Genomic DNA, 72,089 nt, shown 5'->3' with positions numbered 1-72,089 from the left:
ACTGACCACTAAACTTCACTTAGTAAAGGGACAAACTAAATTAAGACTGTTCTTTTTATATATAACATGTTAAGAGAGATAAATAGACAACAGGCCCAAAATGGAATCACTTGGGCTAAATCCACATCACCAAACCTAGATTTAATACCTAATCGAACAGGACTATAATCATAAACCATTAAATGTGGAACTTCCTGGTTAGCACTAGTGAGGTAATCCACTTGATAGACCCCTTCTGCCCCCAAAGAAAGATGAGGTCACACTTTTTCCTTGCCCCTGTCCCCTTCTGCTTATAAAATCCCCCATTTTGTCCAGCTTTTTGGAGCTCCTTTCTACCTGCTAGACAGGATGCTGTGGATTCATGCATCACTGAATAATGCCCATAAGAATAGACAATGCAAATTCTGACCATCACAGAGGGTAGGGAGAGGCTCCAGAGCAGAGGAGGGGGTCCCACTGGGGGAAGCTTGTCCCTCCACTGCTGTTGTAGGGCGCTCCATGTGGGCCCAGGCTAGGCAGGCATTCCACAATGTCCACTCTGCTGCAGGGACAGACAAGATGCTAGGTCTTTGCTGCTCTGATTGGAAAGTCTGGGGACCCCATTAGCAAGAACAAAAACAAAGCAAGCAAGCCAGTCCCGAATTTTGGATTGTACTTTCCACTAGAGGGCAGCTTAAACTTTCAAAAGAAAATAACTCTTTAGCACTTGGTAAAAGGTTGAGTTCTTTCAGTAAGTTTCCTCTTGAGCCTCCAGGCCGGGTGTGAGGCTCTGGGATGAGAAGGGAACAAATAAACATAGCTCTTCCTTCGTGGAGCTCTTGTCCAGTGGGAGAGAGACATAGTAAACAAGAAAACACAAGGTGAATGAGAAGTCAGAACCTGGTGTAATTACCGTTAAGGAAAGAGAATCCCAGAGCAGGAATCTCTTTGCATGGGGAGCCGTGGGAATGATGAGGAAACAGAAGTCTGGCTGAGGACAAAGCAAAAGCTGACACCCTCCAACCTCCCCCACCCCCACTCCTGGGTGGGATATATTATGACATTCTTTAGGAATCTCCCAACTATCTTAATGTTAATAGCTTGCTAAAGGGCAAGATGACCTTGGCAATGGCAAGGCCTCTGGTATCCCCTATCTTTTGGGTCCTCTTTAGCATATGAAAGTTCTATTGAAACCTCCCTTTTCCTTACTTCCCCCACCTCCATGGTACATAACCTGCCACCCCTGACAACCCCAGGCAGCAGCTCTTTCTGCCCATAGGTCTTGTCCCTGTGCTTTAATAAACACCATTTTGCACCAAAGATGTCTCAAGAATTCTTTCTTGGTCATCGTTTCCAGACCTCACCCCACCAAACCTCACTTATATTCTAAAACTTCATCAGGAAGACCTCACTGAGGGGAGGATATTGGGCTGAAACCTTCAGGATTAGGCAGAAACAGCCATGGTAGGAGATGGCAGGGGATTCAGAAAGATGAGGGGAATCCAGGAGGGAGAGTCAGGTGATGCAAGAAGAGGGCAGTCCCAGCTCTAGAGGCAGGAGAGAGTCCCGTGTGTTGCAGAAATAGAACATAATCCTTCAGCACACAGTGTGAGGGAGGAAGTGGCTGGCAAGAAGACTGCTGGGGTAACAAAGCCTTAAAGGCCGTCTTTCATAAAAAGTTTAAGATTTACGTAATACGATGCCATTGATGAACTTTAAGGAAAAAGAGGTGATCTGACTGATACTCTGGTAAGAGTTCTGGCTGCTGTATGGAGAATGCATTGCAGAGGGATTTGTGCATCTGGGTACATCCGCTCCCTGCCCACATAGATTGTGTAAAATTAACAGGAACACCCCACATTTGCATAGTGCTCTCCAGTTTACAAAAGTGATTTCACTTGATCCTCATTCCCCTGCCCAATTTCTTTCCCCCTCTCCAATTTTGCTATGATGTTTACCTAGAGGGTATTTGTTTGGTGAATTCTCATGAGTCATCCAAAGTCAGAGGGATCCATAAATGAGGGAGTCTGAACTCTAACCAAGGTCTTTGAACTTCCAATTCAGGGCTCTTCTAATCTTGACTTTAACCATATGGTCCAAATACACATTATTTTATATACTTGTGTAAATAGATATACATCTGTATTTTTATTTTATTTATTATTTCTTTATATTTGTCTAACATATCAAGGAAAAATGATGCCTATATCTTGAGCTTCAAAAGCCTGCAGAGAACAGGTCAGGCATTTAGCTCTCCATATGTCTGGACATACGCAGTCTAGGGAAGTAGTACAAGACAGCGTTGGAAAATACCTAAGAAAATTCAGAAGCAGGGCGCCTGGGTGGCTCAGTGGGTTAAGCCGCTGCCTTCAGCTCAGGTCATGATCTCAGGGTCCTGGGATCAAGTCCCGCATCGGGCTCTCTGCTCAGCAGGGAGCCTGCTTCTCCCCCGCCGCCTTCTCTCTGCCTGCCTCTCTGCCTACTTGTGATCTCTCTCTGTCAAATAAATAAATAAATAAATAAATAATTCAGAAGCAGTAAAAGAGCTAGTGCCACTCATCTAACCCACCCACTCCAACCAACTCCTGGACATCACCCTCCTGCACAGCCCAGCATCTATGCTTACAAATATAAGGACGCAGATTAATACTTCTGCTTCCAGCTGTGATGAGTAACTGGGACTAAACTTATGTCCTCACCATAAACAACCAGAAAAGTGGACAAAATATATGAAACAACATTTTTCAAACAACAGATGTTGCAGGATCATGGTCCCTGAGAGAAGAGAAGTGAATGACATGAATCCTGTAGCTGTCCTACCTTGTGGCAAAGGCAGTTTCCAGGCTGTGGTATATGAAAGGGGGATTTAAGCAGAGCCTGGCATCTCACTAAGCTGAGGACACAGAGATAGGAGTTTGGACAGACAGGCTGAGATTTTAAGGAATGAGGACCAGGAAGAAGAGCTAATCACCAAAAAAGCTCCAGAAGTCAGCAGAAGGTTCCCCTCTGGTCTATTCCTGAATAATGAGTCACAGATGCACAAGGGGGGACTTTAGGAGGCAGGGCCAAGAAGCTCTAAGTTAAATAAGTACCACAACTCACACAGACCTCAGAGATATTTGACTTCAGACCACAGAAAGGAGACTCCTCAAAGGACTAGTATTCACAATATATAAAAAACTCTCAAACGGGGCGCCTGGGTGGCTCAGTGGGTTAAAGCCTCTGCCTTCGGCTCAGGTCATGATTCCAGGGTCCTGGGATCGAGTCCCGCATCAGGCTCTCTGCTCAGCAGGGAGCCTGCTTCCTCCTCTCTCTCTGCCTGCCTCTCTGCCTGCTTGTGATCTCTGTCTGTCAAATAAATAAATAAAATCTTTAAAAAAAAAAAAAAAACTCTCAAACGCCACAGTTAAAAAAAAAAAAAAAAACTAACTAGAAAATTGGCAAGACATGACCAAACATTTCACCAAAGGGGATTTAAGGATGGCAAATAAGTACATGAGAAAAACGTTCAATATCATTAACCACTAAGGAAATGACAATTAAAACCACATGCCACTACTAAGTGACCTACAACTCCACTCCTGGGCTTTATCTCTGAGAAATGAAAACTGTATTTCTACAATAACCTGTACATGAATTTTTGTAACAGCTTTATTCATAATAACCAAAAACTAGAAACAACCCAGATGTCCTTCAAGAGATGAATGGTTAAACAAACTGGTACCACCATACCATGTGTATCAACCAGAGTTCTTCAGAGAAACAGAATCAACAGATGAACAAAGAGGTAGAGGGAGAGACAGAAATGTAGTGGGGGGAGGGGGGAAGAGAGATTTATACTAAAGAGTTAGCTTATGCAAATGTGCGGGGTGTAAGTCCGAAAATGTGTAGGGGAGGAGGCAGGCTAGAAACTCAGGTAAGTGTTGATGCTGCAGTCTTGATGCAGAATTTCCTCTTCTCTGGGAAACCTCAGTGTTTGCTCTAAAGGATTTCAATGGATTGGATGAGGCCTACCCACACTACCAAAGGTAACCTCTTTTACATAAACTCAATTGATTGTAGATGCTAACCACATCTTCAAAATGTCTCCATAGCAACACCTAGATTAGTGTTTGATTGAATGACTGGGCACCATAGCTGAGCCATACTGTTGCATAAAACTAATCATCACAAAGGGAACCCTCTTACACTGTTGGTGGGAATGCAAGTTGGTGCAGCCACTTTGGAAAACAGTGTGCAGATTCCTTAAGAAATCCAAAACAGAGCTTCCCTATGACCCTGCAATTGCACTGCTGGGTATTTACCCCAAAGATACAGATGTAGTGAAAAGAAGGGCCATCTGTACCCCAATGTTCATAGCAGCAGGCACAAGATTCTCACTCCTTGGAATTAGGTGAGGCCATGTGACTTGCTTTGGCCAAGACATGACTTGCTTCTGGGTGGAAGCTTTAATAGTGCAAAATTCCTCACTTTTTCCTTCGTCGTCTCTTGGGTTCCATCAGCCTGAGTCCCTCAGTGAGATGCCAGTAAATAGATCCCCATTAGAGATACTTACCAAGCATGTGTCAGAGTAAGAAATAAATGTGTGTTCAGCCACCGAAATGTTTTAATTATCTGTTATCGGAGCAGAGCCTAGCTCATGGACATGTGTTCCCACACACAAACACATACACACCAGTTGATACAGCTTTTTAGTAAACAAATGAATGAATTTTTTAAGTGTTATTCAGTAGGTCAAAGTTATAAAACTGGTGACAGGAGTGAGTCATGGGATTAGGGGTGGTAGTCAAAAGAGATTTTAGCTAGTATAGAAAACGATCTACTTTTAAATGTAAAATAGATATTATTTGATTTTATAATTTTTTGAAGATTTTATTTATTTATTTGACAGTGAGAGAAAATACAAGCAGGGGGAGCTGCTGCAGAAAGAGAAGCGGAAGCAGGCAGGGAGCCCGATGTGGGGCTTGAACCCAGGATCCTGAAATCATAACCTGAGCCAAAGGCAGATGCTTAACTGAATGAGCCACCCAGGTCACCCCTGATTTTATAATTTAGAAAATTACAGAATGACATGGTTATGCCCTATCGTGTCTTCAACATGTCCTTTCTTTGACTGGTAGCCACATAACTGCTATCATAGGGTCAAGACCCTATCCTTGTCTGTTCAACTTGCTCAGCCCAAGGTCTCCGCGTTCACTTGGGGCTACTAGTATTTCCAGCCCACTGCAACAGACAGACCCTGCTAATCACAGTAACAAGTAGAGGTGTCTAGCCAGCACTGGAGACAAGAATACTCCCTTGGGTCCCCGGGCGAGGAGCCTCTTTCAGGTTCAGGATCGACTGGGGGGCAGGGAGGGGCAGCGGACAGGAGTTCTTTCTGGGCATGATATCAGCCCAGTGGCTGTACGTTCTCTCTCTGCACAGCATCTTTTTGGGGCACCACCTCTCACCTTGTTCAGTCCATCCACTTTAGGGATAGGCATATGAACCAGGCCAAGCCAATCAGGGAACCCCATTCCCCTGGGTCTAGTGATTGGCTCAGGCACATGACCAAGTCTGACCTGTCAGAATTCTCTCTGGGACTTTGGCTAGAACCAGAAAGAGGAGTTTTGCCTTTCACTGGGACTACCAGCTGTGAGGATAACATAGCTTAACACTGCCAGAGACGTATTTGCCTGCCCGTGGAAGAGTCTGCCTGAATAAGATGACACAGAAGAAGTCAGTCAAGAACTACAGAAACAGGGAAGATTCCTGGGAACAAGAATTCATTCCCTGGGTCCACCTGCGCCTAAGCTAGATTCACACAAATACATGCACAAACACACACGCGATGATCTTTTTGACTTCATGAATAAGTAAGTTCTGTTTTTCTATATTGTTTAAATTAACTGAATTGGTTTTCTGCAAACAGAGAGGTCTGTCCTGATTCATACCATGCTTCATCTTTTTTGAAGCTCCTTTGCAGTTCATGTGGTCCTCAGCATAGATTCTTCCACTATTTTACCAAAAGGGAAGCTGAGGCTCAGAAAGAAGCGACTTGCCCCAACCCTACAACACTTAATGTCGTTGCCAGGGCTGATGTCAGCATCTTGACTCCCTTGTGCAACCACACTGCCCTTGAGTCCCTATTTATATTCTCTGCCAAGAGTCTCTTGGCTGCAGGTTGGTGAGGGCAGGCAGGAGAACCACACTCTTCCTAGCTGGAAGTGGGACAGGCACAGCTTCCTCACATTAATCTCTCCAGTCCGGGATTTTGGATTCACAGCTACAATTACTACAATCCTTCTCCCGCAAGTAAGCCTCTGCTGTTAATCATTAGGTCATTAACCTTCACTCTGATAACAAGTTCATGTTTAATTCAAACAGGTCTGTTACTAAGGCAATCAGAATGTCCATCACCTTCTGGGAAGGCATTGAGGGTGGGAGTGGTGCGGTAGAGGGTGGGAGGGAAGGTTCTGGACCTTTCTCTGGCTTTCAGTGAGTTTTGTCTGATCCCAAGAAAACAACACTGCAAGCCTCAGACAAATCATTCTGGTGAACTCCTGGGCCTCAGTTTCTCCAAATGAAAAATGAAGAGTTTAGACCAAACTCAGCTCCAAGATATCGGAGAAGTTTCCAGAGTGGGCCATGGGCACACAGCCCTGCACCCTCCCTGTTCCTCCTCAACCAAGGCAGTTATATCTTTATATGCCTTTTAAATTTTATTTTTACTGTAATATCATCAGAAACATAACCAATACGTTCCTATTGTAAATTTTCAACCAACTAGGGTAAATCTCCTTGGCTATCTCTCTTAATTTCATTTCCTGTCTCCCTACTCCCAGAGGTAATCTATTAGTTTAGAAGAGTTTTACCCTTCCAGAGAGGTCTGTCCTGATTCATATCATGCTTCATCTTTTTCGAAGCTCCTTTGCAGTTCATGTGGTCCTCATATCATCACTATAGAGTGAATGCAGCATAGATTCTTCCACTATTTTACCAAAAGGGAAGCTGAGGCTCAGAAAGAAGCAACTTGCCCCAACCCTACAATACTTAGTGTCATTGCCAGGGCTGATGTCAGCATTTTGACTCCCTATTAGTTGAAACCTATTAGTTTAGAAGAGTTTTACCCTTCCAGGCCTATTACTACATATATGCATACTCTGAGAAAATGGACAGTACTCCTTGATGTGGGAGTTCTTTTAGTTTTTTTAAATAAATATAATTTTTTAAGAGTTTATTATTTATTTGACAGAGAGAGAGGTCACAAGTAGGCAGAGAGACAGGTAGAGAGAGAGGGGGGAAAAGGCTCCCTGCTGAGCAGAGAGCCAGATACGGACCTCGATCCCAGGACCCTCGATCCCAGGACCCTGAGATCATGACCTGAGCCAAAGGCAGAGAATTTACCCACTGAGCCACCCAGGCGCCCCACTGAGCCACCCAGGTGCCCAAATAAATATAATTTTGAAAATTTATTTTTTAACTTGTTATTTGAACAATATATGTTGAATATAGCCCATTTTAATATCTAGAATTCTACATTATTCTTTTCACAAGTCACTTCATTGTCAAGGCTCTGAAATAAATCCATAAAACATTTCCGACTTTCCTGTAGTTGGTCTGTTTTCTTTCATGGTTTTCCAAACCAGAAAACCACAGAGAATCACATTAATGGGTTTAACAGATAATGAAAGCAGTCATTTGTTCAAGGTGAAGGTCATTATTGCATATATTAGTTAGAATCAAAATTGTATCTGACTTTTATGTGCGTGTCTCAAAAATACCAGAAAGAAAAAGTAGAGAGTGTTTTAACGATCCCCAGAGGGCAATGTCATCCTCAGTGGAGCAGACTCATTAGCTTCCCACCAGCTCCGTAAGGTCGCTCTTAGGGAGACCTAAACTCATCGGCCTTCATCTCCCTGGTGATGATATAACTTCCCTCCAGACTGGCAGCTGCCATGCAGGCTTACCTCTCAATCTGGCCCCGGCTCAGTCTTTCAGATAAAAAGACAAGAAGATGGACTACAGAGCAAGGCCACTCACTGATTGGGCAATGCTATGAGCCAAACTGCTACTTTTCCTAAATCTGGAACAAGGTCCATACCTCCAGGCTATAGGACCTGGAATGACCCAATGAGGGAAGCAGGAGATGAACACCTCTTTTTGTCGGTCTGAACCAGGTTACAGAGCCACTGAGGCAACCTCTGTTGCTATTTGGCGATAAAACAACAAAAGCAGACTGGTCAACTGAAGCAAAACTCAGCAACAACAGAAATAAATCATGGGAGCATAAAGAATAGCTCAAAGAACAGAAGAAAAGCAAAAGGACGGGCATTTGGAAAGACAGGTTCCACGGAAGCTCTGGGTTTGGAGTCAGCAGTCTCTTTGAAGGTAAAGTCTCATCCTCCCTCAGGGTGATCCTCTTCCCCAATTTTCTATCCTTACGCCATCTGCTCAAGATTCAGATCCCTAGTAGGTTTCAACTAGCTAAATTCAGTCCCAAGCCTATCCTCTGTCTGGGTGAAGACAGGCACCCAGAGCAGCCCCATTAGCTCCCATGGGTAGAAATAGTTTGCAAAGAGAACTCAAGATTACACTGTTACTAGAAAGGGGGAAGATGTATGCTGGGGAAGGGGGGGGGGAAAAGCCCTATGCCCACCCTGTTAAACAATCATTTTGCAAATACTGAATTGACCCCAGTGCCCAACAGAGGTTGGAAAGAAGAGGAGAAAGAAGAGGTTAGGGGAAGAGAAGAAGGAGAGGACAAGGTGGGAAGGAGGAGTAGGGTAAAGAGGAGGAGGAGGGAGAATGAGAAAGTTGCTCTGAGAGCCCCAGGGGCCACCTCAGGCTGTAAAGCCTCCCCATGCTGTTCCTGGGCTCAGTGACCATCCTTACAGCTGGAAATGGTGCCAACACTGATCTGCCATCCCTCTGACCCACCCTCTTTGGAAGATCTCTTTGCTACTGGACATTTTTCTGACTTTCCATGGGTTTTGTCTGGTCTTAAGAAAATAGCACTGCAGTAGAATATTCTGATTACCCATAACCACAGACTCAGATCTGCACAAAGTTGACAATCTTTTATTTTAACTTGTAAGTACAGAGAAACAGACAGTAGAATATTTTAAAAGCCATAATTTTCTCCCAGTCTTTTTTGTTTGCTAAGATATAAAAAATCACATCATGTAATTGGAATTATGTAATATACACATTTTGTGACCTGCATTTCTTACATTTTCCTGTCACTAAAATTCTTCATAAACATAATTTCAATGTCTGTAGAATAGTCCACTTTATAATGGCATTATAATTCATATAATGTGAATTGTTAAGAGCTTAGAGTATCTATTCAGAAGGACCTGAGTTGAAATCCCAGGTCTGCCATTTACTTATTGACCCTAGGCATATTGCTTATCTTGCATGGGTCTCAGTTTCATCTGTAACTTGGAGATAATAAAGAGTGCCTCCCTCCTAGTTTGTCAAGAGGATTAGATAAGAAAACACATGTAAAGCTCTTGGCACAGGGATATCCAAGGTAAGCATTTTCACTGACTATCATTAGTTTTTTTCTAAATTTTCACTGGTATTATTAGGGGATTTTTTTTCCTTCAAATTTTTGCAAATGTAAATGGTTCTGTAATGAAAATCCCAGCACAGATTCCTGGAATTAGAATTCCTGAGTATGCACTTTTTCAAGATTCTCAGTACAGTTTGCCAGATTGCCCTCCTGAAGGTCAGCCAACACCCGGCTGACTTTCGATTATTGGCAATGATGAGGGAGCAAAAGGCAAGCTGAGGACAAAAGCACGAGCTGACACTCTACAAACCCCGCCCCCCACCACCCCCAGGTGAGATATGTGTGACATTCATCAAGCACTCCCGGTTGCCCTAAAACTAAGGGAAGGATAAACAAATGGTTAACTAACAGAGATCACAGTCCTGCAAGACCCGAGTCAGTTTACAAATGTCTTAGTGATTTCCAAGGAAAAAGCATTCTTATCAAGAGCCTAACTTTCAGAAACCCATGGACTAAGTTTCTTGGAGCCCTAACATCAACCCCCTCCACAGTGATGTGGGAAACAAAGGAAGAAGGGAATGTAAATAAAATTAAATTTCCTTATAACCTGCAGCCCAATGGACAAATGCTTGTGCTAGGTAGAGTATAACATTCCTCCAGGAAACTTTCAACTACCCTAATGTTAATGCTTTGCTGTAGGGGGGGAAAAACAACCTTAACTTCACAATAGCCACGCCTCCAGTATCCTGAGGGTCTTCTTTACTTTATGAAATTCCTTTGGGACACCTTCCTTCTTCCTTACCTCCCCCAACTCCCCCACCCCAGAGTAGCAGTTCTTTCTGCCCACAGGTCTTGTCTCCGTGCTTTAGTAAAATTACCTTTTTTGCACCAAAGACGTTTCAAGAATTCTCTCTTGGCTGTCAGCTCTGGACCGCAATAACCAGCTCCGAAAACTATATCAGCAACAAGGTCTGATTTTGTCTCTCTGTGTCTCTTTGTGTACCTCTCTCTCTCTTTGTCTCTTTCTCTCTGTGTCCCTGTCTCCCTCTTTCTCTCTCTCTCCCACCATGTTATCCAGAATCCTGTTTTGATGGTGCCCTGACGCCAGCCCACTAGATGGTGGCTTGCTTATCCGAAATGCCAGAGGAAACCAGCACCTGGTGCCTGGTCACAGAGGAAGAGCCAAGATTCACATACAATTTTTCCTCTGCGATTTGAAGGCTGTTTCAATCAGCCGCACGAAATGTCTGCATTGTACCCCGCTTGTTACCTTCATGCTTTCCTCATTTATCCATCCAGATGGAGCAATTTCAGGAGCATTCCTTACCTTCTGTGCATCATTTTAATTTAGTCTTCCCTTTTTTTTTTTTTTTTTAAAGATATACACCTGCCTGGCCCCATCGGTACCTTTATCAAAGAGGTGGTTTTGTTTCTATGGCAACCGAGGGGTCTATTGTAATCAAATATTGAGCCCCATTCAATGGCAATCTTCTCATGCCCCTACCATTTGCTCTGGTCGTCATGCTGTATTTTCTGTCGCATCCTCAATCAGGCTGTGGCATTAATTTCCCTGTATTGGGCAGGGGCCGCTCAGAGCGCTACTTTAGATGGCTTGAGAGTAGGCACTAAAAACTTTATGTCCACCTCAAATGCCAAAGGTTTTTGCATGAGCCTAATTGCCTTTTTAAAAGAGCAAAACCCTCCAAGAACTTTTTCCTAAACAAAATTCTCCTGCCCTAATTGCCTTTGATTTACATATCTGACTCCAAATTTTACTAGGTCTTTCCGAGCCAACAACAACAACAATAATAATATGCTACCATTTATTGAATTCATACTATGTGCCAAACACTGTGCTAAGTCTGTTTTATTACTAGTTATAATTTAATTTTTGAATAAACAATAAACTCAAAGGTTCCAAAAAATGTTTTTAAGATTTTATTTATTTATTTGGCACAGAGAGAGAGAGAGTCCACACAAGCGGAGGGAGCAGCAGGCAGAAGGAGAAGCAGGGTCCCTGCTGAGCAGGGAGCCCGATGTGGCTCCTGATTCCAGGCCCCTGGGATCATGACCTGAGCTGAAGGCAGACGCTGAACAGACTGAGCCACTCAGGCACCCCGAAGTTTTAAAAGTGTGGTGCATTTTCAAAAAAAAATCCCTGCCCCCACTGTGTCTCCGCATGAACAACTGATTTTACATGCTCCCAGGGATACGCTATACGTGTACTAGCAAATATATATGTGTGTAACCTGCACCTGACATCTCTCAGAAATCATTCCATATCAGTTCATAGAGAGCTTCCTAATTCTTTGCATGGCTAGATATTATTTCATTACATATATAATACTATAATTTATTTAAACATGTATATATTGATGAGGGAGCAGAAGGCAAGTTGAGGACAAGCTGACACCTGGCAACAGCCCCCCTTGTTGGGATCTGCCTGACATTCCTCAGGCACTCCTGGCTCCTGGCTGCCCTAAAACTAAGGGAAGGAAAAACAAATGGTTAACTAATAGAGATCACAGTCCAACAAGACATGAGTCTCCATCAGTTGACCAATATCTTAGTGATTTACAAGGAAAAAGCATTCTTATCAATAGCCTAACTTCCAAAGACCCATAACTCAATTTCCTGGAGCCCTAACACCACCCTCCCTTCCATGAGTGATGTGGGAAACAAAGGTAGAAGGGAAAATAAATAAAATTAAATTTCTTTTATGACCTCCAGCCCACTGACAAGGACCTAAGATAGGCACAGTATACCATTTCTCCAGGAAGCTCCCAACCTCCTTAAAGTTAATGCCTTATAGAAAGGAAAACAACCTTGGCTTGACAGTAGCCAGGCCTCAGTATCCTAAGGGTCTTCTTTAGCAAAGGAAAGTCCTTTTGGACACCTCCCTTTTTCCTTACCTCCCCCAACTTCCAAGTATATAATCAGCCATTCTTCACAACCTCAATGTAGCAGCTCTTTCTGCCCACAGGTCCTGCCCCTTGCTCTAATAAAATCACCTTTTTTGCACCAAAGACATCTCAAGAATTCTTTCTTGGCTTTTGGCTCCAGATCTCACCAACATTCCAAAACTATATCATATGCTACTGAACATTTGGGTTGTTTTTTAATCTTTTGACTATTTCACGTGTGTACAAGTATGTGTGGAAGAAAATTCTTAACAGTGGAATTGCTGGGCCAAAGAGTAAGTGCATTTTATCTTATTTATTTTTTATTTTCTTTTTTAATTTTTTTGAAGTTCAACCTAATTGATATATAGTATATTATTAGTTTCATAGGTAGAATTTAGTGATTCATCAGTTGTATATAACACCCAGGGGTAAGTGCATTTTTTTTAAAAGATTTTGTTTATTTATTTGACAGAGAGATCACAGGTAGGCAGAGAGGAAGGCAGAGAGAGAGATGGGGAAACAGGCTCCCTGCTGAGCAGAGAGCCTGATGTGGGGCTCGATCCCAGGACCCTGGGATCATGACCTGGGCCGAAGGCAGAGGCTTTAACCCACTGAGCCACCCAGGTTCCCCGGGGTAAGTGCATTTTAAATTTAAATAGATACTGCAGAGGTCCCTGGGTGGCTCAGTCAGTTAAGCATCTGCCTTGTGCTCAGGTCATGATGCCAGGGTCCTGGGATTGAGCCCTGAGTTGGGCTCCCTGCTTATGGGGGATCTGGCTTCTCCTTCTCCCGCCTGTTCATGTTCTCTCTCACTATCTTTGTCTCTCTCTCTCTCTAATAAATAAAAATAAGTAAATAGATACTGCAAACTAGCACCAAGAATACGGAAAAATGTGTATTTCCCCATTTTTTTAAATAGAGTAAGAGAGGAATTTGTTTTTCTGAGGTGCAGATTGTGTGGCAGAGGAAAGGGCCGAGGAAGGTGGCAGATGTCAAAGGAAAAAAGTTCATTCTATCTGGTAAAGAATAAATTATTCGGGACGCCTGGGTGGCTCAGTTGGTTAAGCGGCTGCCTTCGGCTCAGTTCATGATCCCAGCGTCCTGGGATCGAGTCCCACATCGGGCTCCTTGCTCAGCAGGGAGCCTGCTTCTCCCTCTGCCTCTGCCTGCCTCTCTGTCTGCCTGTGGTCACTCTCTCTGACAAATAAATAAATAAAATCTTAAAAAAAAAAAAGAATAAATTATTCAATGACACCTGTTCAAACACAATAAAGACTTCATTCAAGGCAAGGGCGGACTATCATGATGAGTGTAGGGACCACTGAGGTGGGAGTTTGCAGCGGGAGGAGAGGTTGGGCTCAACTCTGATTTCAGCACATGCAGTGGAAATTTATAGCCAAGGAGCAGGCGGAGATCCGTGAACAGAAAAAGGAAACATCAGGTGTCGGAGGGGATTCTGGCTAAACCTGTTACCTGACTCAAACTTGTCCATGCACCTGATGTACAGTAAGCCAGTGTCTGGAACATCAGTTTTGAAGCAAAAAAAATTTATTATCAGAAGGGCAACCCAGGGAGAAGGCAGAGGATCGTTCCCAAAACTGCCTTGCTTTGTTCAATCTAGGGCCAGTTTATACGTAATTAGGCAGGAATGTGAACATATGAAGGGAGGTTTATGGGCTTCTTGGAACTTTAGGGGGAAGTCTTGAAACCATCTGAAGGTATGCATTCTTCTGGACAGTGAGGCATCATCTGGGACCCGAGGACCTCAGATAGTTTTAAGACAAATGTTACTGCGTTGCTGGGTGGCTGTTGGTTAAGCATCTGACTTGAGCTCAGAAGTCATGAGCCTTGCATCCTAGGATAGAGCCCTGTATCGGGCTCCCTGCTCAGCTGGGAGTCTACCTGTTCCTCTCCCACTGCCCCTCCCTCCTTCTTGCGTGCTCTCTTTCTCTTTCTCAAATAAACAAATAAAATTTAAAAAAAAAAAAAAAGACAAATGTTACCATCTGTTTTCATCAGATTCTTATAATCAGTGTGCAAACAAGGGAGAGAGTGAAAAGGGCAAAGTTAATAATTAACCATGCACAGAACTTAAGGAAACATAATTAAGCAAAGAACAGAACATGAGGCTAGGTTAATAATACAACTATAGTACACCTTATACTTTCTGAACGGGTCCAAGAACCAAGTGTCTGGCTTCAAACCCACCTATCATGGTTCTTGCTGAGGGCAGGGCGGGGGAATCATACCTGATCAGTGATGGGTGGGGGAGAGGAACCAGATTTGCAAGGTAATTAGATATCCAGGATTGGGGGAGGCAGGGTTCTGGTTAAACTGACTTAGCAAAATTCTTGCTAAAGTTGGAGATGCAGAGATGAATATGAAGTCCAAAATTCAGGCCTAGTTAAGAGTTGAGGGGAGTCTGAGTGGGTTCGGTCAATGAAAGAATCTGTCGTAGGCTCCATGACATGCCCCTACCTTGTGATCCTCAAATCTTCAGTAGAATGTATTAAGCTCATAAAGTGTCTGGTGGGAATGAGTTTATCTTGGAAGTCAGTGGAAAAGTTCATTTTGCATCCAGCTGATGTGAAGCAGAAGCAGCCCTAGAGATCCAGGCATGAAGGCAGAGGACATGAGGACCCCACACAGAACATGGAGAGAGAGTTCTGGGCTTCTAGGGACTGTTATTTATGGAGTCCTAGCAGAGCTGAGTTGCTCTCCAGGGGCAGGGGGGATATTTAGGACATAACACACACAGCTGGTAGTTCATTTGGAAATAAATCTGATGCTGTCTGGAAAACATATTTGTGAATGACAAGACAGAAGTTTGTCCACCCTCCCCAAGTCCTCTCTAAAAAGATGGCTCCACCTTCTTCCTTGGAAATGCTCAGGCCAGTGGCCTGATTGAGGATGCAGAAGAAAAGCAGTATGGAAGGGGGCAAAAGTCAGGGTGTGGGACAGGGTTGGTCACTCCCTTTGGGAGTCTTGAGGTCAAACATGACTTCATCTCTTTATTCCTAACAGCTGCCTTTGCTGGTGCTGCCGTGCCACATGGGCAGCTTTGCTTGCATTGCTGAATATAATCCCCACAGCCAAACTCTGTTACACTAGTTCCCAAATTTGCTTCATGCCAGAACTTCCTGGGGAACTTTACAAACTCCCAGTGTCCAGCCATAACTCATGCCAATTAAATCAGAATGTCTGGGGATGAAAATCAGGGTCAGTGTTTTTTTTAAGACACCTAGATGATGCACTGAGCAGACACATATGGGAAGCATTGCTCTAGTACTATCCTTCCTTAGAGATGAACAGACTAAGACTCAACGTGACTAAGAGCCCACAGCTGATAGCAGTTCTAGAGCTATACCTTCTAAACCCACACATTAGCCAACAAGTGGAACTGTCTCAGAGCTTCCACAGGGTAGCATCGGAAATTCTGGAGATAGAGGAGGCCTCCGAGTTCATTTCGGCATTTTGACTGTGACATTGTATTAGGGTTCTCCAGAGAAACGGAATCAATAGAACATTTATTTATGTTTGTTTATTTTCAGGAACTGGCTTGCATTGTTATGGAGGCTGAGAAGTCCCAAAATCTTTACTCAACAAGCAGGAGGCCTGAGAACCAGGAGAGCAGATGGTATGAGATATAGGGCAAGTTCAAGTCTCAAGGTTGGAAAAGACCCACATGCCAGATCAAAGAGTCACCCAGGGAGAGAGAAATCTCCCTTCTTTGGCATTTTGTTCTGTTTGGGCCTCCCACAGATTGGATGAGGCCCACCCACACAGGGGACCGCAATCTGCCTTAAGCAGACTACCAATTCAACTGTTAATCTCCTCCAGATACACCTGTACAGACACACCCAGGAAAATGTTTGTTTTAATTTTTATTTAAATTTTAATTAGTTAACAAACGTGCAATATTGCTTTCAAGAGTAGAATTCAGTGACTCATCACTTACATACAACACCCAGTGCTCATCATAACAAGTGTCCTCCTTAATACCCATCACACATCTAAGCCATCCTCCACCCACCTCCCTCCAGTAACCCTCTGTTTGTTCTTTATCCTTAAGAGTCTCTTACGGTTTGGGTGCCTGGGTGGCTCAGTCGGTTAAGTGTCTGCCTTTGGCTCAGGTCATGATCCCAGGGCCCTGCATCAGGCTCCCTGCTCAGCGGGGAACCTATTTCCCCTCTGCCTGACACTCCCCCTGTTTATATTCTCTCTCTCTCTCTCTCTCTCTCTCTGACAAATAAATAAATAAATAAAATCTTCAAAAAAAAAAAAAAAAGAGCCTCTTATGGTTTGTTTCCCTCAATCTTTTTTTTTCCCTTCCCATATTTGTTTTGTTTTGTTTTGTTTCTTAAATTCATATATGAGTGAAATCATATGATATTTTTCTTTCTCTGATTGACTTATTTTGCTTAGCATAATACACTCTAGCTCCATCTAGGATATTGCAAATGGTAAGAGTTCATTCTTTTTGATGGCCAAGCAATACTCAAATATGTGTGTATGTATATATGTATATATATATGTATATATATATATGTGTGTGTGTGTGTGTGTGTGTGTGTGTGTGTGTGTGTGTGCATACCACACCTTCTTTATCTGTTCAACAGTCAATGGACATTTGGGCTCTCTCTATAGTTTGCCTATTGTTGATAATGTGCTATCAACATCAGGGTGTATGTACCTCTTTGATTTGTATTTTTGTATCCTTTGGGTAAATATCAAGTAGTGCAAATGCTGGTTTGTAGGGTAGTTCTATTTTTAACATTTTGAGGAACCTCCAAACTGTTTGCATTCTCACCAATAGTGTAAGAGGGTTTCCCTTTCTCCACATCCTCACCAGCACCTGTTGTTTCTTGTATTGGTGATTTTAGCCATTCTGGCATCTGGCATCTCATTGTGGTTTTGATTTGTATTTCCCTGAAGATGAGTGATCTTGAGCATCTTTTCAGGTGTCTGTTGCCATCTGGATGTCTTCTTTGGAAAAATGTCTATCTGTGTCTTCTGCCCATTTCTTAACTGAATTTATTTGTTTTTTGGGGGCTGAGTTTGATAAGTTCTCTATAGATTTGGGTACTAACTCTTTATCCAATATGTCGTTTGCAAATATCTTCTCCCATTCCACAGTCTGGCTTTCAGTTTTGTTGATTGTTTCCTTTGCTGTGCAGAAGCTTTTTATCCTGATGAAGTGCCAGTAGTTCATTTTTACTTTTGTTTCCCTTGCCTCTAGTGATGTGTCTAGTAAGAAGCTGCTATGGCCGAGATCAAAGAGGTTGCTGCCTCTGTTCTCCTCCAGGATTTTGATAGATTCCTATCTCATATTTAGGTCTTTCACCCATTTTGAAGTTACTTTTTGTACGGTGTAAGAGAGTGGTCCAGTTTCATTCTTCTGCATGTTGCAGAAGATGCAGCACCATTTGTTGAAGAGACTGTCTTTTTTCCATTGGATATTTTTTCCTGCTTTGTCAAAGATTACTCAACCATAGAGTTGTGGGTCCATTTCTAGGTTTTCTATTCTGTTCCATTGATCTAGGTGTCAGTACCTTACTGTCCTGATGACGACAACTTTGTAAGTGACTGTGTTAGCCTACCACCCAGAACCACACATCCACCTGGCTCTGCTCTACCCTTTCTCTTTGCTGCAGCCAAACTACAGGTCCAGTCATGTCCTCTCTCCTTCAGGCCTTTCAGAACTTCCCCACTGGTCTCACAGGTAGGTTCTGCATCCTGACCATGGCCAGCTAGACTGTATGCCTGCTACTTTTTGCCTCCTCCAACCCATCTCCACATCTCCCTCACTCACTTCTTTCAAGTGCTCAAACATCACACTCTCCACCACCTTAGGGCCATCGTACATGCTATTTGCCGCTTCCGGTCGGCGAACGGGAGAAGAATTAGGCACAGACAAGTCAGCTGCAAGAGACTGGAGACAAGAGACAGTCGAAAAGACTGCTGCCCCGAGCAACTCCAGAGTCCCACTTTTATTAGATAGAAACAATAGCCAACAGAAGAACCAATGAAGTTCAAACATTAGTCACATGTCTCGTGGACACCTGTCTCGTGGACACGCAAGGAGGAGGATAAAGTTTATAGTTAATCAAGCACATTCAAAGGACTCATCTAACTAACAACAGGCGCTTCTGGGAAGAGAAAGGAGCCATAACGGAAAAGGGAAGCAGGCGGTATTTCGTTCCACCCTGAGCTGACCGGGCGTTCCCGAGTGCTCGGCTTCCCTGAAGCAGGCGGCGTTCCGCCCTGAGCGAGCCAGGTATCCCCAGCTGCCCAGCTTCACGGTCGTAGTATAACGTCCTTCTCCCCAAAGACCTGTTGCCAGTATATGTTTTTCTTAAGGCCATATCCAAATGTGCTTGGTAACTAGTAAAATCCTCCAGGGGCTATAGTTTAAGTAACACATTGTTCCGAGGGGCAGTAGCAGCTATTCCCCTGCCTGGTGTGCTCCCTTCTCTGTCCTCTCCCTTCAGCCCCAGTAAATTTCGACTCCATGTATAGGTCTGGATTAGAATGAAACTTTGACAAGGCAAATTCTTACCACAAGCATCCCTAGCACAGACAGTGGTCGTGTCCTTGATTTCACTGTAGAGAAGGAGCCACCTGCCCACACACTTCCCTCCCCACCACCTCTCAGCCCCCCACCCCCATGCAGAAGCAAATCTCCTCAGTGCAAACACCCACTTCCAGAGGGCTCCTGGCAGGCCCTGGCTCTGCCCACTGGCATGGCAGATGAAGGCAGAGCCTAAGCCCATGCATCAGCCTAGGGAGGTGACATATGGACCATGTTCCCAGCTGGCACACACTGCAGGCCAGAGCTCTGAAGATAGGAGTTTGGTATCCCAGCACCTCACTGCTAAGACACTGCCTGAGAGATGATATCATCTACCTATCTCATTATGGTTCAGATAGTACTTGGAACCTAGCAGGGGGAAGAGGTTCATCTAAGGACATTTTGTCAACAATGGAGTCCAAATGGGAAACAAGTCTCTTTAATCCCATTTCAGTGCTCTTCCTCATCAACAAGGAGAGAATGACAATGAGAAGATATACCATCAAGAGGCTTCACAAGAAGCAGATACAACAAAGGAGGTGAAGCAGAAAAACATGGGACTATTCTTGAACTCACCTGAGACAGCCCCACTCTATAAGAAATAGCTGGATGAGACTTTGTGGTGGATGAAAGGCAGACTGTGACTACAGGAGGTGCTGCTCCATGCTGGTGAGGACCAGGACTGGTGAAAAAGTATTGGTTATTACCATTCATAGGACTTCTTCCAGTCTACAGTTGGGTGAGGTCTAGGAAAACCCAGTTTCCATGTTAGTAACAGCAACTTGTATGCAGGACTCTCTGAGATGAAATTGGAAATGTCTTTTAAGATATTTTATTTGTTTCAAGTTTGGCAGGGAACATCCAACCAAAAATACCTGAAACAAAAAAGACCTTTATTCTCCCATTTTCCAAGAAATCTGGAGGAAGTTTATAAGGGTTGGTTCAGTGGCTCAATAAGGTCATTAAGGTCCAGGCTCTCTCCATCTTTTCATCCTGCTGTCCTCACCAAGATAATGATGTTCCCCTCATGGTTGCAAGACAGCCAAAGTATCTCCAAGGAATCACATCACCACACAGAGAATTTCTCCTCCCTCACACCTCTATTATCTTGGATTGGATTACAGTATCTTCTAGGAGCTCCCATTCTCCCCAAGAAACTTCCCTTAGGATGTGGTCGGCTAGGTCAAGTTACATACCCATGTTGCAAAGGACCCCTACAAAGCAGTCCCTGGATGTTTCCACCTGTATAAGTGGAAGTGAGCTTTGATGAGTAAAAAGGAAATGAGAGTGGGCTGTTTGGATAATCAATGGACAGGTTCTGCACTACTGGACAAGTCAAGAACAAACCCATGGCCACATCATGCCAAGATCCAGAAATTTGCTAGAAAGAACTGATTATCTCCTGACAAGAACTTTCACAAAGATCAGTGAATCTAAGACAGGCTTGACCTTGTGGGTTGACTCACCCCATGAGCAACCAGGTATCTGTTCAAGATTTTCCTCCTCCTCCACCTCTCATGGGGCTGTTTACATCAAGTTCATTAAAGGCCCTCTGTCCAAGACTGTGCAGAAAGATGACTAAGCCTCCATGTGAAAAGGACTAACCATCTCATCATCAGTTTCTCCCTTTGTATGGGGAAGATAGGCCAAGAGAGCAAAAGAAGCAGATAGAAAAACCTTCATCTTCTCCTTAAAGCATAGTATCAGAAGGCACAATGACCATGGAGGATTGGATGTGATGACACCTGAGTTTCAGGCTCTGTAACCTCAAGCAGATTCCTCCGTCTCTCTGAGCCTCCATTCCTCCGCCTCTCTGAGCCTCCATTCCTTCACTTAGAAAATGACTTCCATAATCCATTCCCTTATTGAACTGAGATTAGACAACTTCAGGTATATGGAAAAGCTTTGTGAAGCAAGAAGTATTGATCAGTCATTCAACAAATATTAAGTAAGTATCAATTATGCAAGAGATACAACACAGTGATGGATGTCCTTGTTCTCATGGAACTTCCATTTCAGTTGGGGAAAATCACAGTTAAACAAGTGAACCAATAAAGAATGTACATCTGGGAAGATATTCATAAAGGAAATGTCCAAGAAATGGTTAATATCCAAAACCATTAATATCCAAAAACCATAAATACAACTCAACACCCAAAAAACAAATAATCCACTTAAAAAATGGGCAGAAGACATGAACAGACATTTCTCTAAAAAGATATCCAGATGGCCAACAGACACATGAAAAGATGCTCAACATCACTCATCATCAGGGAAATGCAGATCAAAACTATGAGATGTCAATGAGATGTCACCTCACCCATGTCAGAATGGCTAAAATAAAAAATACAAGAAACAACAAATAGTGGTGAGGATGTAGTGAAAAAGAAGCCCTCTTGCACTATTGGTGGGAATGCGAACTGGTGCAGCCACTCTGGAAAACAGTATGGAGGTTCCTCAAAAAATGTAAAATAGAACTAGCCTATGATCCAGTAATTGCACTACTGGGTATTTACCTAAAGACTACAAAACACCAATTCAAAGGCATACATGCATCCTGATGCATTATCTACAACAGCCAAATTATGGAAGCACCCTAAGTGTTCACTAATAGATGAATAAATACAGAAGATGGGAGATTATATGTATTATGTGTATATATATAGTGGAAAATTATTTATTATTTATTATATATGTACTCTATATAGAGAGATATAGTGGAAATTTTTATAAGTGGAAAATTATTCAGCCCTAAAAAAGAATGAAATCTTGCTATTTGCAAGGATGTGAATGGAACTAGAGTATATTATGCTAAGTGAAATAAATCAGAGAAAGACAAATACCATATGATTTCACCCATTAAAGGAATCTAAGAGATCTAAGGAACAAAACAAACAAGCCGAGGGGAAAAAAGAGAGACAAATCAAGAAAGAGATTCTTCTTTTTTTTTTTAAAGATTTTATTTATTTGTTTGACAGACAGAGATCACAAGCAGGCAGAGAGGCAGGCAGAGAGAGAGAGAGGAGGAAACAGGCTCCCCACTGAGCAGAGAGCCTGATGCAGGGCTTAATCCCAGGACCCTGGGATCATGACCTGAGCCAAAGGCAGAGGCTTTAACCCACTGAGCCACCCAGGCACCCCAAGAAAGAGACTCTTAACTATAGAGAACAAACTGATGGTTACCAGACAGGTGGCAGGTGGGGAATGGATGAAATGGGGGATGGACATTAAGGGAGCACTTGTGATGAGCACCAGGTGATGTACAGAACTGCTAAATCACTATATTGTACGACTGAAACTACTATAACCCTGTATGTTAACTATACTGCAATTAAAATTTAAGAAATCCATTACTAAAAATTCAAAAATAGGGTAAAGAATGTACATCTGGGTAGTTATAAAGACTATAAAAAATAAGTTCTGTGATGTTAGAAAGTGACTTGGTGGCCAGGAAAGAATTGGGCTTCGACATTTGACTGAAGACTAAAAGATTTGAAAGAACCAGCCAGGAACTGATGGGGTGCAGCAGACAATACTTGGGCAGCAGGACAAGGGCTGTGCAGAAAGGCAGGCCTGGGCAGGACAAAGGCCAATGTGACTGGAGTGCAGTCAGCCCAGAGAGTAGAAAGAGGAGGTCAGAGGTAGGCAGGTCCAGGGTCACGCTGGGTCTCTAGGCCTGGGCTTCAAACTTTGGGTCGCAGTCAGTGGTATCACGGTGTGCTTTTCAGCTTCTTTATAGTTTCTATGCTTTCTCTCATCTACAATGAGCGTATTTAATTTTTATAGTCATAAAAATAAGTTTAAAAACTGGAAACTGGGGCCCACAGAAACCTGGAGGAGCAGAGAAGGCATGAAGAAAAGGAAATTGTTCAGGGAAATCCTCTGTCTTTCCTCCAGCCTGCCCTGCCTAGGGCTCTGCAGGTACCCTTAGCCCCTCAAGACTCCCCTGCCCTTGCCTCTTGCCCCCCTCCCTCCCTCCTTCCCTTTCTCCCTTCCACCCTTCCTTTCTCCATCTGTAGAATTGTCTTTTCCCTCAAGTGGAAAGCCAAAAGTCCTTCCTTTACAGGCTTCATGAACCCTAACAACCCGAGCCAGTGGTTAGATGAGGATATCCAATTCAGTTCCATCCATATTTACTAAGTATGGCCCTAATATGTGTTTCCTATCCACTTCCCCAAATAAAAGGTTGTCTTTCATATGCCCAGCGCCCTCACTTCCTGATAGAAGAAAAGGAATTGGCTAGAAACCAACATTCAGGGAACGAGGCAGAGGTTGGACTGACAGCTCCTTTCTTCCTGAGGCTGAATGTAATTATGGGTCTCAAACTCACAGGCCTAAGTCCCTGGAAAGTATCATCAGTTAGCATAGGCCTGACATAAGTGGTGGGGACCATGGAACCTCTCACTCATTTTCATGGGCATATTTATTCATTCATATCCCCTCTTCTGGTAAGAGTCAAAACAGTAAATATACAGAAAACGGAGAGAAGTAGACTTGTTGGAACTCCTTGGATCCAACCCTCCCTAAAGCTAAAATCCTCATGGATATTTCATTTATGCAAATACGCAGATTCCTATTTCGTTTTAGCTAGGTCAGTGTGGGTTTCTGCCTCTTAGAATAAGAGGGCCTAGGCAGATACCTACAGATACCGTGCTTTGTCCTTCACAAGGTACTTTCATCCCCATTAACTTATCTGAGCATCAGAATGTCCCTGTGATAGGGACACTATTACCACCCTCATTTTATGGACAAACTAAACAGCGTGAAGCTCAGCCTAGTCCAGTTGCTGGTATACCTCCCAGCCCCGTGCTCCGAGTCCTTGTATCTCTCTGCTAATAACTTCTCTGTCAGTGCCATGCAAGCCAAGAAGTGACTTACTTCCAAATATGAATTTTTCACCAAGTTCTGTGTAGGGTAGTATGTGAATTGGTTCTATTTTCTGAAACAGATCGCCTTTGCCCTGATATGTGGCACATTTGATAAAGGGATGATTATGCACCTACATGAGGAATAATATTAATGTGGAAAATTAGGGGAGTGGATTTTTTTTAAAGCAAAGACCATTTCCTATTTACTTTAATTATAATGGGTTCCTGGCAATAAATTTGTAGAAAGTGGGACAGCTGACTCAGCACAACACACAAAGGAGAAAGGCTTCCAGAAAAATGGCAGGTAGAAATGGCAGAATCCTTACAGCCATACTCATTTGTCACAAGTACAAATGGGACAGAGTTTCCCAGAGTGTGTTTATACAGACCATTAATCTCTCTGGACATTAGGGCAAGGTGGGAAAGTTGCTAATGTCAAATAACAATGGACAGCTGCCCATACTACCCCTTTTGAAAGGATTCACTGATAAATCCTGCAGTAAAGAGAACTATTTTATTTTTTTAAATAATGACTGATCATGTAGATTTTTTTTTCTTTTTTTAAAGATTTTATTCATTTAGTTGAAAGAAAGAGAGTGAGTGAGAGAGAGCATGAACCGGGGGAGAGGGAGAAGCAGACGCCCCGCTGAGCAGGGAGCCCAACGCAGGGCCCAATCCCAGGACCTCAGATCATGACCCAAGCCAAAGTGAGACACTTGACAGACCGAGCCACCAACGCACCCTGAAGAGAACTATTTTACATGGGGTTTTCCAAACTTATTTTACCAGGGACATCTAGGAATAAAATTATTTGGCTACAAACAACAGAAACCACAATAGCTAGCTTAAGAGGAAGAAAAGAGAACTTATTGGAGGACTATAAGATAGCTTGTAGAATTACAAGATCTTCGGTTTTTTTCTTATTAATTAGTTTCAAGGAGTTTTCCATGTCAGTTTACTACTATACGTGTATTCATCTCAGTCTTTCAAATTGCTTCCTGGTATTTCATCGTATGGCTGGGTATCAGTATTTATGGCTACAAAACTTTGTGGTTTCCAAGACCAGCTGGCACAGTTCTTCTGGTTTGATCCAGTTTGATATCTGACGAGCTTTCTCATGCACCTGTGGTCAGCAGGCAGGTCCTTTAGAGGCTGGATGGTCTAGGGTGGCCTCATCCATATTCCAAAGGCAGCCAGTGTGCCCCGGTTCTCTACCTGGCCTCTCATCCTCCAGCAGGCTGGCTTGGGTTCACTAGCACAGAAGTGTCAGGGTGCCAAGAAAACAGGCCCCAGGGCACAAGCGCTTTCCCAGCATCTGAGTGTGTTGTGTGCCATTGGCCAAGGGAAGTCACGATGCCAAACTAGATTCAAAGGGTGGAGACGCAGACTCCAACTTTGGTCAGGGCCACTGGCAACACCACATCCTGAGAACACAGATGCAGGGAAGGGAAGGATTTGGGACCAAATTTACAATTTGCCACAGGATGGATCATGTTTTATTTATTCACTTCTTTTTTTTTTTTTAAGATTTTATTTATTTATTTGACAGACAGAGATCACAAGTAGGCAGAGAGGCAGGCAGAGAGAGAGAGAGAGATGGGGAGAAGCTGGCTCCCCACTGAGCAGAGAGCCCGATGTGGGACTTGATCCCAGGATGCTAGGATCATGACCCAAGCCGAAGGCAGTGGCTTAACCGACTGAGCCACCCAGGTGCCCTATTTATTCACCCCTATATAGATGGACATTTAGGTTGCTTCCAGCACTTCATCATTATAAGAAAGGTTGTAACAAACATCTTCTTAAATATATCTTTATACACATGTAATTATTTTGATAGATTCCAGCACTGAAATCGCGGGGTTTAAAACTATGGGAATTTTTGCCTTTTGACACTGATGTATACTGCCATCCATTAGTGAGAGCCCATTTTCCTGCATCTTTTTCAATCACAGCTCTTATCAATCATTTTAAATGATTCCAATCATTATGGGCTATAAAAGCTATCTCATTGTTGTTTACATTTGCATTTAATTTGACTGCTAGTGATGGTGACATTATTTTGTATGTTTACAAGTCATGTGTGGGTCTCATAAACTACATTCCATATACACATGCCCCGGAATTCTCCATTTTGCTTCATTATTATATTTTTTGATTCCTGAACCACCTTAACACTCTATATTATGATATTTTGATACACAATAGGACAAGTTTCTCCCACTTTTCTCAAAAATGTTTTGCCTATTTTTGTGCATTTTTCTTTCCCATGTGAATTTTGCTCAACAAACTTGGGATTTAGCTGGGATTTAATTGAATTTACAGATTAACTGAAGAATTTTTTTTTTTTTTTTAAGTAGGCTCCATTCCAAGTGTGGAGCCCAGTGCAGTGCTTGAACTCACGAGCCTGAGATCAAGACCTGAGCTGAGATCTAGTTAGGCACGTAAGGGACTGATTCACCCAGGCTCTCCTAATTAAAGGATATTTATATATTATACTATTGGGTCTTAAATATGAGGAAACATTTGTCTCTAAATGTATTTAGTGATTCTTCTAAGTCAATAAAGTTAACATTTTTTCTTCACACTTTTCTTGCACATTTCTTCTTGGATTTTTTCATAAATATTGTGGCTGGTGTTGCCATTGTTAATGGGATTTTTTGGCAACAAACTTCTAATTGGTTATTGTTAGCATATAACAGAGCTATTGATTCCCATACATCTTTGAGAGGAACAGTCATCTCTCCACTGGCCATGTCTGTCAGCATCAGTCTGGAACCAGGTCTGTTCAACCATAACTCCCTGGATGTCCTTGATTGAGTCTCTTCCCATTCTGGCCTGTTTCCCCACATGCAAAATGAGTGGGTCCAACTAGATTAACTAGATTACTGTGTATCAAATGCAGGTTGATAGCCAGTTGAGGATCATGAAATAGAAGTAGTGGGTCAAGACCAGCATTTAAAAACTAAAAATAAAACATACAGTAGAACCAAAAGTACCAGAATTCATCATACTAAGGGCAGTTACTATTTTTGTTAAACTGTTTCCTCACCAATGTGTGTACATGCACAAGTGTTCAGTGTGTGTGTGTGTGTGTGTGTACACTGGGTTATAATGTAAACAGTATTTTCTAGGTGAGTTGTGATTCAAAAAACTTGAGGGGCGGCTGGGTACTTCGGTCAGTTAAGTAACTGACTCTTGGTTTCAGCTCAGATCATGATTTCAGTGCTGTGAGATCAAGCCCCACCTCGGGGCTCTGTGCTCAGCATGGAGTCTGCTTCAGACTCTCCCTCTGCCTTTACCCCCCATGCACTCTTTCTCTAAGAAAAATTAAAAATCTTTAAAAAAAAAAAAAAAAAGCTTGAGAGTCACCTCAGAGTGACCCCTAAGGGCCCATCCCTGCTCTGTGGTCCAAGAATTTATATCCATGACACTGGGCTGCTTTTCCTACCACCAGAACAAACTGGTCTGCAAGAGGCAAATAACAGGACAGACAAAGCAGGTATTATCTGCATAATTTATACACATCCCTTTTCACACACAGCCTTCCAGAAACACACACACACACACACACACACACACACCAAACCTCAAGGAGGAGCTACCTAATTCAGCCCAACCCAGGAGATAAAAGCGTTAACTGGTAGTCTCCCAACCACCTCCCCCTCCCTAAGGGATTATCACTCCTTCTAGGGAAAGACTGCGTCTCCCCCATGACAATCCTGTAGTCCCAACGGGTAGTCTGCTCTGAGCCAGTTCCCCCACAAGGTAGGATTTTGTATGCTGGAGAAACAAAGGGGCCCCGGTGAGAAGTAGGGAGCTTTAGGAAACCAAACTAAGACCCCACACAATTACTACCTACTGTCAACCTTGAAAATGAAGCAGCCAGTTACTTTACCAGCAAAATGGATTTATTCAGAAATGGCAGAGGAATTGCAATTTGGACATGAAAGCTATGGCAAAACCACTGGCTGGTCCAGAGAACAAAGGAGAGGAACATTATGGGGGGGGGGGGAAGTTGGGGGCCAGGGCTTTGAACAAAAGTCCATTGGAGGAAAGTGAGAAGAGTGATGACAGTTTCTCATGGGCTGGGCTGTCGTTGGGCAAGGAAAAAAAATCTTCCTCCTGCTTGCTGGGGTAGTAAAGTAACTGGCTTCTTCCTGTTGGAAAATGCAAGGTATGAGTTGGGATCTGCAATTGCCCTAGAGTTGGTAGGGGGTGAAATCTCCCCTTCTGGTATCCTGCCTCTATTTTAAATGAGGTTTCCTCAGTTTCATACCACTGTTAAAATGTGTAAGTGGCTGGTTCAACGATAAATTAGAACAACTTTTTAGAGGCAACCTGGCAACCTGCTATGAAACAGTAACTGCATTCTTTTTGTCCCAACAATTCTGCTTGCATTAGTTTCTCCTGAGGAAACTGTGGGACAGGTGAGAAAAGATACACAAGCAAAACCAAACAAAACTTAGAAACACAGTTTCTTAGAAACAGATTGGGCAAATATATGCTCAACCATATGATGGGAAAACGATATCATTAAAGATAATAATGGTGATCTGTATTCCATATGGATGTGGAAAATGTCCAGATTTATTGTTTTGTGGGAAGGAAAAGCAGCTTATACGTTGGGACAGCCAAACCCCATTTTTGTTTTTGCAGATCTGTGCGGTGTGTTCTGTCTCTGTGTGTGTTTTTTCTGTTTTGTCTGTCTAGTTCAGTGGGGGAGGAAAGAGTGGTCGGCGGTGGGGGTTGGGGGCAGGGGGCTAATTTTAAAAAAGGGTCTGAAGCCTGGAAGAACTTAAGCCAAAATGTTAAAAGTGGAAGGAGGAGATTTGGTAGAAATTTTACTTCCACTTGATGCCCTCTATATTGTTTGTTTTACACGTGTACATGCTACTCTTACGATAAAACATAAAACATAATGAAACAAAAGTATTCCTTTTCCGGCGGGGGGTGGGGAACAGTAGTAACAAGTTATTGGGAAGACTCAGTTCTCCCTGCCTTCGCAGATGGGAGCTGGGAGCCCGCGCAGCGAGAGCCGCCCGCCGGGGCCCCTCCCCGCCACCCCCGACCTCCAGCCGTCCCCCACCCCCAACTCCTCCCAGCCCACTCCCAGAGCAAGGCCCCACTCCCAGCACGCCTCTCACCGCCCGCCCGCAGGCCCCAGCCAGGGCGCCCCGCCCCCAGCGTTCCTGCCCCGCCCCACCGACCGTCCCTATCCTAGGCAGCCGGGATCCCAGCCCGAGTGCCTGGGCCTACTCTCGGCCCCGCTCCGGCTGCAGGAGGTCGCCTCTCCAATGCGTTTCTTCCCTCTGTGTCCCCGCGCACCTCTTGGGCCCGCGCCCGCTCCTGCCGCGCGCCCTTCTGCCGCGAGCTCCCCTAGCCAGCCCCGCGTCATCTCTGCCACCGACCGCAGGGAGGCCAATGCAGTGGTCAACGCGTGTGCCCGTGGGCCGAGGCCCCGGCCAGGGTGGCACCCCAGGCCGCACTCCTGCCACTTCTCCGCGCGGGTGGCCGCCCTGCTGGCGGCGCTCTTGGCGCTGCGGGTGCTGGGCCACGCGGTGATCGTGGTGGCCCTCACCGTGGACCACAGCCTTGTGCTCCAGCTGCAACTTCCTCAAGTTGGCCGTCGCCGACCTGTCGTGGGTCAGTGCGGCCCCAGGGCCTGGGGGCCGGCGGCACCCCAGCAGTCCTGGAGTGGGGAACCCGGGGCTTGTAAGTCTCCCTGGAGAGTTGGGGCACCTCAGGCCAGGACGGAACGAGCAACCCCGCGGCAGCTTAGGCGGCTTCTGCATCCTGCTGTACGTCCCCTATGTCCTGACCAGGGAGTGGAAGTTCAGGAGGAAACTGCAAATTGTGGCTGGTGTGTGCACCGCCTCGGTCTTCAATATCCTCCTCATCAGCTATGACAGGTTCCCCTCTGTTACCACGGCAGTGAGAAGAGTAGAGGCTCGACACAAATCCGCTGGTGTGGGGGATAGCCAGGGACACAGGTGGGTTCGGAGTTGCTGGGCTAGTGGCAGAGGGAAAACACCACACGGCTTCCAGATATTTTAGGACCCCACATATTCAAAGGGAAAAGAAAAGGAGATGCCAAAATTACAAACGCTGATTACAAATACTGATGCCTGTTTTAAATACTTACATTTAATAAATTTAAAAGTTAAAATGCAATATAAATTGTGCCTTTCACATGATTTATTTTTATCATTATAAAGTGTACCCTAGGTGTTACAGTCACGAGTATGGTCAAGAAGGATCCAAACCTAGGGGCCCCTGGTTGGCTCAGTTGATGGAGCATGCAACTCTCCATCTCAGGGCTGCAGGTTTGAGTCCCAGATAGGGTGTGGAGATTAATTTAAAAAACAAAATCTTAACCAAAAAAAAAAAAGGGGGGGGGGAGGGGGCGCCTGGGTGGCTCAGTAAGTTAAGCATCTGCCTTGGGCTCAGGTCATGATCCTGGGATCCTGGGATGGAGCCTATGTCAGGCTCCCTTCTCAGTGGAGAGCCTGCTTCTTCTCCCTCTTCCTCTGCGTCCCTCTCTCTCTCCCCCTATCTCAAATAAATAAAATCTTAAAAAGAAAGGAAGCAAGTCCTATTAAGGCACTTTGTCTTTCCACCCATTGTTCTCACCCTGAGTTCAGCCGTCACCCCCCGGAGAGCCTTCCTCAGTCACCCATGTCAAATAGCAGCCCTCACACTCTCCAGTTCTCCCGTGCTATACTCTTGCTTGTCACAGCCTGACACTGTATTTGAGGTCCGTCTGTCTTCTTCACTAGACCCTACCAAGCTCTCAGGGGGCAGGAGTGTTGTCTTGTTTCCTGATGTTTTCCCAGTGCCGGGACCTGTACTAGGTATATGTGCTGATTTAATGTAAGCATAATCTCATCTGGAGATGTGATCATATGTTCACATTCAAGGCCCAGTGGAAAGTGATACGGATGCCAAGTGGATTTTTGTCCTCCCTGGTAAGTGTTCATGGCTGCCTCCCCAAGAACAGTGCTGGGGGGAAGGGAAAATGCCCCAGCATTTCCAGGGCAGACAGCAAAGGGAAGGGTTTGCATGAGCAACCACAAGTATGGTGTGTTCACAATGGTGCTCTTTAGGCTGGTCCAGGAGTCCGGAGACTGAGGGTCCACTCTTGATTTAAGACACTTAACACATTATGTGATCTTGGCACATCACAGCACCTCTGTGCACGTTTTCCTGTAGGAAAGTGAGGGGTTAAAAGCCCTTTGGCTATAACCTCTATGATGGCTAATTCTTTTGTTCCTTACCTCCTATAAGCAGAAACTAAAGTTTTTTTAATCCCTGTTTTGCACATCTAGATAAGACCCAAAGAAACTAATCAGCTGCAGCAGAAATGAATCTTCTGTGAGACAGAGGGGAAAAAAACAGCAGTAAAAAGAACTTTCCTTTGAGCTTTAAAAACAAAAACAGAAAAACTCCTTATATCTTTTGTCCAAGTACTCTATGTTCACTATAGAAAAATCAGAAGCTTTGGCAGGGTAGGCTAAGCCCACTCTGTGGCACTCATGCAATTTGCCTCACTTTCAGCTGGAGTTCTCAAACCATTTGGGGAGCACTTTTCAAAAAAACACCTTTTTAGATTTAATGGGCTTGGAGGGGGGCCCAAGCTTGGCATCTTTAAAAATGTCTTTGGATGATTATAAGGTATTATAAGAAATAGCTGAGGACAAGACCCATTGCTTTCCCCATTGTTCTAGCCAGCTCATCCTGTCTCCCATCTGTGTTACTATTTCTTACATTTTCACTGTATTTGACCAAAATCATTTCCCAAGTACTATTTTAAAGTGCCGTTTTCTAAATTTCCGGGAGCTCAGAGTAACATTACTCTGGGGCCAGCTCTCCTGAGGTGTTCCATTGGTGATTAGGTTTCCTTTGCTATGAATTAAAAGCTTTGGGTAGCTTTGTGTACATTGCAGGCATAAACAGTAAAATCACTTAATTAGCAGCACAGAACCATGTGGAGAGTTGGGTCTTCGAATTTAGTGACATACATTCCCAAAGGGTCTTCAGTATGGCAGCCCAGTTGGTGTAAATGTCCATCTTTCGGATCTTCAAACAGCCTTAAATTTCCTGTTATCTCTCACTCAGAACTTTTTCTGCACACCAAAAAATATGGGGGAGGGGAGTCAAGAACATTTATTTTGTGCTTCTGCCTTTACAGATTTTTTTTTTTTTTAAAGATTTTATTTATTTGACAGACAGAGATCACCAGTAGGCAGAGAGGCAGACAGAGAGAGGAGGAAGCAGGCTCCCCACCGAGCAGAGAGCCAGACGTGGGGCTCGATCCCAGGACCCCGGGATCATGACCCGAGCCGAAGGCAGAGGCTTTAACCCACTGAGCCACCCAGGCGCCCCTTTACAGATATTTTTAATATTCAGTAAGAATTGATAGTTAACCTTTGAGGGCTTATTTTAAGTCAGATACTGTTCAAAGTTTATATGGATTATATCCAAGAACCGATATAGATAGGGTCATGACAACCCTGTGGTCCAGGTAAAAGTGTCCCATTTTACACATGAAGAAACTGAGGCCCACAGAGGTTAAGTAAGTTACCTAGAACAAAGAGCTAGCCAAGTGGGCTTTTGAATCCAAGCTACCTCACTCCAGACAGAGCCTCTGGTCTTTGTCACAGCAACATAGTGCCACCTACAGGAACAGTAGGGGGGACTGGCTTAGTCAAAATAAAAATACTGGGGCACCTGGGCGGTTCAGTTGGTTAGGGGTCTGACTCTTGATTTCAGTTCAGGTCATGATCTCAGTGTTGTGAGATCAAGCCCTATATTGGGCTCTGCGTTATGCATGGAGCCTGCTGAAGATTCTTTCTCCTTCTCCTCTGCCCCTCCCCCCTTCTCTATAAATAAATTAAAAAAATACTGCTTGAGCACTTAAGTACAAGATGAACTTAAAGCTGGAAGACGCAGTGCAACCCAGTGCTATTCTACTTGTGGATGCTGAATTTTGTATAACATATACATGTTTTGGGAGGTGTTCCACTTACATCACCTTCCTAGATGTGTAATGACCATTCCCTAGTCTTGGAATTCCCCACTCGACATCAGGCCTAACCTAGGCTCAGTGCTTCTCTCCACCTATGAAGGGTTGCTCTCCCCAGTCTATTAAGAACCAGTATTTTGGGGGCACCTGGCGGCTCAAGTCGGTTGAGCATCTGACTCTTGATTTCAGCTCAGATCATGATCTCAAGGTGGTAACTGAGTCCCAGTGTTGGGCTCCATGGTCAGTGGAGCCTGCTTAAGATTCTCTCTCTCTCTGCCCCTCCCACCTCCTGCTCGTGTGCACTCTCTTTCTCTCTCTCAAAACCCAAAAACGAAGAAAACGGACCAGGGAAGCAGACCTACAAAACACAAACCCTAATTCATTAGATTCTAGACATAAAATTGCCAAATTGGTGTGTGTTAATTCTTAGTCCACATTTTCTTTGCATTTCTCTCATTACAGACAGGTTAAGGGTTTAACTTGCTTTAGTCCATGGAACACTGCTGGACAGCCTGGCTCTAGCTATAAAATATGGGACTGCAAGTCAAGCATTAGCGTCACAAGGCTTAAAAAAAAAAAAAAAAAAAAAGGCTAACGCCCTGTGACTTGAAGTCACATGAAGACTCATAAAACCCTCTCTAGGCTGTACTCCAACACCCCTAACACCCGAAAGTCCTTCTGTGCTCTCCTAGAAATATATTTTATTATTGCTGGTCTGTCTTCATACCAGAAGAAAATTCTCAAAGCTAGGGACCATATCTTGTTCACCTTTATACCCAGCACCTATGTATGGCACATAGCAGGTGCTCAACTTCTGTTCAATAAAAAGAAATCTGCAAATTAAGATTAGCCGAACTCCGGTTTAAAAAAAATTAGAAGACCTTTGGTTTCTTAAATCTGGTCTCTTCACCTCACCAAAAAAATGTGAAACACTTTATACCCTATACAAACATTATTTTACCGCTGAACATTTCTGAATTCAAATTCAAGTATTCTCAAGTCAAATCTTTACCCTTCAGCTGTATTTCATGGAACGTGTGAATAAAATGAACATGTCAACTTCATTCCACAATCGGGTTTAGAGTAAACTGACACCTGCAACGTACAGAAAGGGTTTGCTAGAATAACAGGTTCTACAGAAAAGCTAAGCATACTTGATAGATTTTAATGGCACCAATACTACAACTTTATAGACACTTATTCCTATAAAACCTGATGTCTGTTCAGACTGCTGTAACAAAGTATCATAGACTGAGTAGCTTATAAACAGAAGTTTATTTCTCACAGTTCTGGAAGCTATTAAGTCCAAGATCAAGACACTCAGCATGGCTGAGTGAGGGCCGTTCCCCAAGTTCCTTACTGCCAACCTCTATGTCCTCACAAAGTGGAAAGGGGAAAGCAAGCTCTCTGGGGCCTCTTTTAATAAAGGCACTAATGCCATTCATGAGATTCTACCCTCATGACCAAAAAGCACCTTCCAAAGGCCCCACCACTCAACATCTTTGGGGGTCAGGTTTTCAACATTAATTTGGGGGGGTAGAGGGAGGACACAAACATTCAGACCACAGTATCTAACAAGTGCTAGACATCTATCAATGGCAGGGGGAGAGATAGATGGTGAGGTGTTAAGTAAGGTGGTCATTTGAAAATGCCCATAAATTTGCAACTTCTCACTTCAAGAGGTACAGCTTAATTCCTCTTACCACTGAACTAGACTTAGTAACTCCCTTCTAACAAACAGAATAAGGCAAAAACAGTATGTTCCAAGGTCAGGTCATAAAAAGGCATGTGGCTGCCTCTTTGCCCTCTTTCGTGGGTCACTCTGGGGAAGGCAGCTGCTATGTCATGAGGACACTCAAGCTGCCCTTGTAAAGGCCCACAAGGAGAGAAACAGAGGCCTCCAGATAATGGTCATGTGAATGAGCTTGGAGCCAGCCCCAACCAAACCTTCAGCCAAAATCCTGAGACACCCTAAGCCAGAACCACCGCTAAGCTGCTCCTAAATTCCTAAGCCAGAAAACTGTGAAATAAATGTTTGTTGTTTCCAGACACTAAATTAGTCTTCTGAGAGTTTAAGTGGAGACATCATGCCTAGGAGAACAGGGTAAGGCCAAGGAAAGCAAATGGGTATAAAACAAAGAGTAGGTGGTGCCTTGCTCAAGAAGTTCTTAAGTTGAGAACTGAACAAGCAAATGCTGTAATGTAAGATTGTCTATTAAACTCCACAGGCATTCTACTAGCTCCTTCTACAGATCTAGCATGAAAGGGTAAAAGTCCAAAATTGTTAATAGCAACTTTATTGTTCCACTGGTGCAAAAAAAAAAAATCATAATTGTATGATGCATTTTCCCTTAAATTTACAATAATAAAGGTTATACATAAATTATATCGATCACAAATTTCCTATTTTATACTATTTAGAACAAAATTATTTTGATAAATATGCCCAGAGGACAACATAGGTTCTTAATGGATGACTGAATCCAAATATGCAAAATAGAGCTTTTGGTGTTGACCATGGTGTTTTAAAATTCTCAAACATGCACTAATATATTCTAGTTTTAGGGAAAATATTCCACATGGCCTTATCTTGCAATTAGGGAAAAGCCCAAGCTGAATTTCACATACAGTATCCCTTTCCTCTAAATTAATCTCAAATTGGACTAGAGAACAGAGAGATAGACACTTTCAAGTTAGTACTCCCAAATAATGAAGGAAATTACACAACCAACAAAATGGAATAAAGGAAGAAAAGCTTCATTAGTAGCTGAGATAAGTGGTGGTTTGTTTCTGCCTTTTTTTTTTAATAGACCATGTGAGTTTTAAATAGCAGATCAATCATGCTACCTGGGGTGATCAGACAGATTGAACACTTATGAAGTGAATAACTTTATTAAGGTCCTGAAGGTGAGTGTCTGGAGGTGCTGGGTAAAACACATCACAGGTAAGAACAGGAAACCTACCTCAGCATTTCTGAAAGGCACAATCTATGGAAGGGAAACCTAGTATAATAAAACCCTTACTGGATGTACATGGAAAAGAGTATGGTGAGCCTGTTTTCTTTTTAAAGGATGAGACCTTCATAAATTGGCCCCTCGGATTCTGGTGATTCCCGCCTCAAACGCAAATGTTCCAGTGTGTTATGAAAATGTTTGTTAATCTGCTCTGTTTCTTCACTGGACTCAAGATTTGGAAGATCTTCTCGAATCTTTTGGATAAGCTGGTTCAAAACCTGAATTGTGACCTACAAGAGAATATGTACAGTTACATAATCAAGCATGTATCATATAAAAAATATAATTCAATAAAAATGTTTTGAGACTCTTATGTTATTCTCAATAGTCACCAAAGTAATTATAAAAAGAAAGATGAAAATATCATTCCTGGTTTAAGCAACTACTGGCCATTCACCAAAAAAACGAAAACAAAAACAACAAAAAAAAAAACAAAAACAATAAAAAACAGAGCATCATGAACCAATAAAAGAAAAGCAGTATTTTATTTAACCAACAAATCTTGACCAACACTGTATCATTGCTAAAAGGATATTCCATTTAGGAATTATTCTAAATTTGTACCTGATAACCAATCAGCCTACTGTGTGTTTTTCAAACAGACAGTGACTATTTTTCATAAAATATTCATGAACAAAAGAGATGAGAATTTTCTTACACACAATAAGTTCTTCTCTTAGAGAGATACATCTATAGACAGAAAAGGATACTAGAGAATGAAATTACCAAGATGATAAACTTTTCTACGTATCAAACCTCTGAAGAGCAGGATGGGAAAATATTATCTAACAATATTTTGTTATAGTTTACTTACCGCATCATTTTCCTTTTCATAAAAATAGATATATCTGTTCAGAATTTCTATAAAAAGTTGCACTTGTAAAGAGGGGTCCATGCACTGATTTGCTATTTTCAGAGCTTTTTTAAGGCATTCCATTACCCTCTTGCCTCCATGAAGCTAGAATAAAAGAGTGAGGGGTTGAGGGTGGGGTGAGAGGGTCTGTTAAAGAGATTAATGAATTACAAATGTTCCATTTCACACGAAGACATAAACATAACCCTACAGTAGCTCTTAAGGCATACAACAAATTTAAAACCTCTTCATTTTTTTTAAAGCACACAGCTATACTTTACAATTATAATTTGTTTTTACATATTTATATGTTAAATGTTTTATGTTTATTATGTATACTTTTTAAAGGCAGTGGTATAAACTTGCTATATTACAATATACTCAAAGTGGGGCTTCACCACAGGACGTAACTCTCTATACATTATACATTACTGTCCATTTCATTTCTTTTAATTAACAAAGCTATTTCCTTTGTCCAAATGTTTCACCTCTAGCACACAAGGGCCATGGCAGCTATTCCCTCTTAACAATCCCCCTTCCTATAACATGGTCAGGAATGACCTCCCTCCTTACCTCCTCTCCATTTTTGTCTGTGTTTCTGCCAGACCAGAAGAGATGTGCACAGGTGCTCACAGCCCGGCCCTGGTCAGGTTTCTTCAGAAGTTTGGATGCAGCAAGTGCACACTGAGTCCTCAAAGGTTCATGATTCTCTTCACTGAAGCACTTCATCCTCTCAAAAGTACCAATGATCAAGGTGATGGCAGCCAGCTGTGCTTTGGAATCACTGATTTCATCTTCATACAGAGAAAATGCCTGGTGAATAAGAAGGAGAAGAGAGCTTTACTACCATCTACTGGAGCACTTCCTAAAGTACTTCCCACCAAAACCCCCATCTTGTGAGATCCTCTGCAGTCCCTTCATATCACAACATGCTGACGCCTCCCATGGAGAGGAAAAAGACAGCTGATACAGGAAAGAAACTGACAACTTGCAACAAGGAAACTTGTTTTATCTTCTGTTTAACCCAGAGTTCTCAAACTGAAATTAATAAAGGAATTCTTCACTCCATGAAACACTTATACCAAGACCCACCTGGAAATCTTAAATCTCATTATAGCACCTAGTAACTGATCTATTTTTCTGCTCCAAACCAATCAATATAGTATTAAGTATTAGAGTATTAAGGAGTTCCAAGACAGTGGGAAAGGAGTAGTTACAAATTCAGTGAAGAGAAAATCCATGTGCACAACCACTGTAAGTACAACAGGTGACTGAACATAGCAAAACTGATTAAACAACACAGAAAGGAGAAAAAGACCATCACCTGGGACATAAATTCGTATGCCACTGTTTCATGATTTTCAAAACCAATTTCTCCAGCAGCTAGAGCCCCTTGAAGAAAAAGTCTTAAGGGTAATTCTGCCAGCTCTGCTTTGATCAAAGCACTAATAGTCTGGTGAGCAAATGAAAAAATCTTCTGGCATTTCTTTTCCCATTTGTCATCCTAAAAGAGAAAAAATAGTTTCAGTTACCTTAATTTCAAGATTAACTTGCTCAAGAATATTCATTTTATATGAAACTTCTATAGGACAAACAAGAAAAGCAGGAAAGCTGAGCTCAAGGTTCTATCATCCTCCTCCTTCTCCATTTCATTTATGAAGCACACAAGTGAATCAAGCACATATCCACTTGTGCTTACTGGCTTTGTAATTTTTGTGTATTTGGCATTTTGTTTTTTTCTCATCAGAAAATCAGCACATATCCCAACTGCACAGAATTAGGAAAATAAACGAATAAATTTTAAAAATTGTAATCATCCCTAAATCTACTACCCAGCAATAATCACTAATAACATTCTGATGTTAACACCTTTTTCCTATGCAAATGTAATGTAACTGAGATGTCTATTCTGGTTTTGTTTTCTACTTTATAGTAACTCACCAGAAGTGTTAAATTGGGTTCATGCTGCATATATTTGCATCAAATTTCTTTTTCTTCACTTATTTTGTCTTAACAATTTTCCTCATGATACTAAGTTATTGGAAATCACTTCAATGACTAGAAAATACTTCACACACTGAATATAGCATAATTTACTTAACTATTTCCTTTTGGACATAATCTGTAATACCAATGAATACTAATGCTCTATACACACGCAGTTTACTGAATCCCTAATTATGTCTTAGTATAAATTCTTAGAAGTGGAATTATTAGTTCTTTTAAGGCTCTACTTACATACTGCCAGTTCTGTAAAAAACTGTAGTATTTCACATGCCCACCATTACTAGTTGAGAATGAATTCCCATTACACCACTGCCACTGCAAACCTTCTTTTTCTTTTCTCTTTACCACTATGATTTCTAAAACAGAGGTTCATTGTTGTAATTACTAGTGAGGTTAAAGTTTATCCATGTTTGACCATCCAAATTTCTTATTAAAGCAATCAGTTCTTTTCATTTTTAAAAGAGGGTAATCATTATAGACTTGCTACAAGGATTAAATGCAATAATCCAAGTATATAGATAGTCTTTGGCACAGTATATGGCACACAGTGAATGCTAGTTGCTCTTTCCATTGTTACCAAAATCTATACATAGAATGCTGGAAAAGGAACTAAATGAGCAGGTGGCATAATATAAATTGGCCAAAAGCTGCTGTGTCAAGCTGGCAGGTATACAGTTCTCTATTGTTGGAAAAGTAAGTTTACTGAGGTTTATTTGTTAACACTATCCTGACTGTCCAACTTTCAGGTACATCAGATTAAAGTATTTTCTATAAAACTACTGAAGACTTAAGCCATGATTCTGCTTAAGAAGTAGTGCATAAAAATATACACAATTCATAAAATTATTCAATTTCAGGGTTTTGGAGAGAGGTTATAATGCAATGCTAGGCACTTTCATGAGTCAAAACTACCTTGAATTAGATCTCACCTGTTATGTACTTGCAACCTCTGCATGAAATTACTGTATCACTTTAGAACTAGTAAAGACTCTAAGAAAGTAAAATCATTCTTAAACTGAGGCAGTCTGAGCCAATTCTGTCATAAACTTAACAATGTTTATAATAAACTTATAAACTATAAATAAACAACTCACAAATAATCTTTATTTTTTAAGATTTTTAAGAATTTATTCATTCGAGACAGAAAGAAAGAGTGCATGCAGGCACATGAGCAGGGGAGAGAGGCAGAGGGAGAGGGAGGCAGACTTCCCGCTGAGCCAGGACGACCCCTCTCACCACCCCCACCCCCATGTAGGGCTCAATCCCAGGATCCAAGATCATGGCCTGCACCTGAGCCACCCAGGTACCCCTCAAGTAATCTTTAAATTACAGGAAAACTTTTGGCAGAAATCTGAACTGTTTTCATCTTTCATTTCTAAGTGTTTTTATGTGATCCCTCAGCTAGTATATGCAATCTACCAACACCATTAGGAAAACTTAATACAAGATGTATAATGAATGATTTATTGAAACTGGAATTTTATTATACCACTATTTTTGAGTATGTTTGAAATTTTCTATAATAAATAACATACACACAGAAGAAAAAAAGAGAAAAAAGTAGTGACATACTTAAAAGTAAACCCACCACTTTAGAATTCTCTTTGTAGCGAAACGCCAATTGATAAGCTGCAAATACCAAGGGTGGCAGTGTGAAGCGAATCCGTTGATTTCCACCAGCTCCAAAATGTTTTCGTGCTGTGTTTAAAATCTGACAAAAAAAAAAAACCCACAAAAAACTCTAAACATTAATCTTTCCTGCACTATGATTAATCATTTATAAAATCAAATGAGGGCTCTAAACACTGTTATTCCTAACATTTTTGACTACCCCTGATGTAGCAGGCTTTACAGTAGATGCTTTGTATTTTTTATCTCATGGAGTCAATGCAATTGACATCACAACCGAGACAGATAGTAACTCCATTTCACAAATAAAGAAGGCTGAAGTTCAAAGAGGCTGCATAATGTGTCCAGGGTTACACAACTAGTCAGGGGCAGAGACAGATAGTAACATATTGTCATACACACATGTACAAAGTCTGCTATGTTGACAGAGACTGCAGACTCTGAAGACAGATTTCTATTTAAGAGTAGATTCTAACACCTACTGCCTGAGTGACCCCGAGCAAATCATTTACCTTCTCTTAGCAGTAAAAGTTTCATTTGAAAAGTGCAGTGGTGGTTGTTATTGTTGTTGGGAAGATCAAGTAAGGCAAGTGAGGAGTTATAGTACCTGACACAAGGAAAGGGCGCAAGGGCTCAGAAAATGTTGGTTATTACTAGGATGCAAAATAGCTATGTGTGTATTACTGGTATGTCTTACCTCCTGATTCAGAAAAAAAAATGACCATTAAAGTAAAAGGAAATGGCAATATACTTTAAAAGAGCCATTGTGAAATAAACGTCAGACTGTTTCAGAAAAACCACAAGGATTCATGAAATACTTTTTAATATGTATGACACAATGTGTGACATATTCAGGTTTTGTGAATTTCTCTAACATAATAGATAAGAGAATGCATTCCCCTTAGGGAAATCAGAGCTAATGATCCTCCCTTAAAGGTCGTTCAGTGCACAGGTACAATAAATTGGCTACATGTGGAAGGCATACTTCCTAATAAAGCATTTGGAAAGCAACAAAAAAAGAAAACACACGTAGGCACAGAAACATAAGGGAATCAGTTAAAATATCTGAACACTCAGCCAATCACTGCGTATAAATCATACACAGTGCACCAAGTGGGACACTAGAGTGCCCAGAATGTTTATAAAGCAAGTCAAAGACTATCACTGCCAAAAGAAGTCAGCTTCTTTTTCACCCTGCTTATGGAGTACAAGAATGTCCTATAACAAAGTCAACAGGAGAAAGTCAGGACTCAACCTCAAATAAAATTGTTCCTCATTAAATCAGCCTATGAATCCAACAAGTTAAACTACACTTTGCCCAAACAATAATTAGACTGCCATCTGTGCTACCTTTCATTAAAATAAATCATCCAGATCAGTCACCAACATTCCTAGCCAGGCAACATGTTATTCATTTCACAAATATCTACTAATGATAAAGAAAGAGAAAACCTCAACTGGTCGTTCTTTACCATGAAAAAGAGGTTAAGAAAAAGACCATATGATTAAAGTCTTTTCATATATTTTCAATGTGGTAAACACATACAACTTTTATTTTCAAACCTTGGAAACATAAATACAATTGAATATAAGGACTGCTGCTTATACTTTAAATTTTATCATGATAAGCAACTGGACAATTCTAAAAGCAGCATAGTTCGAAAAGAAAATGAACATGGAATGAATACTGAACATCCAACTAAAGGAAAATCGGTTTTCTGCAATTCTTAAGAAGTCTTGAAAGAAACTAGAGCAACCAACTTGTTTCCCATAAGCTCACAATTATGCACTACTATATAAAGTGAAACTCCATGAATATCACTTATCTCTTATTCAGTTGCAATTTTTTCAAAACCTTCTAAGATCATAGGGGCATCAGACCATTTGAGACACATCTACATGGTTTCACTAAAGCTATGAAGGTGTATGATAACTGAGCTAACTCATACCAAGTACTGTTGGTCAGGGTCCTCAGACCGCAGAAGATGAATGAATCTGCCCACAAGGCTCTGCTCATCAGCAAAGTCTTCAGGATCAGGATCTTCTATGGGCTGATCTGGCTGGTCCTGAATCAACGTGGATACCAAATTCATTATGGAATCCACCTGTAACGTGAGAGAGGCAGAAATCCACTGAGGTGAGACCATCAGCATATAAAGTCACTATGAAAAGTGTTTCCAGTTAAAGAATCTAGATGTCCATCAACAGATGAATGGATAAAGAAGATGTGGTATATATACAATGGAATACTATGCAGCCATCAAAAGAAATGAAATCTTGCCATTTGCAATGACATGGATGGAACTAGAGGGTATTATGCTTAGCGAAATAAGTCAATCAGAGAAAGACAACTATCATATGATCTCCCTGATATGAGAAAGTGGAGAAGCAATCTGGGGGTTTGGAGGGTAGGAAAAGAATTAATGAAACAAGATGGGATCGGGAAGGAGACAAATTAAGAGACTCTTAATCTCACAAAACAAACTGAGGGTTGCCAGGGGGAGGGGGATAGGGAGAGGGTGGTGGGGTTATGGACAATGGGGAAGGTATGTGCTATGGTGAGTGCCGTGAAATGTGTAAACCTGGCGATTCACAGACCTGTACCCCTGGGGCTAATAATACATTATATGTTAATTAAAAAATTTTTAAAATTAATTTAAAAAAGTGTTTCCAGTTACGTAAAGTTAACAAACCAGTATTAACAACATAATTCCTCTTATTTTAAGAAGGTTTATGTATACTAATACACATACAGACAAGAGTCTAGAAAGAGATACACCAAATATTAATTAATAGTAGTTATTCTCTTTCTGGTGGGATTATAGTTTTATAATTTCCTCTTTATAGGCCTCTAATTTACTTTTCTGTAGCCCACACTTATTTTTTACTTTATTAACATATAATGCATTATTTTGTTTTGGGGTACAGGTCTGTGATCCATCAGTCTTACACAATTCACAGTGCTTACCATAGCACATACCCTCCTTAATGTCCATCACCCAGCCACCCCATTCCTACCACCCCCCCCACTCCAGCAATCCTCAGTTTGCTTCCTGAGAGAAATAGTCTCTTATGGTATGTCTCTATACACTTCTAATTTCTAATTTATATAATGAGTAAGCTCATCATAATCTTTTTAAATTTTTTTATTTTTTTAAGATTTTATTTGACAGAGAGAGCACACGCATGCAAGGTGAACAGCAGGCAGAGGGAGAAGCAGGCTCCCCGCCAAGCAGGAAGTCCGACATGGGGCTCGATCCCAGGACTCTGGGATCATGCCCTGAGCTAAAGGCAGATGTTTAACTGACTGAGCCACCCAGGCACCCCATAATCTTTTTTTTTAGTATTAAATTACACTCTTCTTCCGTTTAATGTGTGAGTCTCAGGATCTAAAATCATTACTACATTGTCTCAGTTTTCCTAATATATAGCACATTGGTATGCTCTTACCTGTTTTGTTTTTTTTTTTAAGATTTTATTATTTATTTGACAGACAGAGATGACAAGTAGGCAGAGAGGCAGGCAAAGAGAGAGAGGAGGAAGCAGGCTCCCTGCCAAGCAGAAAGCCTAATGCGGGGCTCGATCCCAGGACCCTGAGATCATGACCTGAGCCGAAGGCAGAGGCTTAACCCACTGAGCCACCCAGGCGCCCCTCTTACCTGGTCTTGAGAGACAATTTCTGTGTTATAATCCAGAACATTACTAAGCACGTAACAACTCATGCTCTTTCTGGACTCATAGTCAAAGTACTCAAAAAGTGGGTGAAAATGTTTTAATTTCAAGACTGTTAAAATATTGTTGTAAGTGTCAACAGGTATCTTCAAAAGTCTGGTGAGCTCCTTTGAAACTGCACTACTGGTAGCAATACTACAAAAAGAAAAACAACAGCTCTTTAATGAGTAAAATTAACTTTCTCTGTATACAAATATACTAATTGCATAAAAACTTGAAAAGTTTTCATTTATACATTAAAACAAAGAGGTCAAGTGGATCACACCATCTCAAAATACTCCAATGACCTTCTGAGAAGATAAAAATTCCTATCTAAACACAAACATGTACTCATCTCTTAATGTTCTGTTAATACAAAATAAGATGTAACAACATCGAACCGGCTGTACAGCTGGAGTTAAAATGACTGTCTAGAATTTGACATTTTTAGGAAAGCATTTTAAGTGGCAGTTAGGTTGCTAGGCAGCCAATAAACACTGTATATTCATGATGAAAATAAGTAGGGAGAAAAATCCATGTAAAACTAGCAACTCCACAAAACAGAAAAAAAACTGCTTCTTTTGCATCAGATGCTGGCACTCAAGGAAAAACAGGCTGAATTTAAAGCAGCAGCTCACAGGAGCATTTATAAGATCTTTAGAGCTAGGGATTTCTAATTCTTTGTCTAACTTTACTTTAAAACTTACTTGGTGGGAGAAGATTACAGACACATGATTTAATTTTCTCTCACATTTAACACTCAAGATCTGGAATGTTTTTCAGTTCACAAAAAATGGAAGTAACCAAAAGAAGGAGGGATGGTGAATAAAAAGAGTTATAGGAAAATAAGAAATCTTCCTAATGTGGCTCAACCACAAGAAGGGAGATGAAAAAGAAAAAGACTATATGAGGCAAAATTATGAATAATAAGGATAAGGGGAAAGGGACTGGCTTGACCCCATGTTCAGATGCAATACAAGATAGACAACGAGGGGACTGCTGAGGAAAAGATAAAGGGATCAGAATTACGCACAGTGGCCACTAGAGGATGCCACAGACTAGGACAGCACCTTGAGGCTCTCAATTAGCAACAAAATAGACTTTTTTCCTCGATGGTATCAAAATCAAAGGTCAAAGAGAAAAGTATTTTAAGCCAATTTAATTTCCACACCTTAAATATACATATGCTCCTAATTTTTTAAAACATATTCATCTCTAGGAAACCACTTCCTATAGAAACACTGCTTAACATAAACACAGCTGACCCATGAATATGGATTTGAGTACTGCAGGCTGACTTATACATGGATGTTTTTCTACAAATACAGTACAATAAAATGTATTTTCTCTTCCTGTAGTTTTTTAAATAACATTTTCTTTTCTCTAGTTTACTTAATTGTAAGAATACAGTATATACTATGTAGAATGTACAAAATGTATTAATTGATCATTTGTTACTGGTAAGGCTTCTGGTCAACACAGCAGGCTATCAGTAGTTAAGTTTTAGGTAGTTCAAAGTTATAAGCAGTTTTTCAATTGCATAGAAGGTCAGCGCCCCTAACCCCAACATTGTTCTAAGGTCAACTACTAACTTCCTCACGAGTTTGAAAACTAACTCATTCATATATCAAAGGGGTTTGAAATGGAGAGACTCTGGTCCATAAAGACTACTTATAGTCCTTGAGTGCCACTACTTGATCAATGTATACAACCAAGAAATTGATTGCTACTTTCTGCACTGATTAACACCAAGCATACCAATCTAACAAATGCTTAAGACAAATGCTAACATTTCAAAAAGCAATTAAGAAAAACAAGTCTAGGATTAAAAAGTACTTGATAAGGGTTTTTATAAAAATGTAACTTTGACTTACTGTTCAAGGTTGAGCTTATTAAATATTTCCACTGTAGTTTCTAGAACTTTATCAACATAGTCCACACGATCAGGGTAACACTTCATAGCAAGATTAATGAGAGAAACTTGTAAAGATACAACATCCTCTGAAGGCATGTCTTGTCTAGACTGAAATGTTGAGAAAACCACAAAATTTATCTTAAACAATCACAAAAGGATCTACCAGCTAAGAAGTTTCAAAGTTTTGAGAATGTAGAAGAAAAGCCATACAAACCTGTATTACTGTAGCCACCTGCTGTGAAAATATGTCAAAAAGTTTAATATCTGCGGGGATTCCAGGTCCATCTTCACGGTGGGCAAACAACGCTAATCTGAAAAAGAAAATAATCTTTATTTCAACAAATACAGGGATTTAGGTAGTGGGATTATGGATGACATTTATTCTTTACACTTTTCTATATTTTCTACAAGGTATTTCTCCTACAACATTAAAAAAGATTTTAAAAAAGGACAAGGAGTGGAGCTGATCATTCCCTCAATTCATTTTTTTAGTAAGTTTTTAATTCTATTAGAGTTAACAGCGTTATGTTAGTTTCAGGTGATTCAACACTTCCACACATCACCCACTGCTCATCATGACAAGTGCACTACTTAATCCCCCATCACCTATTCCCCCAAACCCGCCACTGACTTTCCCTCTGGTAACCATCAGTTTGTTCCCTAGAGTTAAGAGTCTGTTTCTTGGTTTGTCTCTCTTTTTTTTCCCCTTTGTTCACTTGCTTCTTAAATTCCACGAGTGAAATCATATGGTATTTGTCTTTCTCTGCCTTACTTAGCTCAGCATAATACTCTCTAGCTCCATCCACGTCACTGAAAATAGCAAGATTTCATTCTTTTTATGGCTGAATAACATCCCATTACTTACATACCATGTCTTCTTTATCCATTCCTCTATCCAAAGACACTTGGGCTTCTTCCATAATTTGGCTTTTGTAGGGAATGCTGCTATTAACACAGGGTTGCATGTATTCCTTTGAATTAGTGTTTTTGTGTTTTCTGGGTAGATATCAAGTAGCGTGATTGCTGGATCATAGGGTAGTTCCATCTTTAAGTTTCTGAGGAACCTCTACACTGTTTTCCACAATGGCTATACCAGTCTGCATTCTCACCAACAGTGAAAGAGGGTTCCTTTTTCTCCACATCCTCGGCAACACTTATTTTTTGTGTTTTTCATTTTAGCTATTCTAACAGGTGTGAAGAGATATAACTATTTTAGTTCTGATTTGCATCCCTGATGATAAGTGATGTTGAGCATCTTTTCATGCGTCTGTCGGCCATCTGGATGTCTTCTTTGGAGAAATGTCTATTCATGTTTTCTCCCCATTTTTAAGTCAGATTATTTGGTTTTTGGGTATTGAGTTTTATCAGCTTTTTATATATTTTGATACTAACCATTTATCAGATATGTCATCTGCAAATATCTTCTCTCATTCAGTAGGTTGCCTCTTAGTTTTGTTGATTGCTTCCTTTCATTGTGCAGAAACTTTTTATTTTTATGTAGCCCCAATAGTTTATTTTTGCTTTTATTTCCCTTGCCTCAGGAGACATATCTAAGAATATGTTGCTATAGCCAACGTCAGAGAAATTACTGCCTGTGCTCTCTTCTAGGATTTTTATGGTTTCAGGTCTCACATTGAGGTCTTTAATCCACTTTGAGTTTATTTTTGTGTATGGTATAAGTGGTCAATTCATTTTTAACTGAACAGTTTTGTCAATGATGTCGTATTTCACTGAATTCTTACTATATGCCATATTTTATACCATACATAAGATTTTTTAACAGCCTGATTTTGCCATAGTCTTTGAAACTTAATCAAGTAGATCACAGATAAAAATGCATTAAAGGGACAAATGTATTTGACAGCCATGATTTTAAAGAGCAATCTTTAAAAGATAAATCCCATTACAGCTTCCATTAAGAGTATGCCCAATTCAGGGGCACTTGGGTGGCTCAGTCAGTGAAGCATTTGCCTTCAGCTCAAGTCATGATCTCAGGGTGCTGTGACTGAGTCCCACATTGGGATCTCCACTCAGCGGCGAGTCTGCTTCTCCCTCCCCCTCTGAGATCCCGCTCCCTCTTTGATCACTTTGCTCTCTCTCAAATAAATAAATAAAATCTTAAAAAAAAAAAGAGTATGCCCAATTCACATATAATTCTTGCTGTCCAGATTTAAACTAGTGATTTGGAGAATCTGCTACATCTTAGACTTCAGTAACTTAGGTATTTAAAATCTAAAAAAAGTAGTGCCTGGGTGACTCAGTTAAGTGTCTGCCTTCATCTCAGGTCATGATCCCAGGGTCCTGGGATGGAGACCTGCATCGGGCTCCCTGCTTGGCAGGGAGCCTGCTTCTCCCTCTCCCACTCCCTCTGCTTGCATTCCCTCTCTCACTGTGTCTGTCAAATAAATAAATAAAATCTTTTTTAAAAAAAACATATATATATATATATAAAAGTATTTGCAGAAATAAATCTTCACTTGGGTTCCTGGTTTCATAAGGTCAATGATATGTAAGCTAATGAGTAGGACACATGTTATATACTAGCAGTCAGCACAGTTGCCAAGCAGACACTCATCAGAGCCATTATCAAAAGCCAAGTTTAATATTTTTAACCAAGACCAATGCTGAAAGAAGTAAAATTTAAACCTAAGGGGCATATACTAAACATATTTAATACTTCAAAACTCTTTTTTAAAAAAATATGACAGAATGATTACCCAAACATTTTTTGTTAAAATTTTTAAAACTATTTACTTATTTATTTGAAAGAGAAAGAGTGAGCAAGAGAGAGCACAAGCCAGGGGAGGGGCTGAGGGAGAGGGAAGAGTAGATCCCCTGCTGAGCTGAGAGCCCAATGTGGGACTCAATCCCAGGACCTGGGATCACCACCTGAGCTGAGGGCAGACCCTTAGCTGACTAAGCCACCCAGGTACCCTTACCTGAACATTCTTTTTAAAATTTTTTTAAATTTTATTTATTTGAGAAAGTGAGCAAGTGAGAGAACATGAGCAGGGGTAGGGGCAGAGGGAAAGAGAGAAGCAGACTCCTGTGCTGAGTGCTAGGGAGCCCGACGAGGAGGGGTTCAATCCTGGGACTCCAGGATCATGACCCAAGCCAAAGGCAGTCGTATAACCAACTAGTCACCCAGGCGTCCCCTTTACCTGAACATTCTCAATCATCCATATCTAATGGCTACTTGATAAAAGAGACTCCAAATCAAATCAGTGCCCAATAAAAAGTAACTTTCCTTACCGTAAAAAACAAATTTTGTTCTTTGAATATGTAAGAGTTAAATAATGGATCTGTATGACATTGCCAACTAAATGTCTAGATTAAAAATATTCATTATCAGGTGCCTCGGTGGTTCAGTTGGTTGAGCGACTGCCCTGAGCTCAGGTCATGATCCCATGGTCCCAGGGTTGAGTCCCGCAGCCCCAGGATCAAGTCCCACATCAGGCTCAAGTCTGCTTCTCTCTCTGACCGCCCCCTCTCTTATGCTCTCTCTCCCTCAAATAAATAAAATCTTTAAAAAAAAAAAAAAAAAGAATGTTTAGGGGTGTCTGGGTGGCTCAGTGCCTCAAGCCTCTGCCTTCGGCTCAGATCATGATCTCAGGGTCGTGGGATCAAGCCCCACATCAGGGAGCCTGCTTCCCCTTCTCTCTCTCTCTGCCTGCCTCTCTGCCTACTTGTGATCTCTGTATGTCAAATAAATAAATAAAATCTTTAAAAAAAATATTCATTATCTCCATGCCTCCTGCTAAACCTACTTCATGCCTAAGCTAGGCAAACACCTGGTAGATACTCATACTTACAGAACTAAACTGTTCATAGTGTAATTGCTTTAAAATCATTAATATAATAAAGATGTAACAAAAGTAAGTAATTCACAAAAATGTTTTAAATTCATTAGTCCCTGGTCAGAACACTACCCTCCAGTGTTGGAAGCACTTACCTATCAATTAAAGCAATGATTATGTTCTTCACATTTACATTTTGGTGTAACTCAGCACAGGCCCGGAGAAAAGGATTCAAAGTCTGAAGGTGGAATTCATCAGGGAAAACCTGAAAATCAAATAATAATTAACTGACATGAGTAAAAGTATTTCACATTATAATCTGGACTTATGATAAAGTTCATATTTGTGGAAACAATCGTTTTAATCTTACACAACTAAATTCAAACACATTACTTTTGAGCCTCTTTAAACATTAAGACCAAGTAGAAATAATCCACTAGACAAAGTACATCTACAATTAAACTAAAACTAATGAGAACTAGAGAACTTGGAGGCTACACTTTCCTACATTTTGGGGGGAGAAAACACATCAATACAAAGACCAAGTTATCAGTAAGAGAAAATAATTCTTTTTAATCAGGACAGCTTGTTTTCTCCCCCCCCTTTTTTTTTTAAGATTTATTTATTTTAGGAAGAATGAGTGAGTGTGGGTGAGCATACATATGGGGGGGGAGGGGCAGATGGAGAAGGAGACCAGCAGCAGACTCCCCACTGAGCCAGGAGCCCCACATAGGGCTTGACCCCAGGACTCCCAGATCCGAAATCAAGAGTCAGATGCTCAACACACTGAGCCATCCAGGCACCTCAGGATAGCTTCTTTTCTAGTCTATCAAGACTTTTTTTCAAAACAATGAAAATTAATGAAGGACAAAATGAGTTATTTATAAAATGAATGTCCTCACTTACCTGAATAATACACTCCATGAGATATTCTTGAGCCAATGCATCCCTGCAATTCACAACTTGCTCCAATATGCCAGTCAAAACAATCTAAAAGAAAAAGGTAAGAGTTAAAACATTATTTTTAAGTCCTAAGAAACTCCTCTAATAACATATTTAAGCTATTAATTTGAGAATCTTATTTTAGATTTTTCCAACCCATACTTACTTTTTTTTTTTTTTTTTTTTTTTAAAGATTTTATTTATTTATTTGACAGAGAGAGATCACAAGCAGGCAGAGAGGCAGGCAGAGAGAGAGAGAGGAGGAAGCAGGCTCCCCGCTGAGCAGAGAGCCCGATGTGGGACTCGATCCCAGGACCCTGAGATCATGACCCGAGCCGATGGCAGAGGCTTTAACCCACTGAGCCACCCAGGTGCCCCATACTTACTTTTTAAATTAAACTTCGACATTTTACAGAAGCACTTTTTTAATTTTTTTGAACAGAAGAATTTTTTAAAAAAAATAAATGAATTCTGGACTTCTACTTAATAAGTCATTTAGGATGAAGTTTAGGAAATTTTTTTCCTTTATGATTTCTGCCTTTTGTGTCCTAAGAAATCTCTGCCTAATCTAACATTATAAAGACATACTTTGTATTTTTTTCTAAAAGTTTATAGTTTTAGGTTTTATATTTAGGTCTGTGATCCATTTTTTGAGTTTTTCTGTATGGTATGAGAATGGGTCATAGTTCAAGGGTCTTGTTTGCACACAGCTGTCTAATTTTTCCAGAAACATTTGCTGAGAAGGTTAAGATTACATTTTTATCAAAAGTAACCTACTATATATATGTGAGCCTATTCTGGACTATCTTTTCCAGGGCTGACAAATCTAGTTCAATGTCTGCTTTTGTAACTCCCATATTGTCTGTTACTGCTTTTCACTACTGCTGCAGAGTTTAGTAGTTGCAGACAAAATCAAACAACATTTACTATTTGGTCCTTTATAGAAAGAGTTTGTCAATCTCTGCTTAACTCCCCCCACTGATTTATTTATCTCTTCCACCAACATCACATTTTTTTAAAAATTTTATTTATTTGACAGACAGAGACCATAAGCAGGCAGAGAGAGGGGGAGGCAGGCTCCCTGCTGAGCAGAGAGCCCGATGTGGGGCTTGATCCCAGGACCCTGGGATCATGACCTGAGCCGAAGGCAGAGGCTTTAACCCACTGAGCCCCCTGGCGCCCCCCCCAATATCACATTCTTAATGCAGCTTTAGAGTAAACCTGGAGTAAAATACAGTCAATCTCAATTTAAGAAAAATTGGTATCTTAATAATATTGAGTCTTCCAATCCACAAATACAAACTGAAAATAAATCTTTCAATTTACTTGTCTTTAATTTTAAAGTGGTTTTCAATATAATATTATTTAATAAAAATATTTTAATTTTAAAAAATCAGACTTCAATTTATATCTCATAAGAAAAGGTGACAAGTAAAAGGATATACACCTGTTTGTAACGTTCCACATTCACACCTTCCAACTGACTGAGGCGCACCAAATTTGTTCCCACTAAAATTCTCAGTTCTTGTCTTTCTCGTTCTCTTTTCTCTCTATCTCGACTATGTCCCTGATGTTGCATTCGCACCCAGAGCTTGTTCATCTCTGCAAAGTTAAGTAGTACAAAATCCATGGAATCACTTATGTCGCCAGTTGTTTCTTCACTGCAAAGAGAGAGTTGAAACAATCTTTACATACACTATTTACACTAGAGGACCATATTACCGTTATTGTTCACCTTTGTGCATTTCCTTCTTATCTCTTTAATACACCGATATTTCATAGAAGAAACTTTCTGGCTTAGTGTTCAATTTCAAGGGAAAGAGACTCCAGAGGAAAAAAAAACCAGGGAAAAGACACAGAACAAGTGTAAAAGAACAAAAAAACTTTCTCCCATTCCCTATCCTAGGTCAACTTGTTCTCACAGCAATTCCATTAATTCAAAAAGCCTTTAAAAAAATGATACTTATAATGTACTGCTAACTACATCATTTTAAAAAAGATTTTATTTATTTATTTGACGAGAGAGCGCGAGTGAATGAGCGCGCGCACTCGTGTGTGCACAAGCGGTGAGGAGGAGGGGCTGAGGCAAAGGGACAAGCAGACTCCGTGGTGAGCACAGAGCCGGATGTGGGACTCAATACCAGGACTCTGGGATCATGACCTGAGCAGAAGGCAAACACTTAACCTACTGAGCCACTCAGGTGCCCTAACTACATCATTTTACTGTTGAACATCTTATGTTTTCAATTGGAATATAAGCTTTGTGAGGGAAGAGACCATGTATTTCCTGCTTATTTTTGATCTCCTAGGATAGGGAACATAGTTTTCAAAAATTTTAATGATTGCCTAATTAAATGCTTAAAATTTGCAGTCAAATCGTAATAAAACAAAGACCCTCACCATCTTCTCACATTGTTAAAATTTTACCTTTTCTATACCATTTAACTTTATCACATGCATGGTAAATTTTTATATTTTTTTCTCTTAAAAAGGAACTGGTACAGAAATACTAAAAACTACTGAACCATACACCTTAGAAATAAATGAATAAGCAAACTTAAAGAAGGGGTGCCTGACTGGCTCAGTCACTGGGACATGGGACTCTTGATCTCAGGGTCCTGGGTTCGAGCCCCATGATGGATGTAGAGATTACTTAAAAAGACATTTTTTTTTTAAATAAATAAACTTAAACAAAAGGAATTAAGATCCTCAATCTAGGAACTCTGCACATAAATAGTCCACCTAGTTGGTTGCAGACCATAGCTGGCTGACCATTTACCCTTATGTGAAATACAAGTGCAATGGACGTGGATGCTGGAACACTAGTCACACCAGAGACAGGACTCTCATTTTGAAAGGCTTTTGTTTTTTCTGTTTTGGAGTTAATATGTAATTTGTGTATAGAGATAATTTAAACCACTTATATCCAGGGTATTTAGCAGTCCATAAATAACAAAAACTGATGAGACATTCAAGAAACAACATGAAAATTAGCTAGTTCACAGAGTAAGTTAAGGATATGTCAATATTTCATCACAAATGTAACTTCAAAATACAACCCATTTTAAAAAATCAAATCTTCAAAGAATACTTAATGTAATGGGAACATGCTCTCATAAAATTATGTTTAATGAAAAAAGCAGGTTCTGATAATCTACAGACAATTTTTAAAGAGCACATTCTGCATCATACCCCATATGCTGAAGAAAATCTCTACATGAAATGCTACAAGTACCGGCTGTGGGTGGGAGAAATATTGATATTTGTTTTTTTTAAACACTTTTCTATTCTTCTTTTATATTCTACAACAAAAAGTATAACAACTAAATCAAAAGAGAAAATCACTTACTCTGTTGGCTCTCCTTCATCAGGCAAGATGTTTCTGGTACACTGAAGAAGATAGTTCCGAAGAAATAAACCTCTCAAAGGATGCTGCACACCACGACACATTTCTACCAAATCTTTCAAGATATCTTTCCTAGACTGAGGAAATGACTTGACATATACAACTCCAACTGTGATCAACAGATAACTAGGGGAATTATAAGGGAATATTTGATTAAAATATTAATAAATAAATAAATACTCAAGTCAAGAATTTGATTATGTCTAAACATACTGAATCCAAACATATTAAGCAAGATGGGGACCAGGTTTTTCTTCTGCACAATGAAAAAATACCTAATTTAAAATATAACCACTCCCACTCACTGACCCTCCTCCAATCTATGTATGTATTTACATGCAAATTATATATATATTTATATACACAAATATGTGTACATACAAGTATATTGATATGTACATAAATACATATACACATACATAAGTATCATTATCACCTTTAAACATACTAGTAAGAGAATGTCATATTAATTTTTCTAGTAGTCAAGGCATTAAACAAAATAGTATGTCTACTTTTTCTATTTCCAAAATTCCTCAATTATCCATATAAAAAGTAAAATTAATTACACCTTAAAACATTTAAAGAAAACCCAGAATATCTACCAAAATGTTAATCTCAATTTGTTAAGAAATTAAAGAATCTTAAAATTGGTTTTTAAAAATCAAAGTGGAAAATGCAGATATCGGATTCTCAATTACTTACAGCCTTGGGATAATGTTTCCAGCATACTGTACAAGTTCATAGAGATCTGCCACTTTTCTTCCTTTAGCAAATTCATCTGTCAGGTAGACTTCCAGGTAGTGTAGTTCATCAGAAATAGCCATATCTTTTAATTACGATTAAGGACTCAAATAAAGCTAAGCCAACCTAAGCAATACTCTGGAACTTTTTGGAGTCATTACACTATTGGGCAGGTATCTTAAATGTTAGTCCTTTAAGAGAACATGTTTAAATGAAGACAGAATTTCATTTAGGCTTTCCTTATTTTAAAATAAGTGTTTTTATTCACTTACATGTAGAATTTAAGAAACAAAACAAATGAGCAAAGAGAAAAAAAAAGACAAACCAAGAAAGAAACTCTTAACTATAGAGAACAAACTGATGGTTACCAGAGGGGAGGTCAGTGGGGAATGGATGAAATAGGTGATGGGGAATAAGGAGGGCACTTGTGATGAGCACCAGGTGATTCAAATAAAAACTTAAAAAACAAATACATGAAATAAGATAAAATGATAAAAAAACTGAATAAGGGTTTTTAAAGCTGTCCGGTAAAGCAAAGCAGTAAAAATAAGGATTACCCATCAGACTCCTAGAGGGTTGTTGGTTTTTTTTTAAGATTTACGTATTTGACACAAAGAGAGAGACAGCAAGACAGGCAGAGGGAGCGGGAGAGGGAGAAGCAGGCTTCCTGCTGAGCAGGGAGCTAGATGCAGAGCTTGATCACAGGACCCTAGGATCATGACCTGAGACGAAGAGAAACACTTATGGACTGAGCCACCCAGTGGGTTTTGAAATGGCAAAATCACTGAAATCATTTTCATTTTTGGAGTCCTGCATGACAAGTATCTAAGCATTAAAGAACCAACTGCCTAAAAGCCTCAATATCCTTCATGAAGGGAATAAAAATTAAAACATAGCAACAAAGAAGCTTAAGCATAGAAAAAGGGTTTCTGATATTAAGTTTTTCTTTTTCTCATAAAATTTACATGGAGGAGTACTATTTGGTTAAGACAATGAAAAATAATGTAATGGCAGAAAAACACAAGAAGAAATAAAATATGGCCTCATCAAGAAAAAAGTATGTTCAAAATGGTCTTCAACATTCAAAAGATACAAAGTTCATAGTAGCTCTTTGGTGATAACATAGAAGTCCGGAGCTCACCAAGCATATTAGAAGCATGTTTCAGAGCATCCATAAGCTTGTTTTTGTCCTACGGAAATACCAATTTACAGGAATGTTTAATTTAAGTAAACATTTAACTTGGATTTGGTACACAGTATATAGCACTTAAATTATTTTAATCACCTAACAATCAGGTTTAGTTTCACCTTGCCTTCTCTACTGAAAGAAAAAGATTCATGGTTCCTCATCCAGACTGCAAAGCTTAGCAAGTCTTATGTAACTAGGACTATAAACTTCCTGGCATAGCTCTAATCTTTTAAATCTCTAGTGCTATAAAAGTAACTCCATTAATTCACACTTACCTGCAATCAAGGGAGCTGGCATATTAATTCTTTTAAAGCAAGTTACTATCCTGACAATGGCTTTGTCATAGGTAAAGACTCCTCAGAGATGTCTGAATTGACCATCCCTGTCTCTAAGTATGCTTTCCTCCTCACAATGCCCATGTGTCCCACTGAACACATATATGAAGACAATGCCTTTAAATACAGGAAACAATATTCATACTCAGAAAGAGACAGAAACAAGCAATAACCAAGTTCCATACCCACTCATTTTCTCCATTCCAAGACATTTTTTTGCAAGGAAAAAATACAATACATATAATTGGTTAAAACAGCATATTACGAAGCTTTAGAAATTGTGAGACATTTTACAAAGGTAAGGTATCTTCATCAGAGCAACTTATAACTTGAAGTACCAGCCTATTTGGTTCCATTTCTTAAATTTTAATGCAGAGATTCTATAGTTTCTACACAGATTACTTCCTACTCCGTCTTTTAGAATACGACAACACAGAAATTGGTGTAAGTATAATTTTCAAGCCAGTTACTGAAAAAAATATATATATATATTCATATATTCAGGATGGAAACAGACTTCAAGATAGAAAAAAGCCAAAAAATCCAAAATGAAAGCATTTAAATACATTCATTCAACAAATATTAAGTACCCATTATATGTCAAGTACTCCTCAGGTTTGAGGTATAGAAGCAATGACACTAGTAACTGAATCAGATATTGGTATGGTGATAGAAGGTAGGGTCTCTTGTCCTCGGGGAGCTTCCATTCTGGTAGGGAAGACAGACATTCCCAAATCATAAATGCAAATGCAAGTAAACAGGGCTCTCTGCTGGAACTATTCCATGCAGTGCTTGAAGGAGGTGAGATGCAAGATGTACGCCAGAAGACACTGAAGATTACATTTAGTAGAAGCAGTGGTGCTATACAACCTTACAAAATATACAGATTGTATTTTGCCTCCCATATTGACATTCTTACCAGGCATCTCTTCATCTGGAATGACTGGACCTTCACAGCCTGTATGGCTTCATCCAAGAGCTTTTCCTGCTCATCCTGAGGTGACTGCTGTGTTGTAGGCTGAAAAATAAAAAATACTTCCAATTAATGTCTCATTAGCACTCTCTTCTAAAATAATCTGTTATTTCTGTAGTTCTAGACATAGCCCTTCTCCAAGGCTTTCATAAAAGGCACATTCCAGTTCTAGATCTCAAACCCGTTTATTTATTTTTGACAATTATTGAACTGAGAGCTATACCCAGTCACGCAAGTTAATAGCATAATAATGCTGAAGGGAACAGTAACATGTAGACAATCTCTACTCTCCCAGAAACTGATCAACATTCTTGTAGCAGGTTGGCCTCAAAAAACATGTGGTGTTAGTGTGCATCCAACAACAATCCTTATGATAGGTATAGTCTTATCCAAATCTCTAAACGCCTCTTTTTTTCTCTATACTACTTTTCATCTGCATTTTAGTCTAGTCGTAGATCAAGAAACCAGTTTATGAAACAGTACATTCTAAGGCAATATGTAACAAGACACTAAAGAACTTAGAAATAAAATAGTTGAAATTATTATTAGTGACTGATAGTAGAAAACCATAAGGCATACTCTCCTCAAGTACCTACCTTATCACTTCGAATTGAGAAACCTACAGCTATAATGGACAAAACATATCTTGATATTCTTCTCTTTGTTATCAGCAAAACCCTGCTTGCAAAATTAATTAGATCTACTGGTCAAACAGAATTAACCACTTGACCCTTTACATGTATAAACACTGTTTACACCTCTACTACAGCATGCATTATACTGTAAATTATACATGATAGCCATTTCAATATCTACCTTTGCCTCAGGTCATGATCTCAGGGTCCTGGGATAGAGCCCCGCATCAGGTTCCCTGCTCAGCAGGGAGTCTACTTCTCTCTGCCCTTTCCCCCACTCATTCTCCCTCTCTCTCTCTCTCTCTAATAAATAAAATCTTTAAAAAAAAAAAAGAGAGAATCAACAGATGAATGGTTAAGTTGTGGTATACACATATATATAAATACATACACCGGAATATTATTCAATCATAAAAAGGAACAAAGTAGTGATATATGTGACATGAATGAAACTAAAAACATTATGCTAAGTGAAAGCAGCCAGACACAAAAGACCATGTATTGTATGAGTCCATATGAAACATCCAGAATATGAAAATCATCCACAGAAACAGAAAACAGACTCTGGTTCCCAGAAGAGAGAGTGGGGGAATAACTACTTAATGAGTACAGGTTTTCCTCTGGAAGTGATAAAAATGTTTTGGAATTGGACAGAAATGGTGATTGTATAACACTGCAAAAGTACTAAACGCCACTGAATTGCTCACTTTTAAATGGTAAATCTTGGGGTGCCTGGGTGGCTCGGCTGGTTGAGCAGCCAGCTCTTGGTATCAGTTCAGGTCATGATATCAGAGTCCTGGGATAGAGCCCTGAGTTGGGCTCCATGCTCAGCAGGAAGTCTGCTTGAGGAGTCTCTCTTGCTCTGCCCCTCCCCCCACTGGTTCTCCACCCCCTCTAAAATAAGTAAATAAATCTTAAATGATAAAGGTAAAATGCCTCTTACACAATGAGATGGAAAGGAAGAAGGCAAAGAGTTACATATAAACATAAAAGTTAAATCTTTTCTATTATCTAAGACAATCAAAACAGCACTGAATTTGAGATTAACAAAAACACACAAAACCCATTTAATTAGAATCACTTATAAAAATGGAAAATTTTTTCTTCATCTAATTTTGGAAAAAGAAAAAAAATTAGTAATATCAAATACCAAGTATCTCTATTTTTTTCCTACAGCAAATCTAATAACCTGTGCTTCCTTGTGACCACACTTCTTCCCAAGCACACACAAACTTCAAAGAAAAAGTTATGTCATTTAAACTAATCTTAAAGGGAATATTAATTTATATAGCAGAACTATTAGTGTAAAATGTTGGTCTTAGAGGCAAAGACAACACCAGCATCTGAGGATTCTGACTTAATGAAATTCACTAGCCAACCTGGGCTAGTCCTCTGAGAACTTCAGTGACACCAAGCTATGGTTTGGATTTCTTCAGTTCTTTATCTCTAGATGCAAAAGATTTAACAATTATTAGAATCAATGGATTTCATTAAGTTCAGATGACCAACTTAGAGATAAATATTGATACATCAGGAAATTTTTACACTTTGTCATTGTGGTAAAATAACATAATTTGCCATTTTAAACATTTCTAAATGTGCAGTTCAGTGGCATTTAAGTACATTCACATTGTTGTATGGTCATCACCACCACTCACCTCTAGTATCCTTTCATCGTTCTCAAAGGAAACTCTGTACCCATAAAACAATAACCTGCCATTCTCTACTGCTACCCCAGGCAACCACCATTTTACTTTCTCTAGGAATCTGACTTCTCTAGGCACCTCATGTAAGTAGAATCACAAGCTTTTGTGTCTGGCCATTTCAACTTAGCATAATGTCTTCAAGGTTCATCCATGTTGTACCATTTGTCAGAATTCCCTTTCTTTTTTAGGGCTGAATAATAGTCTATCATATCTACATACCATATTTTGTTTATCTATTCTTCTACTGATGGGAAACTTGGGTTGATTCCACTTTCTGGCTATTGTGTATAATAACATTAATATAGCAAATAAAACTGTGGTTACAAAGAGACTAAAGAGATGCCTGGGAGGCTCAGTCACTTAAGCATCTGCCTTCAGCACAGGTCATGATCCCAAGACCCTGGGACCGAGTCCAACATCGGACTCCTTGCTCAGTAGGGAGCCTACTTCTCCCCCTCTGCCTGCTGCTACCCCTGCTTGCGCTCTCTCCCCCTCTCTGGCAAATAAATAAATAAAATCTAAAAAACAAAAACAAAACAAAGAGACTACAAACAATTCTAAAAATATTTGTATAGAATCCAATAGATTCTCTGATCTATACACAAAACTGTAGCAAAATTCTATTTTGTATCAACTGGGTTTAAAATAGAAACAAATATAAAATACAGAAAATTACCAACTTATTACAAGGTAAGCTACAAATGAAGAACTAAAGCTGTAATAAAGAAATGTATTTTTAGATATTACTCCCAAGACCATGTAGTTATTATATAAATGCAGCCATTATGTGGCTATTCTAAGGGAGTGTCTTGATGGGAAGTGTTACATAGAATAAGAACAGTAAGAACTGTTATGAGCATGCTCTCATTAAACACAAGCCAGGTAATCAATGTCTCCTAACTTATGGAAGCAGTTCTCCATTTACAAAAGACTTTGTATTTATCAGTTACATGGATAAGAGAAAAATGGAAACACTAAAGAACCAAGATCAAATTAACATTTGTAATTAGGCTGACGTTAGCCTGAGACCCAGGTCTCAGTTCATATAATCGTAAAGTTCAGAGAAAGTAATCTATCATGGACGATCGCTTATAAAACTACTTATTCAAACAACGTGCATTCGTTTCCTCTTCTATTAAACAGGGCAATAAGAGTACTTATATTACTATTATGAGGAATAAATAAAATGACCCAGAGCTCAGGACATGCTTAGTAATAGGCACTTTATAAGTGTTACCATTATTCTCATACACGCTTAGATACTAGCAATTACCTCCACCCATCCTAGCAACTTAGTTGTTGATCCATCTCTTCACTGATATGCTGCAGATGTAATCTAATAACACAATTATATCAACTATAAAACAAAAATAACCAATCTCACAAAGATACAGAATTTTATCACATTTAATGAAAGTACAATTTTTCAAATTATAAGGCACAAAATTACAATTGAAGTAGGGAGCATTAAGGATGATGAGGGCTTGGGAACTTCAAAATACAACCTGAGGGGCGCCTGGGTGGCTCAATGGGTTAAAGCCTCTGCCTTCGCCTCAGGTCATGATCTCAGGGTCCTGGGATCGAGCCCCGCGTCGGGCTCTCTGCTCAGCAGGCAGCCTGCTTTCCTTCCTCTCTCTCTCTGCCTGCCTCTCTGCCTAATTGTGATCTCTGTCAAATAAATAAAATCTTTAAAAATAATAATAATAATAAAAATACAACCTGAACACAAAACTGGCTCCAACTTCATTTACCAATACATTTCCCCAGGAATTCTATGGTACACACCATGAATATTTACTTCTCCCAGCTTCATCTATAGGCAGCACTTTTTCTTTTCCACCTGGAGAATTTTTTTCTTTTTAACATTTTATTTATTGACAGGTGCCTCCTTAGCACAGTAGGCAGAGCGTCAGTCTCATAAAATTTTATTTATTTATTTGAGAGAGAGAGAGTGCACACACAAGCAAGGGCAGGGGAAGAGGGACAAGTAGACTCCCCACTGAGCAGGGAGCCCAACTCAGGGCTCAATCCCAGGACCCCTGGATCATGAGGTGGGCCAAAGGCAGATGCTTACCCGACTGAGCCAGCCAGGCACCCCTCCACCTGAAGAATTTGTGCTTACCTTCCTCACTGTATCAGTTCACATGTTACTTTCTGCAGTCTTTTTCAATCCCCCTATGCAGAACTCTCTCCCTCCATGACCCCAAAACACTGAATTGACAGTGCTAATTAAGCAATCCTCAGACTGTATGACATTAAGTTCCACAAGCATATCTCCCTCCATAGACTCTTAAGCTATTTGACAGCAAGAATTATGTTTGTTTCCAGTGCCCAGCACAGTCCATGATATTAGAAGGCATACAAGATGTTTGATGAATTGGATCCCAGAATATTAGGACTGGGAAGGGCCAAAGAAGCCAGCAGTTGTTTTCAGATGCAAAAGTGAGACTCAAAGAAGACTAAAAACGACCTGCCCAAGTCACAGAAACAGTGACTGTGACAAGACTGATAATCAAGTTTCCTTTCTCAAAAATGTTCATGAGGACAGGACTGCTCATTGCTCCAAATTAGTTCATCCAGCACAGAACAGGTGTACAGCAGATCAGTTAAGTGCTTTCCATTATAAAATACTGCAAATATCAATTCATAAATGTAGAGAAACAGACAAAACCTAGTTAAATTTTTACACTGTCCTTGTATCACTTCCCAATCGTAAAAATTCTGAAAAATAAAATCATCTTGTATGGCAATATAGTATATGAAAGTAATACATGTCAAATATTTAATTCTACTTTCTGGCATTAACACATCTAAAGTGAAGCCTGTTTCCAGACTTACAGATTTATAGAAACCTGGCTATACGAAGTGAATAATGAGATAATTAAAATTGCCTTACAGTACACCAACATTCAAAAACATTACTTACACACTTCAGACTACGTCAAAAGCCAATGAAATGCAAGTGACAATTGCCTTTGTGGAAACTTGGCACATGGATTCACATTTTGAGGAAGTTCAAGTTTACAGGCCAACAGCCACACCACGATTTGCTGCCATCACGAAGAGGCACTAACAAGAACGAATGCCTACTTCAAGCAAATAAAATACCTGGATTTCATCAATGGGGAGACAAATAAGAGAACCAGGGTGTCCAATGAACAAATATTAAAGGAAACAAAGTCTCCTTTCTCTGTCAGAATTCACGGATATCAGATAGCCTAAGTACTTCCAGGAAATTCACGTAAGCGAGTCCTTAGAATTCGCTGACAAACACCGCTGTGGAAGGGGACTATGAGGCCGAAAAAGACCAGGCACCATTTGGACCCTCCAGCAGGTATTTCTTGCACAAGAAAAGGGCGTGGGGCCAATAGAGCACTATCAGGCACAAAGGTGGAAACGCACGCCGGCGAGAGAGCAACCCGTGGGCGGGTCCCGACGCCACCCCGAGTCTCAGGCCCTCCGCACGCCCCCGACCCAGCCTGACTCTCAGACCTGTCCCCTCAAGGCGCGGCGGTGGCCGACTCCACTCAAAGGCGGCGGCAGGCCTCCACCGACTTCAAAGCCTATAGGCCGAGACACCCCCTCAGAAAGGCCATCCCATTCCCGGGCAACCGCCGCGATCAGGAGCCGCCGCCCACCCCGATCTCGGATCAGCCCGCCTGCGGCCTTCCCCGGCCTGTCCTCATCCCGCAGGCCAAGCCCGGCTGGTCTTAGCCCCGATTGGGCTGCGGGGCACCAACTCCACCCGCAAGGCTCCAGGACGGTGGCAGAGCGCAAGGGTTGGGAGAAGGGTCGGCCCAGGACCCGCAGCACCCCAACACTCACCATGGCGACTCCCCTAAGCCTGCAGCAAGCAGCACCCACCCCGCGCGGAGCCTCCCGCGGTCAGGTGACGCTGCGGCCTCTTCAAACCCCGCCCTCCTTAGCCCCGCCCCCGGAACCCGCTGGGGGCTCTTCGATTGGCCTGCTTCTAGGAACTCAAGTCTCGCGTGTTTATTGGCTCTTGCCACTTATCCGTGGACTGACGGATCTGGGTGCCAGCCAGTCTCTCCCCAGTGTGTGAGAGAGGGCGGTAAGGTGCAGAGTAGCAGGGTATCTCTCGGCGGCAGGATGGAGCCAACAAGAAGTAAAGACATCGTTTGAGGACTCTGTCAAGCCGGGAGAAATGGAAGAAGAGGGAACTGCTAGTCCGAGTTCACCTGCCCAGGAGCGTGCAGTTGTGGTGCGCATGAGCAAAAAGAAGACTAGGCTTGATTTGCGGAGCGGTCGTGGCTTCTGGTCCCAGCCAATCCAGATGCAGCAGAGGGGTGGGGCCTGGCCCTCACTGGCGGGCGCGGCATTTGCGCGCGGGTTTCGTCGCGCTGCAGCGTTCGCGCGAGTGGTTCTCCACGCCATGGAGTCAGGGCTGATCCGGCGTTTAGCGGCACGCTTGGGTATCGCGGAGCCAGATGTGTTGAGGTGGGTCTCGCGGCGCAGGCCTCAGCGGCCTTGGACTCCTCAGGCGAGGCCCGTGTGAGGGGCTGCGGCGCCGAGTGAGAGGGGGACGCTGGAACCCGGTGGGATCAGGCCCTATTTCAGGAAGAACGTCCCGTCAGTGGGCTTATCTGAACTGGCAAGAAGGGGCGATTGTAGACGACCCTGGGGACAACTGGCTCTGTGGGATGCACGGTGGTGGGACAAGGAAAGTCGAAATTCTTGTCGTTTCGCAGATACTTCCTGAGGGTCTGTTTACAGTGGTGAACCACACAGACGGGGTACAGACCTTCTTGGAGGTCACTATGCAGTAAATATACGCCAAGAACTAGGAGGGAAACGAAACTAGGCGGTGTGCGGAGTCGAGGGAGGGAGGAGCACAGAGCGCGTTCTGGCGGCTGCTTTTCTTAAAAACAACCACCTTCTCCTAGATGTATGTTAACTAATTAGAATTTAAATAAAATTTTGAAAAAAAAATCTTAGAAAGGCCTCGGAGGGGGCTGCCGCTTGTGCTAAGACCCGATTGATAGAAGGTGCCAGCCATGGGAAGATGTGGGAAGAGCGATAGTTTGTGCATAAGCCCTTTGCATAATCCAGGGTTAGAAATAAAGCTATTGTGGCTGAAGTGTGAACAAGACTAGACCCATGCCTTGCTGCTCAGTTAAATGAGGGAAGGGAAGGAAAGGACTTGTTGAAAGAGTTGAAGTAAGACCTCCTGAACGCCGTAATCATTTAGAACAGCCGTTCTCAAAGTGTGGTTGGTTCCTGGACCAGCAATATCACTGTCATCTTGGCACTCGTTAAAAATGCAAATTCTTGGGTCCCATTTCACGCCTACTGATCAGAAACTCTGAGAATAGGACTCAGCAATCTCTTTATACAAGCCCCAAGGTGATTATCTTGTACATCAAAGTTTGAGTACCACTGATTTAGAGGAACTGCTAAAGAAAGGAAGAAGGAACCCTGGTATAACTGCCAGCATCTGATAGTTTATGTTTGTCCCAGTAATGGAAGGATGAAAGCAGGTGTTTTTTTGTTTTAAGAAATTGAAGAACTGGGGCACCTGCGTGGCTCAGTCGTTAAGCGTCTGCCTTTGGCTCAGGTCATGATCCCAGGATTCTGGGATCAAGTCCTGCATTCTGCTTCCTGCTCAGGGGAAAGCCTGCTTCTTCTCCCACTCCCTCTGCTTGTGTTCCCTCTCTTACTCTCTCTCTCTCTGTCAAATAAATAAAATGTTTAAAAAAAAAAAAAAGAAAAGAAAAGAAATTGAATAACTTACTTTTCCTTAAATGTACTTGGGCACAGCGGAATCAGGGCTGGTTCTGTGTTACAAAACATTGTTCCACATCCCCAAAGGATGTGCTTCTTGTTCGGATCCCCACATAAACTTGCCTAGGAATTAGGCCCAGAATGAAATCTACCCTGCTGTATTCATTGTTGACCAAAATGTTAGGCAAACGTCTGGAAACGTTTTAGTGAGCATGTTGCCTTTATAACCAGGAAAGCTGAGGAGTACTTGCGGCTCTCCCAGGTGAACTGTAATGGCCTGTCTGCACATACCACAGAAACCAGCAATGCAGTCATGTGTCTGGACCTTGCAGCTTCCTGTATGAAGTGCCCCTTGGACAGAGTAAGTAGGTCCCATTGAATGTCTAAATAATCCTCTGCAACTTTGAAACTTAATTGTACATTTTAATTTCTGGTTGGACTAGACTCAAAATTCTTGTGTTTTAGAATTTTCCTGGTTATTGTCATATATAATCTAGATGAATTTTAAAATCATTTTTGTGAGTTGCAGAAAATTACCTTTACTATCTAGTTTCCTTGGCCACCTCTTTCTTTACTCAAGACCATCTTTCATGCTGCTGCTAGCATCTTCCTAAAGTGCATGCTTTAAAACTAATGTGTGTTTTTCTTCTAGTATCACAGTGTTTGAGAGCACAAGCTAGGAGTCAAGAAGAGTTAGATGTTAAGACTAGATTTTAATATCACTAGTTACTAGCTCTGTGAGCTTGGATTCCTCATTCATAAAGTGGGGATAAGAATACCCATTTCAGGGGCACCTGGGTGGCTCAGTGGGTTAAGCCTCTGCCTTCTGCTCAGGTCATGATCTCGGGTCCTGGGATCTAGCCTCACATTGGGCTCTTTGCTCGGCAGGGAGCCTGCTTCCCCTCTCTCTCTCTCTCTGCCTAGCTCTCTGACTACTTGTGATCTCTCTGTCAAATAAATAAATTAAAATCTTTAAAAAAAAATCCATTTCACTAGATTATGAGGATTAAACCATATACTGTATGTAACACTTAACAGTGCATATCCCAATAAATGATGGCATTAAAAACACCATTAGCTCCCAATGGGTTGACTCCCCATTACTGTCAGCTTCTCCAGCTTCTCTTAAACACTAACCTCAAGCTACACTATTTACTTAACAGACCATGAACTTCAATGACTTACAGCTTTGTAAATGCAACAACTTTTTTTCTTTACCTGCATTTCTTTTCTGATAAGCTCCTATTTGTCTTACATGACCCTGCCTTGCTGTTACATCCTTTACGAAGATTTCCTTGACTCTCCCAGGCAGTGTTGCTTTTCCTCAGTTGTTGATCCTTCTGTTTCCCAGTTTCCCTCTCTCCCTTTCCCTGCACACATTCATCCTTCCCACCTCTACTCCACTACTTCCCTCCTTCCTTTTCCCAGTGGATTGCACATTGACATTTTCAGTGAAAAACAGATGACCATATATGTGTCTTCTGTGTTTTTATTCACAGCTTGGCTGTAGTAACACTTGTTTTTTAAATTAACTGTGCTTATGCATTACTGTCTAGTATGAGCCCCTTGAGAGCAGTACTCAGTTCTGCTTAATGTGATTACTGACTTGCCTAAATGAAGCTAAATGTTTAGATAGAGTCACTTGCCACAGAATTAATTAATTTTGAAAAGTTGACTTACTAAACAAGTGTTTAAGGGCACCAATATATAGAATGATTGTGATTATGATTTTTATGATTGGTGCATTTTTTTCTTTCAAAGGCTTATTTAATTAAACTCTCTGGTTTGAACAAGAAGATGTATCAGAGCTGTCTTAAATCTTTTGAGTGTTTACTGGGCCTGAAATCAAATATTGGAATAAGAGACCTAGCTGTACAGTTTAGCTGTACAGAAGCAGTGAACATGGCTTCAAAGATATTGCAAAGGTATGAAGCATGAAGAACCTTAATTGAAAATTTATACTGACACATAAAGCAGAATTATCTGATGTTTTATATTCAGTCTTAAAAAATAACTAATATGGTAAGGTGACATAATGCATTATTTCATACATTTAAATAGCTTATAAATTCTGATTTACATTTTCAGTGTCTTTGAAATAATAATTTTTAACAATTCTGCAAACACTGCTTTCCCTTAGCTATGAATCCAGTCTTCCACAAACACAGCAGTTGGATCTCGACTTATCCAGGCCACTTTTCACCACTGCTGCATTACTTTCAGCATGCAAGTAAGTGTGCCTTTTAACGTTGAGAAAAGTCCACGATTTAAAAATAGATTTCTCATTCCCAAAGAGGACTTCTACTTAGTTTATTTCAACTCAGAGTGTATTTTCCCATATAAATAATATTAGAGGGACACCTGGATGGCTCAGTGAGTTAAGCCTCTGCCTTCACCTCAGGTCGTGATCTTCAGGGTCCTGGGATCGAACCCTGCATTGGGCTTTCTGCTCAGCAGGGAGCCTGCTTCCTCCTCTCTCTCTGCCTTCCTCTCTGTCTACTTGTAATCTCTTTCTCTCTGCCAAATAAATAAATAAAATCTTTTAAAATAATAATAATAATATTAGAAATAGTGGCCAATGACCAGATTTTGTTTATCCCACAATATAGCTGACAATTTGGAATCCCTATTGCCAGAAGTCTGCTTGCCAAATGGCATGTGTATATATAAGCATGGTATTCTGTTTTCAGGGTCCACCATTTTTTATTTTTATGTTTCATTTTCATTAGTAATATGTAAACCCAGTGTAAGGCTCGTAAGGCTTGAACTCACAACCCTGAGATGAAGAGTCACCTGCTCTTAGTCTGAGCCAGCCAGGCACCCCCAGGCTCCACCTTTTATAAATGATGAAATCTGCCATTGAAACTGTAGTTTGTGATTTTTCCAGTTATATATTTTTTTAAGTACTAATTGCAACTATTTTTCAAATAATTTATGAAACACCAATGATAAATTTTTACAGCTGGATCTTAAAATTTGGTGTTATCTTTGTACATACCGAAATGTTACCTTGGAAATATTAATAATTGTTATTTTTGTCTAAAGTTGTCTTGTTTTATCTTGCTGGAAAACTTCTTATAAAATGTAGGGGTGCCAGGGAGGCTCAGCTCAGACAGTTCAACATCTGCCTTCGGCTCAGGTCACAATTCCAGGGTCCTGGGATCAAGCCCCACATCTGGCTCCCTGCTCCACGGAGAGCCTTCTTTTTCCTCTCCCTCTTCCTACCACGCCCCCTGCTTGCTCTCTGTCAAATAAATAAAACCTTTAAAAAAATAAAATAAAATAAAATGTAGTTGGCCCTTAAAGAATGAGTTTCTTACACCCAGCCTATTTTTGTTTTTTAGCTCTCTTAGCCACATACCTAGGTGCAATTAATTGGCATTCATAGAAAATGTCCCTTTGATTCAACAAAGATATGTATATAGAGAGGAGTGTGGCTGCTGTTGGAAAAAAACAATATTGACAACTCCACTTTTGAAACCAAATTATGCTGAGCAAAGAAAGGTTTGACTAGATCTATTATCCTAAATCACAGACAAGAAGTCTGTTTTGTATATTTCATTAGTAGTTGTTGTGGAGTGGTAATTAGGAGTTTGGGGGAAGGGAAAGTAGTTTACATCCCCGTAGTACAGATGTAAGCTTCATGGATTAAAGTGAGCTGAATATTTAAAAATGCTATGATTGTCATTCAGCAAATCAGTAACATCTGAGATTTACTAGGAATTCTTTGAGGCATGAAACACCAAAGCAAATGTCTTCTATGCATCCCTTTTATTATGTAACAGATCTCATTTATATTTTTGACTCAGTCCAATAAACAGCTAAATAAATAAATTCAAAAGGCAGATGTACATAGTTATAGCTAATAATATATGTGTGGAATAAAGGGAAAACTAAACAGTTGGGAACTCTTCATAAAGCATGGGTTGGCCAGAGAAGACAACTATATTGGTCTTAAAAACAGTAATTTGTCAAATTCTTTTGTAGGATTCTAAAGCTAAAGGTGGATAAAAATAAAATGGTAGCCACATCTGGTGTAAAAAAAGCCATATTTGATCGACTATGTAAACAATTAGAGAAGATTGGACAGCAGGCTGATAGTGAGTATTTGTACCATATTTCAAGAATGTGTCATTTGAAAATGTAAACCAGCTGGTAAAAGTCTAATATTTTCAAACTTGCAAAATGGCTGCTCTCTGAATTTTGTATTTAATGTGGACTAGGTAAGTTTTTAGTCAGAAATTTTTTTGTTTTTCAAATAAAGTAGCTTAATAACCTTTAAAACAGCTGTGACTATATGACTACATGCCTGAAAAATAGTTTCTCTGTTAACATGCTCCAGTGTTAAATGCCAGTCTCCATATACATAAACTCGAATACAAAGGTTCTTTAGTCTGACAAGAGAAACCAAGGAAGGGAAGGGCAAATTCATTTGCCTTCTCCTTCTCCTTATATTTGGTCAGTCAAGGTGTCTTATTTTTGTGTGTGTGTGATCCGAAATAAGCCCAACTAGTAAAATTGAGAACAGGCAAAAATTTAGCCCTGATGACACTTTCGTGTTTTTTTGTTTTTTTTAAAGGAGAGGCTGGAGATTCCGCTACTCCACCACAGAAGAAAAAGAAAACAATGGCTGAACCTCTAGCAAAGGGTAAAGCATACTAACACTGGACAAAGTTTGAAATTAGTGCAATGGGATTAGTGTACAGTGGGTTTAATGCAGTGACTAGTCCTGTGCTATTTGTCTGACAAGAGTTAGGTTTTAAATAAATCTGGAAAATCATTTGATAAGACCAGTTTTCCAAGCAGTCATTACAGAAGTTAATAGAACTACTATGTAAGAAAACATCTAAAGCCAAACTGCTTAGGTTCAACTCCTGCCTTACCACCCACTGGCTCCATAACTTTAGGAAAGTCACTTAATTTCTATAAGCCTCAATTTCCTAATCTATAAAGTTGTAATTAATATTAGCACCCACTTCATAGAATTGTGGTGAGAGTTGAGTGAGATGATGCTGTTGAAGTGATTGGTACAGTGTCTTGAAGCACAAGATAAGTGCTTGATGAATGCTAACTACAGAATGTTGTGGAGAGCTTGGAGTCTAAGAGCAAAAAACTGATGTGTTAGCTGCTATTTCCACTTTTCATTTTAGCATGATAGTACCTATTGTTAATTAACTAATTAGATACTTCAAACAAGTTTACTTGTCAGTGTATGAATTTTGAAACACTTTGAAAATTTTCTCTCACAGAAACGGAGAATGTAGTAGAAAGCGCACATAAACTGCAAAAAGATGAAGATCTGACACAGGATTATGAAGAATGGAAAAGGAAAATTTTGGAAAATGCTGCCAAAGCACAAAAGGCTACAGCAAAATGATTTCAGCTTCTAGACTACCTTGGATTGTAAACCAACAGTACATCTGCCACCTCAGTGAAGATGTGAGAGCTTTAGAATTTTGTTTAAACTTTTATAACAAGGATCCTAAGACTGTTGCTTTAATAACAAACAAGCCATCACTGGGGCTGAGCTCAGACTGGCTGGTGACATGGGCAACAAATTCATTAGGTCAGGCACAGTGCCTGGTTGGCACGGCCTTAGCTCCCCACAGGTCTGCATTCCTACAAAATAGAATTGGAGCAATTTTGCTCTTTTGTTTTAAGCAAAAGACAGTTTCCTGTCCTATCCAGAATATCAAATACAGGTTGAATGGAGTCTTAAGGATTTTACTTGGGTTTTTGTGTAAGTTTCTTGGTTTGACTAAATCAATATATGGTACAACCTAAGTTAATAAACGTTATTTTTAAATACATTCCGGTTGCCCTTGTCATCAGTTTGTGGGGTCATTGCTATGCCAAAAGCTAGGTCTACTCCCGTAGAAAAAAGCCATATGCTGAACCATGCTGCTCAAGAGACCACAAACACTAAAATCAGACTTCCTAGGTTTAAGACCCCACTCAACAACTTACTACCTGTCAAACCTTGAGCAAATTAATTAACTTCTTTATGCCTCTTCTATAAGTACGACTAAAAATAGTGTCTACTTCATAGAATAATTGGAAGGTGCATTGGAGCTGATACATGTAAAACATTTAGCACAGTACCTGGTATAAGTGTTTAGCAAACGTTAGACTAGAGAGAAAAAAATTCACATATAAATGCCTCATGTAATGAATTACACATTAGCAGCATATTAAAAAGTCGGATGGACTGAGGGTTATTTTCTTTGACATTCACATCCTGAAGAATGTAACCTTATTAAATACTCCTTATTTTAAAACTAGAAGAAAGGACCTTTGTGAAGATATGTTGCTAGGGGGCTCTGAGACATGCCAGGCATGATTTTAACTAAAATTAAGAATACATGGTCTAATTAAATATTTCCATAAAGAATGTAATAAAGAGACTACATCCAAATTTTAAAAACCTGTTTAGAATGGTATCAGTAGTACTAGTGGTTGCATTTTATCTGCTCAAAGTAAGGCATAATACCTGCTGCATAGACCTGGAGTACTAAACGAGTAATTTCTCTTCTCCCCTGTCTTTTTAAATTCTAGATATTTAGCAGCTAAGGTCAAAGAAATGCCACAATCAAATGATCCCAACACAGGCTTAATGTCCAGCAAGCCCTGTGGTAGAGGGGAATGAACCTGAAAG

At 40.7% G+C, this 72,089-nt stretch overlaps 2 protein-coding genes across 2 annotated transcripts; one reads left to right on the top strand and one right to left on the bottom strand.

The window, feature by feature from the left end:
- Nucleotides 1-35,120: 35,120 nt before the first annotated feature.
- Nucleotides 35,121-63,613, bottom strand: VPS35 (VPS35 retromer complex component). Its single transcript, XM_080828270.1, has 17 exons — nucleotides 63,518-63,613; nucleotides 57,298-57,396; nucleotides 55,948-56,044; nucleotides 54,816-54,939; nucleotides 54,057-54,239; nucleotides 52,155-52,368; nucleotides 50,672-50,755; nucleotides 49,921-50,030; nucleotides 46,183-46,279; nucleotides 45,928-46,076; nucleotides 44,002-44,209; nucleotides 42,292-42,447; nucleotides 40,302-40,424; nucleotides 38,031-38,210; nucleotides 37,280-37,519; nucleotides 36,668-36,811; nucleotides 35,121-36,083 (listed from the first exon to the last, which is right to left on the bottom strand). Exons 1-17 carry the CDS (start codon nucleotides 63,518-63,520, stop codon nucleotides 35,904-35,906), a joined length of 2,391 nt encoding a protein of 796 aa, XP_080684396.1. The 5' UTR covers nucleotides 63,521-63,613; the 3' UTR covers nucleotides 35,121-35,903.
- Nucleotides 63,614-63,697: 84 nt separating this feature from the next.
- On the top strand, nucleotides 63,698-71,243 carry ORC6 (origin recognition complex subunit 6). The gene is made up of 7 exons (XM_080829588.1): nucleotides 63,698-64,150; nucleotides 65,666-65,795; nucleotides 67,196-67,359; nucleotides 67,575-67,664; nucleotides 69,422-69,534; nucleotides 70,014-70,082; nucleotides 70,684-71,243. The coding sequence occupies exons 1-7, from the start codon at nucleotides 63,858-63,860 to the stop codon at nucleotides 70,809-70,811; spliced, it is 987 nt and encodes a 328-aa protein (XP_080685714.1). The 5' UTR covers nucleotides 63,698-63,857; the 3' UTR covers nucleotides 70,812-71,243.
- The last annotated feature ends 846 nt before the right edge of the window (nucleotides 71,244-72,089 follow it).

The sequence above is a fragment of the Martes martes genome, assembly GCF_963455335.1.
Source record: "Martes martes genome assembly, chromosome: 17".
Classification (NCBI taxonomy): Eukaryota; Metazoa; Chordata; class Mammalia; order Carnivora; family Mustelidae; genus Martes; species Martes martes.
Note: the sequence above shows the minus strand (reverse complement) of the source record. Positions and strands in the feature narration are given on the sequence as shown.

Coding starts and splice junctions, on each gene's coding strand:
- ORC6 (XM_080829588.1), top strand. CDS start 63,858: ATGGAAGAAGAGGGAACTGCTAGTCCGAGTTCACCTGCCCAGGAGCGT. Junction 67,360..67,574: donor GCTTCAAAGATATTGCAAAG/GTATGAAGCATG, acceptor GCTTTCCCTTAG/CTATGAATCCAGTCTTCCAC. Junction 70,083..70,683: donor GGCTGAACCTCTAGCAAAGG/GTAAAGCATACT, acceptor TTTCTCTCACAG/AAACGGAGAATGTAGTAGAA.
- VPS35 (XM_080828270.1), bottom strand. Junction 50,031..50,671: donor TCATGGAGTGTATTATTCAG/GTAAGTGAGGAC, acceptor TTTGATTTTCAG/GTTTTCCCTGATGAATTCCA. Junction 38,211..40,301: donor ACAAAGAGAATTCTAAAGTG/GTGGGTTTACTT, acceptor TTTCTCTTTTAG/GATGACAAATGGGAAAAGAA.